The following is a 72,089-nucleotide window of genomic DNA, read 5'->3' on the forward strand; positions in this document are numbered from 1 at the left end:
CCCTCATGGTCAGTGCAGGCCTGGCAGCACACAAGAGTGCCAGAGAAGCTGCCCATAAAATGGCCTCACTGGGTTAATAGGACCATTGTTGTTTAAGAAAAATCCTAAAACACTACACATCTGCCTCTGTCTTCATAGTGATAAAACAGGGGAGAAAATCTATGTTTTACCTGGGTAAAGCATGTGATGGTTTCAGGTACCAGGTGAGCTGGTACATTTTTGTTTTGGACCTGGTTCGAAGGGCAAGGTTGTATATGAAACCTTTCCAGAAGCACAGGAGCTCTCTGGAAGGCATGTGATATGTATCATGTTCCTTTTAAAGGAGTGGTGTGGCCACTTTAGGAAAATCTGGCCTATTAACTAAAGCATGTACTGAGGAAAAGAAAGAGATCCTTGATGGAAAGGTTAGCCTGAAAGAGGAAGTAAATATCAATGGGAGAACTGGAGTGAAAGGAAAATTAAGAGCAGTGTGTCACTTTCTCTGTGCCTTCTCATGCAGGAAAACCCCTCTGCTTTCTTCTTGCATAGTGTGACCAACCTGCAACCCATGCTATCTAGACCAGACTGCAAGCTCATGTATTGCCTCCACATTCATTTAAAGAGTTGATCTCAAAAATCATTATCCTTGCCTTTCACACTGATTGAAAACTTCTGCTGACATCCCCTGGTGACTGACTCCTTCCCAAATGATTATCTGACCTTGTAATGTCTTTTCAGTCAGCTTCTCTGGCTACACATACCCTGTCACTAACTAGCCACAGATAGATTGATTCTTACTTTCAATGTCATCAAACTAATTCTGGGATTTTAAAACTGGACAGCAAGGTATAAAATCAATGAAAACAGCCATTCACATAAAAGTTGCTCCCTTCAAAAACCCATATCTATGGTGAAGCATTATGACTAGAATTGACTACAATTGGATCTGATTAATAGTACCATTGGATCTGACAGTATCTCATGGCACCATCACTAAAGCAGGAAATTCACTGAATATTGGCTCAGGTCACTGTGTAGAATTGTTGCCACAGCTTCTATCCCATCTTCTCATCTTTACTGGAAACACTGCATGTATTCAGGGTGCTAGAGATGAACCTGCCCTTCACTGTCATCACAGTCCATTTCTTTTTACACTCCTATATCCTGCTGTAGAAGGGTTTTGCTTGTGATGCTGAAAAATTTTATGGACAACACCAAAATATATTTTATTGCATTTGCCATCTAAAATCAGTTCAGGAATCAATTCAGGAATATAAACATCACACAAAAAAATCTCCTTAAACACATCTCAAATGTGATCTTTTCTCTAAAAATGATTGTAACAGTGGAAATGCTTTTCTGCCAAACCAGATGCTCCTCCCATCATTACTAGTTTTGCTTTTGCCTAGAAGTGATATTTGTTCTTGCAGTAGCTACATTTTTGTACTCAGCTTCCTCCTCTACAATACTGTGTGGGACCCCATTCCCAAGGTGCTGCTCTTCTCAGGACACAGTCTGTGTCTTTGTCAGCTTAGTCTTACTATGAAGTGAAATATCACTATAATGTTTATACCAGCTCTCAGGCTTTCAAACTCTTCCATTTTCTGCTCATCTTGACCAAGGAACTGAATAACTTGTTTCCAAGTTTTCAGACTTTCAGCTGAGAGAAACACCCTTCAGCTCAGGATACTAGAATATATCAGCCACCTTTACTTTTGGAGCTCTTGGAAGAGAGGGAAACAACACACATTAAAACCCTCTGAAATCTTTTCCCAGTCCCTGCCATTGGTATGGGCACATCAAAGCCAGAGGTGACAGCACAGATGGAATCCATTACTACTGAGATGGTCTGAATGTTAAAGGTTCATCTGATGGTTTGGGTCATCACCTGTTACATCTCCATGAACGTAGGCATCTTGATCCTGGCAGACTAAACTAGAAAAATGGATATAAAATTGGGTCAGGAATAGGTAGAAAATGTGGCAGTGCAGTGAAAAGTCTGGTCCAACATGTGTGTGATACAGCTAAGCTAGAACACCAAGAGACAGTGAAAGGCAAAATTCAGGCCCAAGATAAGTGCACCATGACACACCAGTTTAAATTTAACACTTACCAGGAAGCATAAACCTCTTCTCCCTGGAAGCAATAATTTTTATCATCATTTAATTTTCACGTGCATATGAAGAAATGTGTTAATCCTTATGTTGTCCCTTATGACTACCAGAAACACTCTGAATCACTCATAAAAACTGACTACATAAGGTCCTAAATAAATCCTTTTAATGTGTCATTTCAGAACTTGCATTATTTTCCTAATTATTATTCATATACTTCTTCAATTCAAATCCAAATCTGTCTGTTATAAACTTATCACTAAGTTTAATTCATTCATGTTTGACCATTCAGTTCTACATAATCTAATGTGACATTCTATTGCTAATGCTTTGTTTTTAGTCTGTATGGAATAACTGAAATAAAATTATTTTTATACGTTTAATGGACCTAAATCACTAATTCTGTCAGCTGAGGATCTGCCCTCCCATTTTTCAGGTTTTCTTTACTTACACATTGCAGGCAATGTGTGGCCAGACACCTTGCCTGCAACTTGCCTTCTGTCAACTGTTATATTATAAAAGTATGATTTTATTAATACATCCTTGAAAAACTGGCTATCAGAAAACTACTCAAAATTTATTCTATATGAAATGGTGGAAAATATTTCTAGGTAGTTTTAGAGCTTATTTTACTGGGAAATGTTACTCAAGTTTTAATGGGATTGAAATTTTCATTTGCAATGTAGTCATTATGAGACACTGTCATTCGCCTTCTGAAAAAAAATGCTAGCTTAGGAATGCTGTCTTTTATTTAAAAATAAAATAAAATGAAGTGCAGCCAACAAAGTTCAGATAATTGGACAGAGCAGCAGAGCTTAAACCAACAATGTATTCAGCACACTGATATGTGATATCTTTTGAAATCTCCATAGGGTCTTTTAGCATACAGTGAGCCATTGTAGAATCCTGGACTGTTATAGAAAAAAGCTTTGCTCTTTCAGGCATGCACCAATTTCCAATAACATAATTATTTTTTCACCTTCCCCTTTCCACCAGATCAGTTAATATTCTACTTGGTAAACACAGAAGTTTTTACCACCTCAGTCCAGAATTCAGCCAGTAATGCCAGAATTCTATGCAAAAATTCAAATCCAGGAAAATGTGATTTCTGGAGCATCAGTAGGGTCTGTCATTACTGCACACTGTTCTCATTAAGATATAATAAAACAAACACTGGTAGAAAGCAAATAAAACAAGAATGGGGATAATGGGTGCTAAATGAGAGCCACTGGAATAGATAGATAGATAGATAGATAGATAGATAGATAGATAGATAGATAGATAGATAGATAGATAGATCGATAGATAGATGATAGATGATAGATAGCTCGATCGATAGATCGCTCGATCGCTAGATCGCTCGCTAGATCGCTAGATCGCTAGATAGCTCGATCGATCGATCGCCTAGATCAGCTAGATAGCTAGATAGCATCGCTAGCTAGCTAGATAGCATAGATAGATAGAACAAAAGACCAGCAGCTGTGCTCCTGCCACCCTGGGTAGCTCTAGTAGCCCTGCTTCTCAGGGGTGTGTGTAGGCTGTGATTAAAACATCTGCTATTCAGGTTTAAGACTTAAATTACTAACTGTAAAGTTTTAGAGACATTTTTGTGGCTAGGAAACTTATAGGCTTGCTGCTGTGAGATTTGCCTCATTCCCAAAGTGAAAAGACCAGCTAGGGGCAGACCTTGTTTCTGAACAGTATGGAACTGGATAAAGCTTTAAAAAAAAAAAAATTCTATTACTTTTTTATTTCCTAATGTGAACAGCTCTGTTTCTTGAATTGTTCTTGAATTGAGCTCAGTACACTATATTTGACTCTCAAGAGAGACTGAATGTCAAACTTTACCAAGTGTTGATCTAAAATTACTGGCCAGCTGAGCCAGCAGTAATGTTTAGCAAGTTATGCATTTTGCAGCAACCTGATGACATTACAAAAAACAGACTGATAGGACTTCTATGAAGATTTCACTCTAACTTCATCAGGAATATCCTGTAAAGCCTTTGATTTTTTGCTTAGTAAGTGAAACAAACTTGTAACTCCATCAAATCTGTATCTCACCTGACTGAACAGTCTCAAAAAAATCATCTTGATCAAGCAAAAACATCAAGAAATTCAGTTAGCCTCTTGATGCTATAGGAGGCTCAAAGAGATGGCAGACCTAAATTGTGTAAGGAAGACAAGCTAAAGATAGAGACAATACATTTAAACAGCCATGAGAGTAAAGGCTGTAATTAATATTTATACTGTAGACAAGCAAATATGCTAAAAGAGACACAAGAATCCTGCCGAGTTGAAAAAGCTTGGTAGCCCTGTGGTGGCCAGCTAACACACAATAATGTCTCCAGGAAACAAAAAGATTGTGTCATGTGTTCTGTGTCACAACTCCTGTGGCCATGTTTCAAAACATCCACTCCTTTCCTCTCTTTGCCAACAAACAACAACAAAAAAGCAAAAAAGTCCTTCTGCTTACCCAACTCTATAGCCAGATCTTGACCTCAGTGTGATAAATGCAGCAAGCAAAGCTCTGCCAGTCCTAGAGGATACATTTTTCACAGCAGTGAAGGAAACCACCAGTACATTGCTGCTCCTTTTGCTGGCTTTGTTCTTCCCATGGCTGCAGTGTCATGGTTTCTAAATCTGAGTACTTAACAGCTGATATGCATTCATGTTGCATGAAATATGGTGGGGAGGTTAAATATAAAACAGGATGTAAAAATTTAATATATATAAATAATGAAATGAAAGGCAGAAAGCCAACAAAATCACAGTCAAGATAAATGTTGAGAGCTTAATGCAGAAAGAAAACGTGTATTGTTGAATAAAAAGAGCAAACCACATGGTTAGCATCTCAAAAATCTTGAAAAAGAACTTCAAATACTATGAATTATGTGCAATGAGCCAACAATGAAAGCATTACAGAAGATGTACTAAAGAAATGTATTGTAAGAAAATGCTTTCTTGCAGCAATGGCAAAAAGTCTGAGACATTTCTTTGAGACACTCCCCTATTTGGTTAAATAAGGATAAATTGACAGAAATGTGATGTAGTGATAAGAAGCTCCTGAAGGAAGACCAAGGACTTGTATTAGGACCCATCAAGTCCTAATACAAATTCAGTACACTTACATGAAGCTGGAGTTCGTGGTGACCTGGAAAAGGCAATGGTCAGGTGAGGCAGAGACCAGACAGACCTCCTAGTTCAGAGCTGGGACAAGGGAAGTGCCAGAAGAAATTCAGAAATCACTGTCTGTTCAGATACTGGCATCCACACTGACATGTGCCTGGAAATGCTATCACAGAGGGCACTAACACATCCTGCAATGGTTTGTTGTACTGTTTCTTCAAGGGATGTTCTGTATCTTACCCTGTGCAGGCACAGAAGTGTACAGAACCAACTGCAGGGCAAGTGCTAGGCATTGCTTCTAGGAAGCCATTTCATTATGAATATTTTAACATTACTTCAGGGTTTTTTTCCATTTCCAAAATTCACCATTAAATAGTACCAGGAGAAGAGAAGAGAGAAGTAAGAAGAGAGAGAAAGAGAAGAGAAGAGAAGAGAAGAGAGAAGAAGAGAAGAGAAGAGTAAGAGAAGACGACAGACGAAGAGACCATCACGCCAGACGCGCCGACTCCGCTAATACCCAGCGCCATCTCCTACACCGCATCTACTCTCCCTCCCCCTACCCCGTCCCACTCCCCTGCTCCCCACCTCCCACGCCCCCCACCGCCCACCACCTCCCCGCCCTCCCGCCCGCCCCTCCCACCAGCACCGCCCCGCCACTCCCCTGCCCCACGCCCCGCCCGCCCCTCCCCCCCCGCCCCGCCCGCCCCCCCCGCCCCCACCACCCGCCCCTCCTCCCCGCCCCTCCCCTCCCGACACAGCCCCAACAGCCACCACCGCCATCCCACCCGCCACCGCCCCAAGACAGAACCGACGACAAGCACCGCAGTTGCTGTACCTTTAACGGCCTCTGAGCTTCTCTTTGCCGTGCAAGTGCAAGCAAAGTGTGGCACTGACCTTCCTATTGTTGAAAGGAAAGCTAGAGATTCTTGACAGTTTCCAGGGCAAAACAAGGGAGATCTTGCAAACATGTCTCTGTGGGGGCTCTAAACAATAGCAAAGGTTCTTTCCCAGGGTTGAATTTCTCTATTCCTTTGGCACACTTTCACAAAAGGGTTGGGTCCTTTGAGGTTATCTGCAATGTGCTTATGCTCAGAGCATTAACATGCCTGTTAGCTCTGCACCCTCAGCAGACTTTTGCTGTCATTAAAGAGTGATTATATTGCAGAAAACATACATCTTGGAGATGAGACACTGGATTAAGGAAAAGCAAGCCTCCAGGCTCTCACCTCTTCTCATGGCTCTTCAGGCAAGCAATATGCATCACATTTCTATTTACCATATATGTTTAGTTCATAAGCTTTTTGAACAGAGATTATTTCTTTCCTTTTGTGTGTAGGTATAGAATAACAGCATTTTGGAGCAGTGGTGTGGGTGAGAATGCCTTTTAAGCATCGGTTGTACACTAAGAAATTTAGCAACTATGAAAAAAACAATTTTGCAGGCCTCTCTATTAATAAAAATATTTAAAACATCATATGGCAATTTTCCTTTTTTATTTTTTGAGAGTATTGAACAGTTTGAAGTGCACTGATCTTTGGCTGTGCTGACTCTCAGTCTCCCAAACACAAGTGCATATTTTTTTGACCATATGCTATTGATTTCCAGCCGTGTGAGGCACAACATTTCTTTGCAGTATTGACCCTGTTGGGACAAAACTGCCATCAGCAAGCAGGTTGTGAGAAGAAGAGCATGTGTGGTGACACTTTGCTGTCCACAGCTGTAGATGCTGCTGGGTTTGGATACAGCTGTGGAGCACAGGAGTATTTTTAATTGCCTCAAAGAATTAAAGTAGAGCTGCATTCAGCATCACATTAGGGATGCAAAAGCTTCATGGTGCTGCAAGAATTCATGGAGGTGAATGACCTGATCTGAACCAAACTGAACCATTCCTGCCTGTTCCAGTAAGCTTCTCCCAGGTGCACAGCTGCATAACAATATTGCCAGCATGGTATGGGAAGTTTGTATTTCTGAAAAAAAAAAATTAGGATTAGCACTATGCAAGTCTGTAGAGTGAATCATCCTCACTGCATGGAGAGAAAGTATTTGAAATAATTCATACCATTCTAAAACACCATTTTCCTTATTTACAAAATACAAGCCTGCTCATCCCTTTGGTATGTGTACCAGCTGTGTTTCTGTTTACCACTGCCCACTTCTTTCAGAACTTCTGCTCTACCTAAAACTTTACTAATTGGCAGGCCAGATATGCTGCTTTACCTGGTTTTGTGAATCCCAGGCTCTGCGCCGAGATCGTTGTCCGTATCCACCAATGACACCACTCAGCAGAAAGTGCAATTACTCAGCTGTTCTGTTGAATAATAATGAAGCAAGTAGGCAAAAGTAGTGAAAAATGATTATGCTGGGCCAAACTCTGCTCAGCTACACAAGCTCATCCATATTTGAAATACACAGGACTGGCCTTTTGTGGCAGCAGTGGTTTATCTCCTAAGCAATAGTAATGGGGAAAAGAACAAAGCGTATCAGCACTAGAAATACTTTAATAGGACTAGGATTAAATTTAATTGCCTCATTTTAAAAGATCAGTTTATCAAATCCACTGTCTTAGTCCAAATTAAAACTCAGTCAGCATGCCTGTGGCTCTCCAAAATAGCAAGAGAGCATTTCTCACATGTTAAGGCAGGCAAAAGCCATTTCTGCTTTGACTGGGATAAAACATATATGAGATGTGCTGTTCATTGGCCACTTCTTCCACCTCACCTGAGAACACTTGTGGCTGTTGAAAAGTGACTATTTATAGGAAAGTAAACAGCCCCAGACACAAAACTTCTTCTCTAAGGGTAAGAACCTCCTTTGCCTAGTTCTCAAGGGGTGAAAGTGAAGATTTAATCAGTCTTTACACTTATATATTTTTTAAATTATTTAACTTTTATTACTGTTGCACCATTTATACAATTACATATAATTTCAATGCATCCATTGTACATTTTGTTTTTTCATTTGTTTTCCAATGAGTGTGTGTTGGTGTCTGTGACACAGAATGGAAGAGAAACTGGAACTGCAATGAACGCAGACTTTTTTCATTTCCACTGACCAATAAACAGAACTACAGGTGCACCCAACCACGGACATGCATTAACTCGTCATGAGAAATCTAGGTAGGCTAAGTAGGATGAGAATGCTTTTTACTCCCAAAAAATATTTGGAGAGGAAGAATTGGAGGATTGGCATTGAGAAATATGTGGACAGCTAAGTGGGTTTTGTCTGAAAGTTGGCATTCATCCACTGCATAAAAAAAATATCAAAATAAGAAAGGCTGTAAATAAAATAAAAAAAAAAACACAGAAAATACTGCTTTCATAAAGATCTGATTGCCTTGGCACAAACCTAGTGGGCAGAATCAAACGCATCACTCCCAAACCCCATTACAGAACAAAAAGAAGATTTTGATACACTGGTGGAGTGCATTTACAGCAGTTCAGATACAAAAGATGTGCTGTACTTTCAGACATCCATTTATTTATTTATTTATTTCAATCCAGGACTTGTGTCAAGTTGGCAGAAAGTATATTAGATATTTCCCCACAAAAATACTATTTGGATTCTCCCCCCTCCCTCCCTCCCAACTTGATGGGACATCCTTTTCACTTTTTTCTCTTTTTTTTTTTTTTCTCCTTCTTTTCTGGGCAATACATATTCGCTATTTCAGATCTGAAACGAGTTAGTATAGCTGAAAAAATAAAAAAAAGACACAGGTTGTTTTAAGTGGTTGTTTCAACAGGCTGTCCAATTTAATCTTGCACTGCTATGGTTTGATCCGAATTAGTGGCTGGAACTTCAGAAGGTTTCGCTTCCTCTGGAGGGGCTGCAGGGTCCGAGGCCTTAGCAGTGGAACTAGGTGCTGCTGTTGCCGCGGGCTCCTTGGAAGAGGGCGCAGCCTCGTTGCTGCTAGGTTTTGAGTCTGAAGCTGGGGCCGCTTCACTTTTAGTTTCTTGGGCTGCAGGCGTTGCGGGAGCCTCAGTCTTTTTGGCTTCCCCTTCCTCTTTGCTCTTGTCATCTGCTTTACTGGGAGCTGTGGCTTCTGAAGGCTGGGAAGCTTTTGCATCGGTGCTAGGCTCAGAGGGTTTGGGTGCTTCGCTACTGGCAGCAGGAGCAGAGGCAGCAGTCGGCTCCTCTTGCTTGGGTGCCTGTTCGGCGTTCTTCTGTGGCTCTACTTTTGCATCGACAACAGCCTCTGACTTCTCAGGTTCTGTTTTCTGGGTTTCTTCCTGGGTCACTGTTTTCTCCTTCTCCCCTTCTTTTTCTTCCGTCTTATTGGCAGTGACCTGAGTATCCTTTTCTCCCTTCTCCTCCTTGTTGTTCTCCTTCACTTCTGTGGTCTCTGTGGTTTTCTGGGCATCCTCAGCCTCCTTTGGAGTCTCCTCTTCCTCAGCTGCTGCTCCTTCAGCCTTCTTGTCTTTGTCTTTAGCTTTTTCGTCATTGACACTGTATCCCTTCTTCTTCTTGCTCAGTTTGCCTCCCATGTTGGAGCTCTGCAACAGAAAAGAGAAAGGGGTTGGTTACACAAAGTATTCACCACTGAGAGAATCAACAGAGTGCAAAGGAAAAATTGGTTCTGGTTCCTGAAAAGGAAACCACATGAGGTTTGGTAAGATGCTGCCAGCTGAACGTACCGATGCTGCAGAGCACCACTGCCACTGAGCTTACGTCCTGCTCAGCCCTGCAGAATTTCAGTCAGCAAACACCCCTCTGCCACACCCCCTCACAAACAGTCCTGCAAACACCTCTAACCCTGGTTACAGTTCAGTGGGGAGTACCAAGAAGTAGCAGCATGATGGAGGACTAACATACTACCACAATCTTCTGTGGCCTGAGAAAGAGTGGAAGTAGAAAAAAGACTTATCTATATTCAGGCTGGGAATTAACTCAATTTGGTTGCCAATCATGGCATCCACCCCCCTGGTTAGCACAAAGTCCACCATCACTTTAGCAAAGGCACTGAACCACCTTTTCATTAAGGTTTGGAGAAATCAAAGGAAGCCCAGAGTCAGTGAGAAGGCTAATGCAGGAGACGGCATCTCCTCCCTGTGCCTCTCAGCCTGTTACCCTCATGGCCAGTTTCCCTTGGGTATTGGCCTTTGTAGAGAGCTGATGGTACCAGGGGCCAGGAGCATGTGCTCCCCTCACCCACAGGGATGTGGGCACCCACATCTGGCTGCCCCAGAAGCAGGAACAGCTCCCACACACAAAGTCCCACCCAGTTTTGCAGCTTCCCCAGGGATTGCCTGCCCAAAGCCCTGAATTCCCACACTCAGCAGGGTGGGGCACACAGAGCCTGAAGAACATCAAGACCACTCCACAAGACAAAAGAAACAAATACAGGGACTTCTGACCACAAGCTTACACGTGGCACGCGACATAATGCAATAAAAAATGGGAGAAGAGAGGGGCATATTTGTAGCCTCTGCTCCCAGTTTTCAAGCATGACAAGAAATAACTGCTCAGTTATTTAAAAGAAGTTGACCACGTGTATAACCATATCAGTATTTATATAGCCTTTATGTGGGAGTCTTAACTAAGAAAACACAAAATCTTTCACTGCACTTCAAAGCAAACTTTGTCTATGAAAACAGGAGGAGACACAGATATTGTTATAAGGTCATTATTGAAAACAAAACCTCCATGAATAGAGAAAAAATTACACTTTTAGTACTAAAGGAAATATTTAATTCATGATTAATGAAAGGTTAAGAAAATATTTCTGTGTTTTCTATTATTTGAAAATAGGAGACAGTGACTTTTTTCAAAGAACTGTCAAACAAATGTTTAATGTAAGAACTTCTCCAAGGGAGATGAATCATTCTAATTTTCCATTTTGCACAGGTAGGTATAATTATAGGCTGTATTTTTTTCCACACACTTGATAAAACTGTGAATACAAATCAGTAAAAATCCATATGATTGCTCATAGCAGGCTGAATATAAAGTAATATTACATACAACTAAGAATAAGATGCCTCTCAGTAGATTATCTGCTACCACAGATGCAAGCCCCAGGCAGAGCCCAACAGCCAAATATCCACACATCTTGGGCAAAACTGAGATATTATGGTCAGCACAGATCTTTCTGGCTTCAGCTTTCAGAAAGAGTAGCAATTTGCAAATACTGTTGAAAGGTTATCACACAACCCTGCAAAATGGTAATGTGATGTTACTGAAACACTGCTTTATTGTCTGAAATTTTACGGGAACAGCAATAAAAGGATTAACTTCCACAGAGTCACAGCTGAGCAATCTAATCTCTGCCTTCGTGACAGAGTTATCAGGTTTTTAGGTATTTAGGGCAGGCTGTGGACATTAGTGCATTATCTGACAAACATATAGCCTTCTAGATTACTCCATAAATATGGCCCTGATTATTGTTTATGTGCAGTTATAACCAAATACTTTGGAAGGGCTTTTGAAAGTCCATTGGACTGGAGATTTATATTGAAACCACATGTGTATCTCAATTTGTAATCCCTAATTAAGTCTTCATTTGTTTTCCAGCAAAGCCCAGGTACACTAAGGATAATTTAATTTGTTGTATCGTCTGTATTTTTCAAGATTTTGCTATTTCATGGATAGTAGTAACACATCACAATTTATATTTCTTTCCTCAATAATCTTTTGACCTCAAATATAGTTGGACACAGAATGTCTATGCCAAAGGACCTTTAAAAAATAGAGAAGCATGCATATGAGAAATGTGCTCCCAAACTAAGAAAATAAACATGCACTGTCATTGTTTGGAGGTACACTGAAATCTCTGAGTCTCAACTGGCACCAGAGCCAGCTATCCCAATGTATTGGAGCAGGAGATGGGGAAGAGGCTCAGAGACAACCATTATGGTGTATTAGCAAATATTTACACTTACAAATGGACTGTCATCTTCCAGCAGAGTTTCAACTACTTTAACAGAATAAATTCACTCTTTGGGATGCTGACTCTCATATTTCCCTGTTAAAAAGCTGCCTAGATCATTGTGATAACAGCTGTGCCAGGCTATGATGCAAAAGCAGAGCAATCGTTGGGGTCATCAGGTAGCAATGCTACAAAGTCCCTTTTTCCCAGATCTGATTTACAAACATTCCTCCTGTCCCCAGACTTCTGATAACGCATCTGGGCTTCCCTGTAACCTTTTTATAGAAACAGCCCCACGTGCTCCACTTCTTCAAACAGATGCAGGTCTTGTCCCTGTCCCAGCCTGAAGCACAGCTCTGAACCATCCAGTGTAGACTCTAAAGGTGTGGCAGACACAAAGTAGGCCTTAAAAAGTATTTTAAAATTACAGCCATCTGTACCTGCAAGAAGACCAGCATGTGAACCACAACACCTACGTGTCTCCGTGATTGTGTTGGATATTGTTTCGGGGATAATCCTGCCTGGTTCTAAAACAAAGTGGATGTCAGTGAAATGTCTCCCCAGTGAAGCAAAGTGCAAAAAGTCATTGAGATGAAAATTCATACAGTGTTAAAGTCACTCTGTGCTACTACCCACATGTTAACACTTAAAACAAGTACAGACACTTTTCCCACCCCCCCACCAAGGGACTAAATTATGAAAAAAAGAAAAAAGGGGATGCACCCTCTGTCCCAGTGAGACTGGGGTCCTGCCTTCACTGCTCAGTCTCTTCCTTTACCCCTGCCCCTCCCTAACCCCATAATCACTTCATTCACCTCGTGAATAAGGGACCCAGACCAAAGTTTGCCTATAACTATTGACCATTATTTAGGGGCTGAACCTCAGTAGGTCTTCAGATATCTGCACTTCCACTGACAGGTTCTGAGCTAGCTTGAGCAGCTGCCAGCCGAGCTTAATGCTCTCTGTAGCAAGCATGTCCCAAATGAAGATCCCTGAAAATTTTGGTGCTGAGCACCATTGCTATAAAATGGCACAGCATTTGATGGCTGTGCCTTCTTACTGCTGGAAAGAAAAGGGTCTAGAGAGAGAGAGTACAGAAGCTGATTTTATATAAGAAGTTGCAATTTAGCAGTAATTTTTGGGGAACTTTGGTGAACAACTCTGCAGAGCAGTACTTCAGAATAGTGAGGGAAAATATAACACTTGGAAGCTATAATAGACTTTGTCTGCTTCCCAGGCTGGCCAATATACTTTGTATTGCTCTTTTTATGGACAGAGAAACCAATCCAGAGACCACTGTGTATGACCATAGAAGAGCTACTCCTTGCCACAGGAGCAAGGATTTCTTCAGTTTCTAGAAGCTGTTATACATTTTGCACACCCTGAAGTTTCCATTCTCCTGCAAGAAGCAGGAACAGAACCAGAGAACTTTCATAGTCACCTTTGTTATTGTAGAGTAGAAATAATCTCTGGGGTGGCTTTTTTAGATTAAAACATTTCGGGTGTCACAGGTCACCTGGAGAATGTTAAGCACTTTGAAACTTCCATATTTGTGATAATCAGGACTCAAAGAATCAATGTCCATAAGACCATAATGCAAGAGGAAGAAGAACATTTCAAATTCTCCATCTGAAGGCTCATAGACATGAGTGCCTGGAACATGGGCACACACATTTGTACAGTTTGTAGAAAGAATTATTATTATTTGGAAGTTTTATTCTTCAGATTGTTCATCTATATTGAAAAAGCCCTTAGAGTCAGACTCTTGCTATCTCTTTAGTCAGTAAAGGCTTGTCTGCCCAATTAGTTTTATGTGTTTATCAACTTCTAAACATTTCTTTTAGCAGAGTCTTTCACACACCATTAAAGAGTCTGACTGTTACAAGACCAGGTTTGCTATCACCTCCTTCACAGTACTGCCAGCAGGGCAGCAGGAAAGGACAAACTCACAGATTGCACCTGACCTTACCTCAGTCTGATTGCCAAAGCTAAACTTCCAAAGCTCCTGTTCGACCGCGTGCAAAGCATCGGGAGTTCAGTCCACTGCCAGAAAAACCAGTTCAGGAAGACAATGGGTGCCTTCTGAAATTCCACTGCCTCCAGCACAGGGCAGGCACGTGTGGTGGCTCAGGCCAAAGTAGCCCTTGCACAAGCCTGTTTCCAGGCATGAGTTATCTCACACTGCCTGCAGACAAAAATGCACATCCCTCGCAAGGCAGAGTTTCAACACTCCAAATCAAACGAAATACCCATCCCAGAAACTGCCCCATCCCCCAGGTGCTGAAAAGAAATAGAAAGATCTTGAAGAGACCATCATATCTCTGTACTCCAGTGATTCACCCTACACCTTAATTAAAAAAAAAAAGGACAAAAAGTTTTAATTAAGGTATTCATATGGGAACTGAAAGAAACACGGGGTATGCAAATGCTGGTTTTGAAAGATTTTCTGAAATTTTTATGAAAGAAAAACACCCAAAACTTACTGCTTCTCAAAATACACAATAGAATTTCATGCTCCCCATTACACTAACACACACTCAAGAGACATTCCTGTCCTTGCCAGGTCAATCAGTTTTCCAGGTTAATTCTAGAAAAATGTCTGTTAGAGTAACCTTAGAGAGAATTGCTAGCTTTGCCTTTTAGCAACAAAGTCATGTATTTCTGCTCTTTCTCCATTATCTTCACTCATCTTTCATTAATCTGTTTTTACTTGGAATTAACAGAACAGAAATGATAGGTCTCATTCAGGTTCAAGCCTCTTGAAACCTCAGAATAAGGGACTAGAGCGCTCTTCGGGAGCGTAGGGAGAGGCGCGGCGAGGAGTAGGCCGAGGAGTCAGAGGAGGGCGAGAGGCGCGAGATGGAGGGCGTGGCGGGACGTGCTTCGTCTGCTAGCTCTTCTCTTCTGGGCTGTGGCTGCTGATGGAGCTGATGTCGGAGGTCTTTCTCTTGCGTCTTATCTTGCGTCTTCTGTTCTTTCTATTTCTCTTCTCTTCTCTTCTCTTCTCTTCTCTTCTCTTCTCTTCTCTTCTCTTCCTTACCTACCCTCTTGTTCTGTGTTACTTATGCTGCAGAGCAGTGATGGGAGCCAGCTCTTCCACATTCAGGCAGGTTGGTGTGAGGGAGGCAGAAGGAAACACACCCTTGGCCATCTCTCCCTTCTGAGGAGATGCTGGGCTGGCACAAAGCTGTTCCAGGAAAGGCAGAGCACCTCGTGGAAATCTGCACTTATGGGGCTGTGAGCATCACCTGCACACCTGCACAGACCCCAGAGCAGCAAGGTGCTCAAACATGAGGTGCACACAAAAAGTGTTACCTGGTTGTTCCTTTCATACAATTTTGTGTGGTTTGTGCTGAGACACAATAACAAACTGGAAACATCTCAGCCTGTCACTTGTGCTGTTTTCTCCACAGACCACAGATAAATTTTTATCCCTCAACATGTTCACAGACCTGTAACTACTGCATCTCCTTTCCTTCTTCCAAAGCCTCGTCACTCTCAAGACTTAGAAAAGGGGTATAGAGTAAAGAACAGTGGATGCTTAAAACACAGAAATTATGCTCACCTGATAGCCTAACCATAATGTTAAAAAAAGCAAATTCCAATTTTGGGACCTATCTGTTTTTTTTTTTTAAACTCAGACAATAAAGGAATCCTAGGAAGTAATACTGCCAAGTTTAAGTGCTCAATTCTCAGCCAGATTTCAGTTTTAGTTTTCTTTGGTGAGCAGCAGAATAGATTTAATGCAATTTTTTTAAAAAAATAAAAGGAACTTCAATTTTTATATTACTTTAAATTTCTCAGGGACATGTACACCACACCGAAATGGAAAGCATGATTTCTAATATGATCCATTTATTACTAATTTATCTAAATTATTATTGTTGATATTAGACTGAGAGTTATAATAATTTAAGCACACTGCAGGTTGATATACAATTACCGCTGTCTATTTAAGAACTTGTACATGAAAAACTGCTTCATTTGAGAAGCATAACTGCTACTAATACAGCAAGCTATCAGAAAAGTTGACAATCACATGACGATATTTTTGAGAGCAAATTAAAAAATTGTACCTGAGATACTGCTAAGATTTATGTGATTGTGGTCAGAAGTGTGTATTAATGAATCAATTAGGAAGCAAATTTTCCAAGAACAGATGAAGGGTGATGGTCAGCAGTTTCATGAAAGGTAAAGGTACTGCCAGAATTATCAATTCATAGAGCATCAACCTGTAACCACAAGCGCTTCACACATGTGATACACCATTGCACACTTTGTGTAAAAAAGGTAGCTAGCTAGGCAGAATTCCTGAATAAAAGTAAATTTTGTGCATTTTTTTGATGAAAGGCTGATGAAGATTTTATGGATTACTTTGAAAGCCACCATTGGAGACTCTGGGATTGCATCCTCCTGACTTGGAGGGCGCCACAGATGGAGAACCTGGGTGCAGAGCAGTGACTGAAGATCCACTGCTCAGCCTGACTGTGGTCAGACAGCAGCACTCCCTTTGCTCTAGGAGGGTCTGTGGGAACAAGTACGTGGCAGCACTGCCTTATGCATCTGTGTGTGCCCCTCCATGAGAGCCACTTGAGTGAAGTACTGACCTGGGTGCTGCAGTCACTCTGTGGGAGCAGGTTCCCAAATATGATGCACCTCGTTTCCACACTGCCCAAGTAGCCTCTCCAGCTACAGAGCCATCTTGCAGAACACAAAGCTGAAAACACAGGCCATTCTTGCCTTCCTGAATCAATGAGCAGCATGGAAGAAACGCTCTGCTGTGCACAAATTCCCTCCTCACCCCAGGCAAGGCTGCGCTTTGCAGGCAGAGATAACATCTTTTGTTAGACCACCTAACAGGGAGAGAGATCACAGCACCCCTATTCTCCTTAGACAATTGTCTACAACTGACACATTTTTGTGTGAGTTTTCTTTGTTATTTTCTCATTGCTGCTTTCAAAGCAGAATTGCAGTGTTTTGCCATGTGTGGGCTTTTTTCACTGATTCAACACAGTACGACTTTGCCCAGCAGTGCAGATACAACTTCCAGCACGTTCAGTTTCATCCCTGGCAGCAAATCCAAGGCTTCTTTGCATTGTGTATAACAAAAACAAGTCATATTAAAAACTGAGCAAAAAAGAAGCAGCATAAAATATATTATTTTTACAGTGCAGTGGATGTATTACTCAGCTTTGCATTCAGTTCATCTGATGCTCTGACTGCTTAAATTAAAAATGCTGCCATCAACTTCTATTTATTTGCCTCATCTGCTCCATTCTGCCTACCAGTCTTCTTACAGATTCAAGACTCATTCAAAGCATTTCTCTTATATTCAGATTAACTGCATATGTTCTCTTTGTTGAATAATAAAAGCAGCTTGCAGACATGCTCATGCAGGCACACACATGCAGCCAAAAGTCAGCCTGCCCCAGAGTGAGATCTTAATCACACTATTGTTAGGCACAGGGTTGGAAGAGGAAACTCCGCTGTAAACACCTGCTTTGCAAAGATTGAAATTAACCTTACAAGAACACCTCTTGTAGAAACAGCTTGCAGGATTCAAATAACCTGAAAGACTAAGCCAAGACATATAAGCATGTGCCGTCTCCTTCTTTCTAAATTGCCACATCATTTTGGGGTTTGTGCATGTCTCCTCAACAGCCAGTTTAATAAATATTTTGTATTAGCCAGTTTTCTAACCCGTATCCTAGAATCAAGTTTCTAAGTAGGTAATGAGACAAATTTCAGAGGTGGTTATTACCCACATCTTTGAAGCTCTTTAGGTCCCGGGACGTGCAACGCTGAGGGAGAGGTGAGATTCCACACATATTATTCCAATTATGGCCAGCCACTTTTTGCCTCCCTCAAATACCTAAGACACCACCACCATGTATAATTACGAAAACACACAAGATGATAAAAGCCTAGATAATGGGATGATTTCCTTTTAAATTGTGTTTTGCTTGAATTCTGTCCCCCCAGTGCAATCCCTACCACGGATCTCAACACCACAAAAATGCTTGGCTTGTAGACCCAGGAACAGTTCCTCCTTTGGGTGCCTCCAAAGACTACATTTAAAATGGAACAGTCAAATGCTAGCAAGCAATGAAAACATTATCCTCCTCCTCACTACAGTCTTACTGAGGAGCAGTGGTGGGAAGACCTCATTCCAGGAGGGACTTCACACTGGAAAAGGGAAGCAAGCTTATATTTTTCTAGCCTCTTCCTCAACACCTATAGCTTATATTTTTCTAGCCTCTTCCTCAACAAAGAACAAACGGTCCAGGGAACATGAAGAGAGTTGAAACTCATGCTTTTGATGCTAAAAAAAGAAATTATCATATGATCCTCATTTACATGTTTTCTTCAATAGCTAAAGTTCTTGGTTACTGTTTGTATAAATAGTAAATTTACCTGCCATTCCTTAAAATAGTCATGGAGAGCCACACTCTCGCTCTGAATAAGGCATTTGGGTATTTAACTAAGGAACTCTCACTAGAGAAAGTTATTTATGGGGATCTATAATTACATTTTATTTGTCTAACACACCACACTCAAAGACACCTCTATTACTTTAATGCCTATTTAAATGGTCAAACTAGTTTTAATCAAACTTGAAAGAGTCCTTAGAATATTAATTACGGTATGCTATAAGAAATAGCTTTGAAATCTGGGATCTACCAGTTTTGCTTTGAAAATGGATTCTCCAAGTCATTGCTAAATTCTTCCTCATTTTTTTCCATCTCATGGTGCTGCTTGATGAAAAAAGCAATGGCTGTAAAAAAACATTCTTAAACCCTGGCTGCAAGAAAGCATCATATACCTGGGAGCAGAACTTTTGACAGACCTAGGATAGGTCATGGCAATCCTTAGACTATGTAATTTCCTTCTTCTGTTTGCATGACACCCTCACCACAAGGAATGGAACCCCATTAACAAATAAACCAAATCCAGTTCTCGGTTTTGTTTTTCATCTTTAAATCTGAGGCCCATGGAGTGCAAGACACCATTTCTGACTGCAGCACATGATTCCACAACTGAACCACTGAAAGGAGGAAAACAGGGAGCCAAGACCAGACAACACTGAATTTATGCAGCACCTGCTGCTGCGTGCATATCGTGGTGTTCATGAGAGCACTGTAAGCTCTTCCTTCCAAAATACACAGCATTTAGCTCCTCCAGCAAAACAAAACAAAAAAATAGCAATTTAAATGAAATATTTATTGTTGACTCCTTTATTTCGTAACATAACTCTTAAAGTATTTTAGGATTTAGTATCTAGTTAACATATTCTAAGTCTGATTCTCTCTGTTTTAGCTCTATATTGAGCGGCAGGAGTAGCTTTTCTCTCTTTTTCCTCAAAAGGAAATGATTGCACATCCTCTTGATGCTCCTGGATGTACCACTTTTTTGGGTTTAGACATCAGAAGAGGTTGGCTGATTTTAAAAGAACACTGACAGCTCTTTTCTCCCAAAGAATATGCATCTACTTCAGTCACTGATGATGTGCCCACCTTCCTGATAACCTCAGTCCTGAACACAGCAACAGCATTCCTCAAAAATTAAGACATATGCAAGAATGACAGGATAAAACCAATTTCATCCTTCAGTTAAAACAAAACTGCTAATGACAGTTAAATTAGTAATTGAAACATTATTCCAAAAATACCTGTACGTCTAACATGGCATTAGAAAGCTGAGCATGCTTACGTCTTTAGGATAGTGTTACACATCATGCTTCTGCTGGAATTTAACCTCCTGCAAGCAGCCAGCACAAAGCCTACTCACCACCTCAGCAGCACTTACAGGGTATTTTACACCAACTCCCTGAAGAGCTGCTGCATTTCTTCTTGGAATAAAAACTTCTTTGACTTTCAGTCCTGTGTACAAAGTTTCATTTTAAACAAAAAATTTTGTACTGAAGTCAACGCATTCAAGTCGAGTCATGCCTTGTGTAACATCAAAACCACCTATAATTAAACCTGTGAGACTTTGGGCTGAATTACAAGTATTTCTCATGTTGCTAAGAAAAATTCTTCCTCGTGATCACAGTATCAGTGTCAGCAGCTTATCAGCTCTCCACTTCTCACAGCTCTGTTGTAATAACATCTTCTGGTAAAGACGTGCTCAAAAGAAATCAGGAAAATGGAAGATGGAATGCTCAACACCTTGGAAAACTTTCCATATTTCTGTTCCTGAGCAGTCATTTTTGCCATATACATTTTCTACCAGACTGCAGCTTTGTCTATTATATTTTTTCACTTCAGTCTCTTTCACTTCCTGGTTCTCACACTAGCACAATATGCAGGGTTTTTTTAAACCTGCATACATTAAGACAAAAGAAAAATCTCATATTCCAGACTTTCTTTTGGATCTTATTTACAATGCATGTTTCATGCTGCATTTTGATTTTTTCCGTACCCCAGCCCCCCTCTTTTTTTAAACAAAATATTTCATTCAAGCTGATTTACCAGTTTCAGCAGTTTAGTCACTGGGGGAAGTTTATCAAAATGGCATGTAAAGGGGACTCAAAAACCACTGAAAGAAAAGAGCATTAACCAGCTAATTTCTACTTGTGTCTCATCTCCCTCCATCTTTTCCACCACTACTCATTTGCACTCCTTTAATGACTGTTAAAAATACCAAGACATCTTAGGCAATCTTTAATTAAGACTTGCAATATTCTCCAAAACCTGAGAAATGAGAGCTGTATTTCCTGACACACATGGAGGGCCATGGGTCTGCATCCATGAGCACCATCAGTGGAGCCTTTTACACTCCTTCAGTGCCACATGATGCTAATAAGGTAAAGCAGATTCTGTGTGCCAGAGGGCTGAGAGGAAACAACCACTGTTTGCTTTTTGATTTCAGTGGTGCAAGATGACAGTGGGAAGTGCAGAACAAAACCAACATCTGTTAGAGAGTTTCATCTCCTGATCCAACAGGATAAAAGTCAGCTTTAAAAAATTCACTTTAAAAACATAAAGTGTTTCTAATCCCAAAGTAAGAGCCATGGCAGGCAGTAAGCTGTACCATGTCACATTTTAAGCTGTTACATATCAGCTTGAATTCAAGACTCCCAGGATTGGACTGATTGCCTAAATTTCTTTCTGAACTCTTCACTGACTGCACTTTCTCTTTTCTTTTTACTTGTTTCGGTTCAGGTTTATATTGGGATGTCTGATCAGCTCTGCTAGAGGGAAGGTTACGTAAGACCAGAGGCAAGCAAGTCCATTTGGCAAGATATGAAGTGAGCAGCTAGTGCAATCCATGAATTGCACTAAGAGATTTATGTTCAAACCAGGAAAGGCAGAAATCCAATCTAATAATTACTCAGCCAGAACCACTCCAAGCTAGCAACTACCCCAAAAGAAGAACATCATTGCAGCAGTTATGAAAACTAGAAATCAGGAAAAATGATCAGATGCATATCTCCTCTCGATAAAATAGCTTAGTTTATATTTCCATTTAAGTATCAGTAGAAAATCTAGTTCCATAAGAACTATCAAATTTAAACTCACTAAATGAAAGAAAAAATAATTTTTCAGGGAGGGCTGTGGAGTTGGATTGCCTTTTCCACCCCCTCACCTGAGCATTAACTTGCATTTTATGTAAATGAATTTAGTTATACCTCATATGGCCACAATTCCCTTTTAGCAGTTTGGAATCCATGCCAATTGTCTATGATGATATAGCTCTTAGATGCACCACCACGCCAAGGCTGTATGTAGGCCACTTTGCAGTTTGGGTCACCTCATACCATATACCAGAAAAAAAACTTACTTTTCAATGCCCATATGCTATTACAGAGAACTTTTACAGTCATTCCTTCAGCTTAAGATTTCAGCCCATGGCTATGGGAAAAATTATTTATTCTAACCAAAGAAGGTAAGCAGTCATCAATATAAAGTATAACCGAGCTATTTCAGGATTTAAATGAGAGAAGTCTATCAAAGCAACGGAGGCTGCAGAAATATGGAAAATTGGTTTTCATGTTTCAAGACAGAGCCATAAATAAAAAGCAGAATACCACTAGAAAGGTTCTGCTAGCTGTTTCAGCACTAATATATTTTAGTAGTAGCCCATGTTTCAAACCAGCACTGCAGCTCCATTTCTCTGTCCCCCATACTAGCAGATACATGGAACCCATCTGTGCCCCAGGAAGCCCATGGTGTAGGAGTAAGAGGATATAAATTCATGTTCATTCCATGAACAGGACACAGCTGCTACAGCTCCCAACAGTAACTGGCTTTTCCAGAGGCTTTCTATAATCAGTTCTGGCTGGTGAGGTAGCAGTGGTCAGACTGGCCAACACTTCAATTTGGGGATTTTTCCCTTTCTGCTCTAGCAGGTCAGCTGGTGGGACAGGGCCCCTGCATTCCCCTGTGAGATGTCATCGAGAAATGTGAACTAAGTTAATGCCTCTGCCCTGCTGCCTCAGCTCTGGCTCCCAGAGCTTGGCAATTCATTTTCCTGGGCACTGGGGAGAGGGAGCTGCACTTCATAAACTTCAAGATGTTGGCTGTTATGAGCCAGGAGGCATACAGCTCTGCAGAAATCATGCTCACAGTTCTGCTCACTGCAGTTTTCTGGGTAATCCCCCCCATATGCACAAGCTGAGCACTAAATTCACACATCCCAAACAAGGGGGCTGGCTTGAAATATGATTCAAGCACATTAAAGTCTCTTATCCATATTTGGAAATTTTACTTTCAAAGGTCTCATGCTAGCCCAAAAAATGCCAAGTGAGCCAGTTTTACGAAATACTTCACAAGAAACACCTAACTATTTTTGGAATATTTACAACCCCAAATGTATTCATTTCAGTCTCTTCCTTACCTCTATCTCTTACTTTCGGTATTTTTTTTATTTTTAATCACAGGTAACTGGTAAGCAATACCACAAGTAAGGTTATTCTATGATTTACACATAAACCAAAAAAAAAAAAAAATCTTTTTTTTACAGAAATGCCCAATTTTCCAGTCCACTTTCAGCTCAGCAATTCTTCACTATAAGTGGACAAATCTTCTATTTAAGTATTTACTAGCTTTTGCAACGTGGTGATTAAAAACAAGCTTCCTTTTCAAATTCTCAAATTCTACTCTGTGTGAATATGTGAGTCTGAAACGTTTAGATGCTTTTATGTTGCTTGCCAATGACTTCAAACTCTGCTTGTCACAAACTCCTCGCAGAATTTGACATGGGCCACTTCATTCCAAAACAGAAATCAGATACAGAAGGAATTATTCTCCTCACTCAGGACAAGTTTTGCAAATAATACAAAACTACAATTACCCCATCACATTTTCCCTAAAATCACAATATGCTCATTACAGTAGGAGGCATCTGATTCTCAGAAGGTGAATTAGCCATCGTAGAGCATGGGACAATATTCTTTGGTTTGAGCCTCTGGGACCTGTCATAGTACAAAAGTGTACCATGGCAAAAGTGACAGATGAGATCTTCCCTTTAAAGCAGACATATATCACTGCACTAAAACTGTAACACATCACAAAGTTATAGGATTACCTCTTTCCCTCTTTCTATTTTCAGGGATCCACAGCAGCCTGGGGTCAGAGGAGGCAAGAATCTAAAATCTACTCAATCTTTCCAAGCTGCTCTTGCATGGAAGGCCATCTAATCTGCAGCCCAACTTTCCCATTTGCAAAATGGGATAATATCAGTTTTCATCCTCAGAAAAACACTGCCTGATGCCAATAGGTGCTGTAAGGGCTTGGAGATATTCCTCCTTGTTGCAAAGAGCAAGCCCATCCCATATGACTCCCTCACCCCAATCCTCTGTTAGAGCAGGCTGTTTTTCTGCATGTTGGCACTGTACTGAGTTGCTCTCTTTGAAGCTTCCCACTGCACACCACATACAAGAACAGCATAACAAACAAGTCTCTCACAGTGATTTTACACTTCTATGTCAATTCTGCAGTTGTTAAACATCTCTGACCAATTTCAGGTGTTGCTGAAAAAATCCTTCTGGAACCAAGCTCCTTCACATTTATGCCTCCAGGCTGAGAACATCTGTACATGGACATTTTGATTTATGGTTCCAAATATGCACATTTCGCTCAGTTACGGTTGACTTGCTGAGAAGGATTTTTTCTCAAGCTAAGAAAGCTCAGGTGTATCCAGCTGGATGAAGATGGAGCTACTGCTTGGCAGCCATCTTAGTGCTTTATTGAAGACAGATAGAAGAAAACAAAGCCATTTTTTTCCTAAACAGAAAATGTTGAATCTTTGAAAAACAACCATAAGCCCTTTTTAATCTGCTTTCATTATGTTTCTGGGCATTGGACACATTCTGGTCACTGCTATATTTATTTTATGTTTTATCAAGCAGATGCACGTCTCTGTTAAAATGACATGCCTTTTCTGAGCGATTATTCAAATTTGAACAGCTACAAGAGGAAGTTCTAAATTGGTTCACTAACTTTCCGAGACCTTTTTTAAGATTACACAAGTTTGAAAATTCTGAGTTATATTTGTCACATTCTGCAGAAGCTTCCTTCCCTACCCACAGATCTGAGCTGTAGCAATTACATTATTATAGTCATAGAAAGTAGTGAAAATCGGAAGTGACTTCCTTTAAAGTGTGGTTAAGCATCAAGTAGACACAGCAACATGGCACTGCTGGAGATGATATTCAACAGAGCAGGATAGGAAAGGATCATCTGAAAGAAATGGCAGAAATTAGGCATTGGAAGGGTGGCAAATTTAGGTAGGTACCCCTCTATCACAGCACTCAAACTAGTTTCTCTTCTGGAATTTCAGAGGTCTTGGTGAGTAAATCAAGATCAGCAGTACAAATTTGACCAGGTCAGTATCAAGGGAATGAAGAACAGCCCCACAGCTCTCAGTTCTTAGCATCTGCACCAAGGGACAGATGCTACAAAGGACTGCAGGCAGGGCTCAGACTCACAGACTGAATTTGTGAACTGCTAACTTTGTACTTTTTGATTTTTTTTTCATTATGACTAGATTATGTGGCACTGAGGGACATGGTTTAGTGCTAAACTTTGTGGTGCTGGGTTAAGGGTTGGACTCAACTATCTTAGAGGTCTTTTCCAGCCTAAATATTTCTATGTTTCTACAGGTTATTTCAGAACATTTACATTACATAACCACAAGGCTTTTGAAAACACACTTTCCATGGAAAAAGTTCAAAAGTTACAAAAGAAGAAAGAAAAAATTAGGAGGGTTTTTTTTTTTTTCCTTTAAAAGAAAATTACTTTCATTCTCATATTTGTCACAGACCAGTCAGGAAAATATTCACATGTGCCAAAAAACATTAGAGATTCTAGCCTGAGAAAGAAGAGAGCTTAAAGTAAATAAATATTATGAGATCCTAACCAAATGACACTCAGCTTCAAATTTACTCAGTTTCTATGAACTCTTGTATTTGTAAGTTGACAGCTCATCATTTTATCATAAACTCAAAGCATTTGGATTTTTTTTAAAGCATCAGCTCTAATATTGATTACAAAAATAAACTAGATTTCACTTGGAATCTTGGATTAAGCAAGAAAAGTCTTGAAACTGTCCTAAACCATAAGACAATTTTTGTCTCATGATTTCTTACAACATCATTCATTTTAAATGTTCATGCCTGGGAATACTGCACGCTTGCAAGACAGGTATGTGAAACATTCATTTTTAAAATGGATGTTAATTTATTTCAATCATTCATACTTGTTAAACTGGTATTCAGATAAGTTCAAAAAACATAAGAGTCCTTTAAATTTATTTTTAAATTTTTGTGAGTGCTCTTAGCATGCTTTGTTCTGGCAAGTTTACTGTCCATACTCAGAAGCCAAGATATGCAGCACCATTTGAAATCAACCTAATAACCAGTATAACAAGGCTATAGAGAAGACAGAAGAATTGTAAATGGAAAGTAGAGAACTGAGTCCCTGGTAACTGGACTACAGAGATGGGAGTCTGTCAAAGTCAGCACAGGTAGAGAAAGAAAATACCTCTGACATTTTTCCATGCCAAACCTACACATAAAATACAAAATTGCCCTAAAAATATTAAATTATTTTATAAAATTAAGAACAACCTTGTCATCTACAAGCTAGATATAATAAATCACTGTAAGACAATCTATGCCATTACCTCTCCAGCTACTGAACGTCCTGATATAAATTTCTCTGCTTGCTTGCACATTACTGATATTTTTATTTTTTGTGCTCTTGAAAGGTTTTCCAGCTGGAATACCATAACAATAATTGGATTTTATTTATTTTATTTATAGACTTCAATTAATCTACAAATGAAAACATGGGAATTTTACCTGGCTGCCTATCAGGCCATTTCAACTGTTTTTCCTGGATATTTTTGAACACCGTTTTTTGTATCTCATTCTTATTTTTAGAAACTGGCAAATAACTATTTGCTACTAGAAAAGATTAAGAGAGCAGTTCTAAACTTATTCAGAGTAATGTGGCAATTCAGATATAAATCAGTGTGCAATTTCAGTACTGCTGAAGAGATGGGGGCTTCCTCTCATTTTTTTTAAGTTAAGATTTTATTTGCATGAGTTACATTTTCAAAATTCAGCTGAGGGGTCTTGAGAGTTTTTCCTTATGATCTTTTCCTCAAAGATAACTATAGATAGTGCAAAGCAAGAACTCAGTCTTTACAAAATGCAATCATAATTTAGAATAATTTTATTAATAATTAATAATTTTTGTAGTTTGACTCAACTACAAAAATAATGCTTAGAAATGCTAAACAAAAGTAATCTGCAATGAAAGTCTGTAATTCAGTACTCAAATAAGTATTAAAAAACTAAGTTTTATATTTAGGAAGGTGGAATTTAACCGGGATCTTTGATCACATCTACAGCATGTACTGGTACAATTCTTTCAGAAATAAAAATAATAAGAGATAGAAAGACTCCAGCACTGTCTACTTGTTCTATGAATGAAGTTAGAAATTGGAGCAAAGAATACTTAACCAGAGGCTCTGAAGCCAGTTGGCTTTGTTGAACCTAAAATTCAACAATTTTTTTAAAAAATCAAGTGTTCCATATGCAGCCCAAGTGTGTGACATCTACAGTTACTCAAATGTAAGGCTCAGTTGCCAGAAACATGCTCATACTAGCAAGCAGCAGCTGGAAAACATTATTCTCAATGGCAAACCTGGGTGAATATCAGTATCTGCAGGCTAATAGCCAGGGAAAAGAAATATTGCAGCTATACATGACCACCTGCCTATACAGATTGAAAGCAATTAAGTCTCTTCTCAACTGAGCATCACTCTCCTCAGATCACTGTAATGACTTTTTAACAGTGTTTAGGAAGTTAGTGGAAGCAATTTTTTTACATTTGCAAGATACACCACCATTTCTCTACTGCAAATTGCTGAGATTTCCAGCCTCCCCTTGACAGCACCTCAGCACAATGCTGAGAAGCAGAATGCACCACAGAGCCTATGAAAGTTCAGCACATGGAATTAAGCACGTGGAACAAAAGACTCAATGCTCAGCTGCAAAAACATTCAACAATTAATTAAATATTTAACTACAGAAGGATGAAATTAAAAGCCTGAGTTTCCATTAGCCCTCTGTAACTCTACCTTGGACTTATGTCTAAGAAAATATAAAGGTCTGTCATCCCTCATGTGACATGAGCAACCACTTTACAGCTCTGTTAATAAGTAGATGGGAGAAGAGAGCAACAGGAGAAGGACTTTGTGCATGTACCCATTTTTTGTATTAAAAAAGAGAGAGATTAGAGCACGACTGCAATTGAAGTTGCCAGGAAACAAAGTCTGGAGTTTTTTAAGAGGTAATAATATCTGAGAAAAGAGCAGTTTTTTCCCCTTCCCTTGGTACTAGAAAGGAAGTAGAGGGGAAAAAAAACAAACAAAAGAGAAAATGTTAAACATTAACACTCTCTATTCCCATTCAGATGTGGAGACATCACTGAGCTGGTCAGTAGTCTGCTTATTTTGAATGACACTTATTTTGAGTCAATGGTTACCCACAGAATATAGGAATGCATCACTGAAATGTTTATTTTCCCTTTAACACCTCATACGGAAATCTTGCAGCTCTAAGAGGGTACATGCTCCACTGCTGATCTTCCTAAGGTTTGAGAGACCACCAGCACTCCAGAGCTCGGTGCAGATTTCTAAGCACTATGGGATGAATAAACAAGATCAGAGCCTGAAACAATGATGTCTACATAAAGACACTTCCATAGAATTATTGTATGAACACCTCCAAGCCATACTTTTTGTTCTTGGAGCATGATATTGCTGGGAGAAGAAGACACATCTCTTTCAGATATTAGCATAAATTTGGTAGTATAGGTTCATGGAGGTTAATTTTCATGTTCACCTAAATCTCCTAAATTTTCAACTCTACTTTAAATGCAAAAAGAAAATAAAATATACACTATCTTACCATACATTTCCCCCTGAGAAGAGACACAGGACTTTGCATCTCATCTGGATTTGGTATCATGAGATCACACTGCATAGGAGACCTAGAAGGCTGAACAACCTCTACTTAGCTAATGCACTCCATGGAAATGGGATATAACATTTGCCAAGTAGTTCTTTCATTCCAGCCTATGCTTTAACTCTGTTCTGGATCTCAGAATTAGTAAGGCATTAGGGCAGTAATCTGGACATTACAAGCATAGTTACCAAGGAAAGCTCTTATGTAGAATCTGCAAGTTAAAGGTACAGAGGAAAGGTAAACCACTTTAGATTAGATTTAAACTGAGACTACCAGCCAGAACATAAGGTACTGAAGCATGAGTTATGATTGCAAATCAGAAAACTAAGTTAGTCGATGATATTGTCCATACTGAGCATGGTATAATAGGAAATGTTAAACAAACAATGCCAGGAGAAGGTTACTAAACTGGTCCTTATGCTTTTCTGATAATTCAAATGTTGTGTAAGTATGTGACAAATGGCAGACATCTCTGCAGCCCCCAGGATTAAGAGTCATTTTGGGATGCCACTGATTATTTTTGAGGTCAATCTGTAAATGTTAAAGAGTGAAACTGCTTTTACATCCAACAGTTTGCAAAAGAAGGAGAAAGGACAAAAGGGTGACCTTTTCCCTCAGAACATTTCTGAAGGATGTGTTTAAGCTTTTAAGTGGATATTGGAAAATGGCAACCTCCCTCTCACTGTCTTCCCTCTGTTTTTCTACCATGTTCCTCACTGCAGAAATATCCAGCAAATTATTCTAGAATGCAAGGCAGTGTGGACTGCCACACAGAGGAGGCAAGATGTCATCTCTCCTAACCAAAAACCCAAACCAGCTTGTCAGGGTCAGTATGTTTCATATCATACTCTATTGCCATGACAGAGCATCTCAGCTTCAAGCTCTCCTGTGCATGTTCAGCACAGGATGTGCCCCATTTTCCTTTTCTTGATGCCATTTATCATCTTCCTGTTTCCTCTGCATTGGTATGTAGCAAAAGATCCCATGAAAACCTGGAATTGCCAGAAGTAAATGCACACTTTTAATCTGGGAGGGAGGGGAGGAGAGGGACTAAAGAGAGACTAAAATGAGGGACAAAAGGATTTATGAGAAATCAATCCTTCACATGTTCAAAACCAGCAAGAATATGCTAACACAAGATGAGCTTTCCTCCGTTTTTCCATGGGACCTTTGCAAACAAAAAGTTCTCCCCACCCACAGGTGGAAGTTAGATACACTAGCTGTTGTACACAGGTGTAAGGTGATGCCCTGGACTAGATGAGAAAGGTACAGCATTAGCTAAACACTAAAACAAACCAGCAAACCAGCAAAGAACAAAAGCTCTCTCAGGCCAGTTGCAGCAACTCTGGCAATGGAGCTGGGCATGTGTTTGGGCACAAGGCTGGCTCGCCCAAGTGCCTGGTGTCACCAGGGAAGTGGCACAGTTCAAATGCACAAGGCTAAGCCCAGCAAGGTATCAAGTGAAATCGACACAAAGTGTACAGAGAAAAGTGCTCTACATAACCCATTCTTGGTAAATGGCTGTTCAGTGCACGTGGGTTGGGATCTAGGGCTGACCCAGGAACCTGAGCAATCTACATTTGCCATAACATTCAGCAGAAAAGGGGCATGACATTGTTAAATGATAAAATCCTCACTTCCAGTTTAATCTAGAACAGATAGAAAATAGTACAGTTACTTAGCAACGTATTTTTATTTTTTTTAAGAGATAGATGAAATTAGAAGCAATAATCTCTAAAACTACTTTTATAATTGTTCATATTGCTATAGTTGCATAAACTTCATTTATATATTAGAAATTATTTCTGTGCATGTTTTCTGTGCCAAGCAACAGTCTTCTCCTCTTTACTATCACCTCATGCTGTATGTCACATTTGGTCTGTACAGTACCTTCCATAATTTACCCTCCCCTTTTACTTACAGTGCCCCTTCACTTTTATAAAACACAGCTGTCAAGATCTTCAGTAACAAAAAATTCCCAAATTCTCTCACTCTCAAGCATCTTCCTGTCTACTACACTGCTTACAACGTCAGAGTGGTATTCTGTGGAACAAGGCTGCCTTAAGAGTATAGCTGCCACTATCTATTGACACAGGACTCTTTAAAATGAGAATGTAGTAAGAGACAGAGTTCAAGAATTGTGCACCCAGTCCAGCTGGAGAACATACAAACATCTTACAACTGTCTCATTAAATGAGTTCAGGGAAAGGGCATTGCTAAAAATGAAGAACAAATGTCTTGATTTACAGATCTACAGAGCATTTGCTGCAGTACATTAAACAGCAACAGAAGTTGTTTTTAATTCAGCCTCTTTCTCTGAGAAGCACATAATGACACCACGCCACTGCTGCTAAGGAAGAGCCCAGAAACCACGTGTACAGTGTAAGTCATCTGTGCTACCTTTTGATTAAAGCCCATACCAGTAGAAGGTGATGATGGCAGAATGGTTATGTACAAAATATTGCTGCAGTTACTAAAATCAGGACCTTCGATCCTTGCCCTCCCTCCCTGACCACTGCCTGTCCAGCAGCCAGGAGATGCTCTCAATGACCACCAAGTTGCTCAATGCACTGCATGTCACCAAGTTTAAGGGATTCAAATTGATGCATTTAAGCAATAGGATAGAAGATCAGAGACTGCACATTCCTATTTTCACATAGGGATATACAAAGCAGAATACTGATTTACCATTTACCAGCAATAACCCGCTGGTCCCCAGCAATCATACTGGTTGTTGAATAGAGGCACTTTGCTGTCTGCAGTGTGCTCATACCTCTGTGAAGGGGCTCTGTGTCGGGGCAATTGCTTCTGAACTGCTACTCCACTCCTCCCAAAGATGCCTAAGCAACTTCCCACACAGGTTTTATTTCTCTGTTACTGCAAAAGGCCATGCAGCACAGGGCACACAGCCCAGATCCCACTTGGATGGATGTGAAGCATTGTCAAATGCATCTGCCATGGTGAAACCAAGTCAATATGTTCGTGGCTAATTTAAAAGTGAGCTGCTTGGATTTGGGATTTTGGGAGAGGGGCAGCAGCTCATTTCTTTTAGGCACAGCATTAGTTAAATTTCTGCAGCTAAGCAGACACTCAGAAAAAGACTCACAGGATTATAAGGATCATGTATCCATGGTGATTTTAATAAGAAATCTTACTTGCAGTAGAATAGATAGAAGCAAGAAACAGAATCAGGCTTCACGGATGATTTATTTTAGTTCATCTCCTAGGAAGTAGAATGTTACTGGTTTGATTTGAAGCCAAAAATTGTAAGCCTGGATCAAGTTCCTGAGGTTCAAACTCAACTATATTCCGCTCTCAAAAAACAGGACACCATGGCTGTCTTTATCTTGAATATACCAGCTCTCTTTGATAAATTGCTTATAATGTACTAAGCCAAGTTTTGACAGAGTCATGCTGTGAACATTAATTTCATCAACATAAGTATCTTACTTTAACTGCCCTGTTTCTTTTCCTGTATCTTTCTGACAGAGCAATATTTATGGTTCCTTCTGTTCCTTCCCAAAGCCACCAACATTTAAGAGCGCTCAGGTAAAGTAGCCTAATATAGATATACCTAATATTGTTCATTCTTCAGCCAGGAAAGAGCAAGAGTTTTGCTGGATATGTCAGGATGCTGTGTAGGGGAAAAAAAAACGCTAAACAGTTACAACTTTCAATTGTATTTATATTTAAATTACAGTATTGTAACTCCTTGCAGCTGATTGCAACATTTTCTGAAACAAGTTCATTGTTACTGGTTATTTTGATAAGCCTGTCTATCAAGCATTTTTAAAATGCTCACTACCACCATATTTCCCAAGATCCAGCAGTACCAGAACATTTGGACTTTCAATACCCATGGGATTCTGTGACCAAACTGTCCAACTGCAGGTGTGTCCTGAGCAGTGAAGCTATTTGTGATGCTATTCTATGACCATTTGGCTTCCCCTGTGTCTACAGCTATATTTTATTCAGTGTCCTTGCTCAGTCAAAAAAGTAAATTTTGGTAGAAAGACTTGTAAGAATGCAGAGAAAAGAGACCTGTTTGCATTGAGACTGACTCTGTAGGGGGGAGATGCCATGGTTAGAATTTCAGGCTTGAATGAGCTAAGACTGGAATAGAAATTATGTTAAGACTTCTGAGAAAAGGACTCTGACAAATGGCAAACCAGCAGTGAAATGTTTGCATTCCTTTTACAAGGTGCAATAGCTCTGTTCCCATAGCTACTGTATGTTGAGATGGATGATGTAGCTACAGCAACAGAGCCAACATCCATGTTCAGTGTAAAATTCCTAAGTCATTACTTAATCCTTCTTTTACCTCCCTGCAAACTTCTAAAAGAGGAAAAAAAATTGGATTATCTTGTTCTTTGAATGAATTAAAACTTCACTAAAAATATTAGAATTAAAAGATCCACTGCAGACAGCTGGTGCTAGAACATCCTCCCCGACACAAATTGCCTCGCCCCATGATTCCCCTCTCCACACTGACTGAAGTCCATTGCTTTTTTGCTAAAAGAGAGCTGTCTCTGCCTTCCTCAATGGGTGATGTTTGGCAGTCTGCAGCTCCTCCAGGTCCCACAATAGACAAGTGCAGCACACAGTCACTTATAAGCCAATCCTTCCATTGGTTATATTTGGTTGTTTCTTATCTCCCACCACCCACTATGAATTTGAAGGTAAACTTCCACTCAGAAATTCTGCACTTTTTCACTGCAATTATTTGCTTCCACTTAACAGTGCTAGTTCCTGACATAAAAAGGGAAATATTACATCAAGTTCAGAAGGTGTTTAAAGCACAGACTTCTAATTTTCAGCATGGTTTTTGCCATGTGATTGCCAACTGGATAACGTTTGGCAAGCCAAGGGCATATTTTGTTATATGTATGTACAACTAAGCAGAAAATAGTTTAAATTTTAACCCAGTATAATGATTTCTGCTTTAATACTCCAATTCAAACCTCACCAAAATCAAGGAGTCTCTTCTAGGGGGATTTACATTGGGTCCTTAAGAGGAATAGACAGCACAAGCCTTGATTTCCTAAGGATCCCATACAAAAATATGCCTTATCATTGCAAAATGCCAAGGTGAAAATACCAGCAAAAGCCAGCACTCTGAGCTCTACCTAATTTTGCTTCAATGTTCTATTTAAAACCGGGGTTTTTTCTAAGCTACATAATCTTAGTCAAGTGGTCAGTCTTTGCTAGAACTCTAAAAGGATTAAGCAACACTTAAACCCTGATTTAGCATAAATTAATCTGTAACTGTTGATTAGAAGAGCGCCAAAGCAGTTTTATGCTAGTCAACCTTAGAATATTCTCAATTAGAAAAAAAAAACCCTCACTGTTTAGAAATAATCTCACAAGAGTCCATAAGGCAGCAGATTCTCAGTGTAAATATTTAAACATTTAATAACAAGATGTTTACGCAAGCTCATAAATCCATGTGTGGCACAACTACCCAACATCGACACTGCCGTTGCTAATTTTGGTTCGAGTGGACAGAAGGAAGGCTCAAGTAAATACTGCAGAGCATTTTTTTCCATACCCTGTCTTTCTGTCAGGTCAAAATTGCTAAGCCTTTCAGACACATGCTGTTAATGTCAGGAAAAGTTTTTTTTCTGTCTGAAAAGGTACAGACAGGTAGCACCTATGCAAAGTTATTCCTTCAGCAAGTGTTTCTAGTCAACAGCTTTCCATAAAAAAAAAAAAAAGTGAAAAAATTATACAAACACAGCCCAAGTTTCAGTATTTTCAGGGGAGAGGATGACCACACAGGTTCTGAGAAATGACCATTTTGTAGATGAGGCTGGTGTGCTTTTCCCCTCCTCCCCAGCATTACCACACATCTTTCCCACAGCCCGGGGCACAGCTTCTGAAAGAGGAAAGTTTCACAACAGGCGCCGGCATACCGCACACCAGCCTGGGATGGCAGAAATGCTGCAGGAAGTGAAACCACCCTAAGTTCACAAGTTTTCTAATATACAGCTGAATATAGAAACCATCTAGCTGGAAGGAAAGAAAAAAACGTAGAGATGATTGGATGCATGCAATGCAGTGAGAGACAGAAAAACTCAGAGCAAAGAGTTTATGGGGTTTTCAATCACTTCACAGGTAGCCAAACTGGTTGATATTCCTCATGTATTATGTTTTGTGAAAAAATTTACAAATAATATCTTCCTTTTTTTTTTCTTTTGTTGACAAACTGTGTGAGCTTTGGGCAATCTAACAAAATTAAAACCTTGTAGTCACCAGATCATCACTAACCCCAGTGTAGTAATACCTTTGAAGTACTGCAGCAGAACTCATTTAAACATCTAAGGCCAGCTATCAGGTTGCACTGGCAGAGTTCTCAATATCTGCAAATTTAGGATGATTGTAGGCTCTGAACTAATTAACAGCAGAACTGGAGATAGACTGCTCCACACAAGACCTGCATACAAGCAGGGACTCAGGCATGACTGGAATTTCAATCAGAACCAGGAAAGGCTTCCTAAAGCACAGAAGTATTTGCCACCACCCTGAAAGTAACAGTTCTGAGGCCAAAAGGAAGGAGTAGGAGATCATCAACATTTTCTTTCAACACTTAAGATTCTACCTGCATACCACAGTAGTGTGAAACATGTCTTGTACAAGCTTAAACAAGGAGAAAAGAGGATTCAGAGGACATTCTGTTGCCTTCAGACCTAAATACAAAGAGGTTTTCACCTCAATTTTAACATCAGATTCTCGAAGAATCAATGATCTGGATGACCAGGACTTCTTCAAGCTGCGTCTATTCTATGAAACCAACTACTACACATTATAAGGAACAGGGTCTGCCACATCTGGATTTGGTTTGCTTTATTGTCTCAAAAAGAATTTGATGCAAAGAATCCCCATATGAAAGAAAGCAAGCCACAGTTCCAGAGGAAGCTAAGGCTCCTTCCTGCACACCAGCCACTGCAAGAGGATAGACAGGAACTCCAGATGAACATAACCTTTTCAATATAGTGACAAACCTTTAAAAGTGAAGTGCAAAGCAGCAAAATAATGTGCTGTGGGATTGCCCTGGACATGATAAAATAAAGGAGTATCACTTCTTTTTGAAGGAGAGATGAAAATAACTGTAATAAATTGGATTTCAATGGCAGAATATCAGTATGGAGACTAACAATAAGGAATAAATTTTAAACTGTAAGTATCCTCAAAACTGAACACTACCAAGATACTAGTTTTGTGCAATATTAAATAAATTTAGAAAAATAAATCCTCCAAATTCAAGAGAATTAAAGGGGCACTGTCTCAGGGAGGCAGCAGTCCTATTATTAAAAGCAGTTGTGGTATTTATTACACTGTATGCAATAAAATTGCCAGATCCAGGATAAAATTTCTTCTGTTATTCATGAAATTTATTCCTTAAATTTTACACACTGATTCCTGGCATGATTTGAAGGTGTCCTGCCCTATCTGAATCAGACATCCACACCAGTCCAGCATTAAGCAGGACTTTCTCACAGGAGTGCAGTGAACTTTTATTGCAGCAGCAGAGACTCAGCACAATGATCTGAATGAAAAAGAAAGTAACACCTCACCGACACAGTCAACCCTACGACTTCCATCCTGAATTTATTTCAAGAAATGCAGTAACTTACTCTAATCCACGTGCGGTAGGAGAAAGGTGCTTTACACTCACAGAGCCAGAGCATTACTTGATAAATATTTTCACAGCTTCTCAAGCAAGCAACTGTCATCCTCTGATCAGTGTGTCAAAAATGAAGCTTACATAAATGGAAATGAAAATTCAAGTATAAAGAGCAGGCGGTCTTCACCCATCCAGGAAAACTAGCAAGAGAATCAATCAGTATTCTGGTAAAAAAATCTGCAAGTGAGAGAAGTAATATGGAGGATCATCCCAGAGGCCACCCCTGTAGTTGTGACATAGTCCTAAAAAAATTTGCAATTTTAAGTGATTCAGCCTTCTTGTGTCTTCAAAAAAGAAAAGTAAAGTTTTAAAAGTACAACAGTGATGTGGCCAATATTTAATCAGTATTATTTTAAAGGAATCACCATGTTGTCAGTACAAAAAAAGAACTTTATTCAGACATCTCCATTTTATATATTCTTCTTTTTGTGTGCACCAACAGATTAGAACAGAAAGTCCTTAAAGAGTCAAATGAATGCAAATGGAAGCTGTTTACAGTGAGTGGTCTTAGGTGACTGCAGGAAAACTCATTATTACTCAGTATTGACAGTGGTAGCCATGAGGTGTTCCAGGAATGGAAAGGAAAAAAGAACTTGGAGTTGCTGATATGTATGAAGTCATTCATGTATAGGAATATATTCCAAAAGGCAAGATGCAAAAATGATAGCTGAAATTGTTCATTAATCATCCTAATAAATGACATTGGGAAAAGATCATAACCAGTCTAGAAGCCATCAAGAGATGGCTGGTCTGATTTACTTCCTATGTTTAATCAGTATTTGCAAGGTAAAAACTAGAGAGCTTAATGCAGCAGAGCAAGGCTGAGCAAATTCAGGTCTCCCCACAGGTCTGTGAAACTGCCTTATGCAAGTTCTTTCCATTCTACATACCTCAATTATTCACTACTTCCAACATGCCAAGCACACAGGATATTTTCTCTGTATCCAAACGAATGTAGTTGCCAGCTAAAAGTAATTATTTTATCCAGCAAAGGAAGTAGTCCAGATATAGAGACTTCTGCTTTGAGGTACTCATTTGCACCTCCCACTTGTTGGGGGAGGTTGTGGGGGTGTAAAGTACCACAGAGAATTTCTTAACCCATGAGAGGATTTCAGCTCAGAGCAGCTGAACACGTGGCTGACGGTCAAGGAACAGAAGGAGCTCCTTGCTCATGGATGTGCTGCACTTGTGCACTCAGTGTTCACCTCCTGGGCTCCACCCATTCCTATAGCCCACCACGGAAAAGCTGATCCCATCAAATTTAAGACGTGTAAGAGAGGATTTGAAATAAACCAAAAGTGAGGAAGGACCAGTATTTTTTGAGATGCTGCAAATACACAAAAGAATCACTGCCAGCTGGCAGCCTGGTGACCATACAGCCTGCCAGAATAAACTATCCTGTGCCCTGGCCCAAGGTTTTGGCAAGCTTTGCAATGTCTACTGGAAGTATATTTCCCGTGAGCCTTGGCAGCACCAGGCAGTCTCTCACCTAATCTGCATCCAGGCAGGAGTGAACACATGGAGAGGGGATGAAGGAGAACAGATGAGCACAAAGGGAAGCCCCATGGTCAGTCAGGGGTCTGGGACTACCTTGCAGCATGTGGGAGGAAAGAAACTTAGATGGGAACTGACTGCAAGAAAAGCCCTAAGATCCAAAGACATGCAGGATTTGGGAGAAGGCTGAGGAAATGGCACAAGAGGGATTCTTAACGGCAGAGATGCCTGTGCCAGTGTTCACTACAAAGGGTTCAGCACAATAAAGCAATGTATTTGAAAGAAGCTGTTGCTGTGATAAGGAATAGGACAATTGTGACAATTTGTAAGGGCAATGCCCACAGAGCAGAAACACAGAAGCCCCAGACAGGGGAAAATCACCCTGGTAAGGGACAATGAGAGATGAAGTTCTAGCCTGAGAGCTCCTGGGTGAGTACAGTCTTACCTACCTTCTTTTGGTTTGGAAATAGTGAGGTGGAGGGTCTCAAGGGGAAAGAAGATAAAAGAGGAAGCAAACTGTTCAAGGTAGCGAGGCAATCCTTGATTTATACAAACAAATTTTGGTCTATGTTCCAGACTCCATGGAGAACAAGAATAAGTGCTTTGCCTGCTTGCTGCCTTGCAAAGATTCACGAGGTCCTGGAAACAGCTAGATTGGGTTTGGTACTGAACAGGAATTAAAACCATGGAGTTTTGTACCATCAAACTTCTCTCTACCAAGCCTTTCTCATCTGTGTTTTTTCTTTTCCATTATCTGAGCTACTGAAGAATTGTCCACTATGCTGCTCCAGTCCCAAAGCAGTTGCCCGAGAGAAACAGAGGTGAAACAATCTCCAGTACTGCAAAAAACCAATTAATATTGGCAGAGAGCAATGGATTAAATACAAGTACTGGGTTCATCTGTTTTTCCATTCATTCTAGTATTTAATGCTATTAAGGTTATTTTAAATAAAGAGCTCTCACGCAGTACTGTAGGGGGATATTTTTTGAAGTAATTCCAGGATTTTTTCACTGTGCTGCTTTTTAAAATTTTTTTCACTCTGATGAGAAATCCTCACACACACACACAGACACAGACACAGACACAGACACACACACACATGTGTGCCTCAATTTTAAGAAAACATGTCAATTCTTTAATGTCCTCAAGGACCTGGCAAACAGGAAGATTTTTCAAGTAAAGGAATGGCCAGGCAGCAGCTTTTAGGTTTATGGACACAAAGGCCAGTGACATAAGGCACATACACAACTGCCTGTTACTGAATTTTCACAGTAGTTCAGTGACTTGATTACATAAATAGTGGAAAAAAAGAGCAAACAATTCTCAACACAGCCAATCTATTAATAAAATGAAGTCTTGTTGTGTATGAAAAATCAGGAATTGGCAAAAGATAATCTAGGAACGTTCTGGGCTTAAAAGACAGCACAAACCCAAAATTAAAGTTACTGGCTGAAGTAAAGATGGCTTAAATCAATTTTCATTATCTACAACTTTTTGAAATACGCTCAGCTTCACTGAACACCTGGTATTTAGGATTCTGGCTGTACAAAGAGGAAAAGCGGTAACTTAGAGGACTTGTTTCTAACTCACACTTCTCATCTTTACTTCAAAGAAACCCTCAGATCATTTTCATTGCTTTCATATCTGAGTTATGATAAACATGTCCAAAAATGGTCAGCTAATTATCTCCAGTGGGTAATTAGGAATACTGATGAACGTGACTTTTTCCACCAAGGGCAGATGTCAAAGCTTCTCATTTAGGGGTTTAGGTTTCCTTCTTAGGATACTTGGCAAGAACTGCAACACTACATATGCAATTTTTGTAAAACCTACAGAACAGAGCAAAATCTTTGATGTAGCAATGATGTGTTTCAGGGCACTAGGCCTTTGCTGCAAGGACCTTCCCAGATGATGAATCAAGGCTTCAAAATACCATGTAACCCAGGCACATCACTGTAACTGAATTCAAATACCTGCTAACCATAGCCAAGTTACAATCCCCAACTCACAATGAAGGGATAAAAAGAAACAACAAAAAGGTAGGAGTTAAAGCATCTTCTTTACAGTTACTTAAATATCTTAACCAGATAGTCTGTGATGATTTGTTGCTTAGCCAAGGCAACTCAACAAAAATGTCAGGGTTTCATTTGTGATCTAGGAAATGAAATTTCAGGTGTCAATATGTAGCAATCTTCAGATATAATAACATGATACACTTTTCCTAGAAGCATGGTAAGGTAATTGTAAATTGCCACCACATTTTGTCAGAGTGAATCCTTAAATAGCATCTGCAAGATACCCTGTGCAGTCCTGAAGTGCTCCACAATTGTTGAGGTAGCAGCTGGTTGAAAAGCAAAACATACTCTCATCTTTGCTTAATTCTTGATGTGCATGATATCCTTCTTTAGGCTACTTTTTGTTGTTCTGTGCAAAAAACTGGGCTATTTATCTGAAATAGAAATTCTTTAAAGGTTTTAATTTTTAACTTTCTTTTCAGATGATGTAAGAAATTTACAGTACAAGTTACATGTACAGTTGAAATGGAAAACAGAAACATTGTTCCAAGAGAAAGAGGAAACGGCCTCAGAATACCTAATGAATTTTCCATGCATTGCTTCATCTGACCAGTTGCATTACTCACACCATCCAACACGCACTGCACCTTCTCAGCTCCCAAAACTGCACCTATTTTAGACACAAGGTAAACTCATGTAGAGTTAAGAAATTGCAAGCCCCTGAAAACAGGTGATTAACGAGTCTTATCAATCACACTCACAGCAGTGTGAAATTTGGAGAAGATCTTGCTCTTAGCTTAAACAGATATTAGTGAGGAATTTGTCTTTGACCTCCAGCATTATTTTTTTTTTATTTCTCTGCTAGACTACTTCATAGGAGAAAATATTGTACAAAAAATGTACTTGTTAGCTAGGACAAGGCACACAAGCCAGTTGTTGAGGCCAACAATAGCCCTGCAGCAATGCTTCGGCGCTAGACTGCGGAAATAGCAGAGCAACCCAAATGAACCCAGAATTTCAAGGGAGAGCTCTTTATATCCCTCTAATTGGGTGGACACATCAATCCTAGTTAGAGCACCTCAGTGATTCATTTGTTGTTTACTGAAGCATGTGCTGGAAGAGTCCACTGGCATGCCTTTAAGGGTCACAGAGAAGCCTCTTCCATTGAAATTAAAAATCTAGTTGTCTTTAGCAACTTTTTAATAAACAGGACTTCCATTTGACCCACATTAAAAGCTTGCTTTGTTGAGATTTAGAAAGAAAGGTTTGTCCTCGCCAAAGAGCAGAGGGAGCTGGTAATATTCAGATTTGATTTTTGCAGTGATTATGTATTACTAGCACTTGAGTTTCAGATCAAAATTCATATAGCTTCTTCCTTGTCTCAAGAAGCTCTACTCAAAAAGTCACCTTTCCTCCTCTCAGAGGCAGCGGCTTTTATACCTGCTGGAGTCTCTTTAACAAACAGCTTTTCAATCAGACATGCTAATGCAGGTGAGGAGCTGGAGTGCTCCAAGGTCTCATCAGGCACAGGCTCGCACAAGACCGCCTGCAGCGCTGAGGCTTCAACACCAGCTCCAACACCTGCCTGGCTTCAACACCAGCTACACCAGGTGCTGCTGGTCATGTGGCTACCCAAAGCACAGCCTGGGCTAGCTTTTTATGCTTCTGCAGGGCTGCTTGCATGCTTTCTGTAGATTGCTGAGCCCTGTGCTGCCATGCAGCTCTAGCATGTACCTTGAGAGAACTCAAAACCATTGGTGCATCACAAAGCCATCCCAGCAGCACCAGGAGTGTAGATGAGCAAAAAAAAGGCAGAAGGAGAAGGAAGCAGGTTTTGACACAGGAGCACAGAGGTGCAGTTCCCCCAGCAGGACCATTGGGCAATCTCTCAGGTACTGCTCCTCACACCCCAGTGCTGGGAAGCTTCCCCACCAAGAAGCCACGTGGCATCGCTCAGGGGTGGTCAGGTCAGGAAGTTTTGTGAAAACACAAAGTCAAAAAACTGCTTTTTTTCAGTCTGTTCCCCTTGACTGCTGCATATCAGGGATGATATGCTAGCCATACACTTGTTATCTGAGTGTACATCTCAGTTTATAGAAGCTTCATTCTTTCACTCAGTGTGAGTTTCCTTTACAGAAGCGAATCCACTAGATAACGGGGGTCTGTGTCCTGCTCCCTTTAACAGAGGGAGCACTGGTGTGCTTTAACCTGCATTATGCTGACTATCTGTGCTGAAGGAATGATACTGGACCCATTAACAGCTGCAGGATGGATCCAGTCTCTGTAGTGCCATACACATGTTGAAGTGTGCAAATGTAAGGCAGCAGAATCTCCATCATTACTGTCACCCCTCATGTCGCCATTTGGTGATTACTCAATTTTTTAAGACTGAAGAAGGTCTGTTAGATTTTACAAGCATTTCTGAAAAGCTGCGTGTGCAATAAATAAAGTTTTATAATGAAAGATAAAGCTGGTATGACTACCACTGATTTTTTTATATGTTGCTTTTATTCAAGTCAATTTTATTCAATTCAATTTAGTTCAATTGCAAAGAATGGAACAAGAACACTTACTCCAGGCAGAGCAATACTGAAACTGGTACTGAAGCATGCAGTTGGAAGGCAGAACTGCAGGGCACAGAGAAGTATAACATACTGGTGGAAGCAGTAGGGCAAAATGCATGTGAAATTCTATAGGAGGTGGTTAAAATTCTCAGAAGGATTAAATTAGCTCCCTAAGAGCTTCCTCATGAACGTGGCTTATGGTGCTGTAGTGAACAGAGCCAACTCCTGCCCTTCTAAAGCTACCAAATGCATGATGGACAGACTCCCACTTGTATGGCTGCAATATAAACAAGCAGAAAGCTGTAGAACTGATGGATGAGGCTGGTCCAACTATTCTCCACTTCCAGATAAAATCACAAAATGCATTTACTTGCAGTTTGTTTCTCAAAAATCCCATCAATAGGCCTTTCTTTTTACTGCATTGCCTCAGGACATGGTAGAAAAGACTTCTCCCGGAGTTTTGGCAGGCAGGAAGTGTCCAATGAGTTACTGCATGAAAAGACAATATGATTGCTGGGCTCACCTCATAAAACACAGCTTTACACCAGAATAGCACACTTACCTTGCTGTCTTGACAAACTGTCTCATTTTTTGCTAACAGGGCTAACTTACACTCCTTTGAGCAAGTGGTACTGTTTTCCTGCAGCCAAATGGCTGACACAGTAGATATAAATACAAAACCCCTGTACTAAATGAAGTGCAGATTTACAGCTGTTTCATAAATACGCCAAGTGAGAAATCATTAATTATGCTGAGCAGCTTTCCACAGAATAAGACATTTCAGAAAAAGTGCTAAGTTCCTGTTTACGATAAAAAGGATTTCTTAAACCAGCACTGATGTAGCAATTTGTTATGTGCAACATGTTTTGATTGCTGCATTACTGAACTAGTTCTATCAAGGAGTACAGCCTGTAGTCTGAACGACCTGTTTTGTAGTGGGAATCAAGAATTACAGATGAAACCGTCAAGTTAAAACACCCTTTATCTTTTGAAGCAAACTATAAGTGACTCTAATATTAAACAAAAAACTGACGCAAAAACCCCACAATTCCTTTGAAGAGACCATAAATATGTATTAGTAATTAAAATATAGGCCCCTTGATTAAAACTGATGGAAATCCCCCCAAACTCCCTCCAACCAGCATTAAACAAACACTAAAAACTGGAAAGTGTGAACTCAAGTTTCCAGTTCAACATAACAGTTTTATAATAACAACCCACTCGCTATTTTAAATATGCAAATCAAAAGACAACATAAGAATTTAGTGAGCCTTCTGCAACTCTATTGCAATGCCAAGATCACAATATCCCTTGAATGATCTGGCTCCTGGCCAAGGCACCAAAGTGTCGGATGGTCAGAGGCATCCTTACTCACCATACCAGTTTACTCACACCTGAGATTTACACATCAGTCTTCACTCAGGTGTCAAGAAAAGGATTGCATGGTAAACCATAAGGGTTATTGCTTGCTTGAACAGGAAACTTCTTTAAAAGACCAAAAATTTAAATAAAAACAAAAAGAAAAAAAAAGCAAGCTTAATATTTGAGTCAGTCTTCATTTACACAAAATAATAGATGTAAGAGATGGAGATGGACATTAAAGGTCACAGTCTGAGTTAACTCAGTTCCGATTTCCCATACTGGAACTCCCTTGCAAGACATTCAGTGGTCTTTGGGCACATTTATCCCTTTGTGACTGAAGTAATTCACCTACCATATTTTAAAACAAATGCATTTTATTGGAAGACTTCTCAATTGGGTTTAAAGTACAATTTTTAAATTTCATAATGTGATGTTCCCATATTCTAGTCATAAGATGAATCATCTCACAAATGTGTGTTTAGATGAAAAGCATGCTTAGATGAATAACATTAAAAATCTTTACGATATTGGAATGAAGGGGTATTTAGGTGACACAGCTAAGCCAAATGAAATAGTCTGCTGTCAAGTGGGACAGCCACTGCCAGCTTCTCTTCCCTTGTAGCTGGTCTGGCTCTTAGCTGAGTCTTGTGTGAGGTGATTCAGTTCACTGAGCTGTGAGGAAAGGAGCCCAGCCAGAAGAAAAAGAAAACAAACACAGGAGAGCACGAAGCCAGCCCACCCCATGGAGCTGCTGGTTCAGGTCAGCTGTCATACCTGCACCCTTGGGGTGGAAGTATCTACCACACATCAGTATCTATCTAATATCTAGATGAGATTAGTTCTCAAACAAGAAAAAAATCACAGACATTGTAATGCAAATTTCAAATGTTCACATTATGTTTTTGTCTTTAGTGTAAAGTAATGGGACCAGCTCTGTGGGTAAGATTCATACCAGGCACTTAATTAGCAGTTGGGGACTTGAACAGCTTCCCAGTAACTCCTACAAATAAAATACTGCAAAACAGCATAAGGAGTACATATTTAATTGTGAATTCAAACAAAGACATTTTCTTTATACTAGAACTACATGGCAAAAACTTGTTACAGTCTCCCCACGACTGGAATTTGTGACATTTTTACATAAGCCTTCACCGTCAAAGAGGCAAAAATTTAGCTTCCCCTTGCTTAAAAAGGGTCACTTTTTCTATAAAAGAACATGTTTCAATTATCCCCTGCTGATTTTAGGCTCGAATCTGAGCTTTCAACACCTTGGTGAGGGCTCAGAGCAGAGACATTCTCTTGCCAGTTGGTACTTTGCATAGCACTGAGCAGACAGCTCTATCAGTAGAGGCTGAGCCTGACCCAAGCAAAACAAGATAATATTCTGCTGAATATGTTTTATAGCAGACAAAACAATACCCCAGCAAAAGTCAGCAAGAGCAAGGGTTTGCATCCTGACTGTCTATGTTATATATGTCTTTCATTAATTAACACTAATTAGTCCATAGGCTTGGTGTCATATTGCATGGTTGAGGTCTTAAACCTAGAAACCCTTATGAATGGTACTCTCTATTCAGTGGCCAGTGACCTACAGTAGAAAACAGAAATGTTATTACAATCACAGAATGGTTTGAGTTGGAAGAGACCTTAAAGATGATCTGGTTCCAAATGCCCTGCCGTGGGCAAGGATACCTTCTACTAGACCAAGGGCTGGGACTTGCACAGCTTCTCTGGGCAACCTGTTCCAGTGCCTCACCTCCCTCACAACAAAGAATTTCTTCCTAATATCTAATCTAAATCTACCCTTTTAGTTTAAAGCCATTCCCCCCTGTCCTATCCCTACATTTCCTTGTAAAAAGCCCCTCTCCTGCTCTCTTATAGGCCACTTCAGGTACAGAAATGCTGCTCTAAGGTATCCCTGCAGCTTCCTCTTCTCCAGCCTAAAAAACCCCAACTTTCTCAGCTTATCCTCATTGCAGAGGATGCTGCAAATAGTAGTCTCAAAAACATACTCAAGTCCTGAAATACAAATCTGAGTGATGATTTTAAAATACATGGTTTTTTTCCCCTGTCTGTTCAGTAGAAAAGGTTTCTGTAAAAGTGACTAGTTTTGTCAACCATATCTGACTGATATCTGTGAAATATTTCTCTATGACAAATCAGACCAGCTCTGAATTTAAGCATTAGCATGCACATAATACTTAAATACAAAAACTGCTTTCTAGGATTTATCACCCTGTAAATGAAGTTCCAGCATGTCATTTTAGCCCTTCATCTTGCTTACCTGTTGCTTGCCTGGCAGAGCTCCATAAGGCAGCTGATGAAACAGGCTAGGTTGGATTACTTGGGAACAGTTTTAACAAAACCAGATTAACCATCAAAACACAGCCGAGGGCAGCTCTGATTCAGAGTGCTGACTAAACCCAGGACAAGCAGTGAAATCCCCACAACCACTCTAACCCACAACCCTCATTCAATAGCTCCCACACAGAGATCTCCCGTGAGAAGAGGGCACTGCCTGTGTCTACACTACTACACACTCCCTTACCTACTGAAGTACAGGCTACTGCATAGCAGCACACACCTGCAGAACCCATTTTATCTAGGGCACACTCCTTTTCCTCACTGCCATAATTACTAGGTGTGCTCTTTCTCATGTACAGGCCCATGAACTGGAAAAAAAAACCATTCCATTTTGCAGTACTTTGTGTCAGTTTATATGAGCTTATTAATACGAATAAGACCTAATGCCAGGGATTTAGTTTCCAACCAAAAGAATTCTAACCTAAGGCATATTGTTTTCTGACCTATCTTCTCGACATGAAAACTTCACTGCTGCACACACTTACCTTGCACAGATTGAAAAGATAATGCTTCTTCCTCTTCAGGCAGTAGAAAACTTGCCTTCAACATCGATACTATTCAAATTAACCTACCACTGGTTTCTCAAAGGAAGTAAGGAGAAAGACAGGCAGAAAAGCAGACAGATGACAGAACACTGGGATTTAATGTTCTGGGAAATGCTTTTGTATTATGATTGCAAACACAAGTGTTTTATATTCTACATATATATGTATAAACATCAATCCCAATCAGTGCTGCCCACTCAACCATCCAAATTACAGTGAAATTCCAGTGGCTCACAGCTCTGACTTTATTAGTGCAACTCAATTAGATTCAAATCAGATACTCACTGATCAACATGAATAAAACCAGAATCAAGCCCACCACTCTAGTTCTGCTCCTAAACATGCCTCCCTCTTGGAAAGGCTCACTTCAGAAAGCGCCAACACACTGCTGTGCACAACTTGACACCCATACATCGCTGAACAATCTAACAATTAGCAGCTAAAGGAAGGTGAGCATTCCCTTATCTCTAATAATACCAAGACACGGGCAGCTAGCCAAGAATCTAGTACATTGTAAGACACAGGCAAAATCTGCAAGTGCTTCTGGAGAGCACACTATTACCAGAAAGCACATGTGGAAACTAAATACCTCTTAGGTTGCCCTCAGGTAGGAAAAGATTGACTGATTGATTGATTGATTGATTGATTGATTGATTGATTGATTGATTTCAAACACATAGTCCAAAGGAGCATGGATATAGCCCCTGGTATTGAGCCAGGAACTTCAATGACAGCTGCCCAGCTGCATGCAAAAGATGAATTGCACAAAAATATTTGTTCAGCTAATAATATGTTTATTCAAAAAAGTATTTATGAATACACCAAGGATTTCTTTAGAAAATATATCGCTTTCCAAGCTATAGTTATTATACCATGCAGTTTCAGTCACCATGTGTTGAAAGCATGTAAATAGCCTTCTCCACTCATTTGTGGAACAACCCAGCAAAGGTTTCTGCAGCCTATAGATTAAGTAACAAAAGACATCCTAGTGTCATATCAATCAGGAGTAAGCAACTGTCCTCAGATGCAATCACAAAATTTCATTTTGGGCTTGAAGAGTAAAATTTTCAAACATAGACATATGATTACTTATCACTGTCTTTAAATAAAACTTATGACCTGAAAAGCCTCAATCATTTTTGTGAGCTTTACTCCCCTTCTTGCACACCAGCCCCATTTTGAAGAACAGCCTCAAACTTACAGTCCATTTAAAAAATTCTGTCAAAAAGAAATATGAGAAATCTCCATTTAACAACCAATGCTGTTCATCATCAATAAACTAAACAGCCTCTTGTCAGCTCTAGAAAAGCCTTATTTGTGTATTTATTTACAGCATATAACATGTCCAAAAAGCATCTTAGCAGAGGGTTCATCTTTGGATCCCAGTATTAACAGAGCTCAGACAGACTGCCCATAAATCAGTACACTTGGGAAGGATTTTGTTTCAACTGAACTAATTTCTCTGCACTCAAGAACTAGCTCATTCCAAAGGTTCCCCATGTCCCTGATCACACAAACCACAAGACTGAAAGACACCTCAAGAGAAGTCAAGATATTTCCTCTCCTTGCCCCAAGGGAGAATGAGTCATATTTAAGTAATCTCTCAATGGTTATTTCTTACCTAGTCTTAAAATAATCATTTGCTTCTTTACACTGCACAAAACCAAAGTGTTCATTTCTCCCTTTCATAGGTCCTGTTTGATCACACTGTTCACATGTGCATCCACTTGAACAGTAGCTCTCTTTTATGTGGCATATGACCCATGCAAGTAATATCTTTAAATGTTCAAAGCACAATATTAAAAAGACAATTCTTCAATGTCCATTTTAGGATAGTTAAAAGGCAATTTATTCTATTCAGGTTCTAAACACTTAACACAACTAAGGAATGGACCTCTTTTATCCTTGTTTTCCATTTCTCGTCATCAAAATCTTCTTCATGGCAATTCTGACCATGTATGCTCAACAACTACCACATTCAGTCTTTATTAGAAATTATTCCACAGACAAGGAATTTTTACTATGATTTATTCATTAAAACTTATTTAAATAATTTTAACTCAGCTTACTGATCATCTGACATTTGTTAAAGAGCAAAGAGCAACTATTTTCCTCACGCAGTCCAAAGTTATCTACATGAACAGTGGAAATCCCATTTCTTGTGTACCACTCAGTTATTTGCTAGTCCTTAGTGGCAGAACACAGAAAGATGACTCCTTGTTTCCATGAAAGGCTTTAATGTGATTGTAAGCTGTGAGGGGTATTGTTAAGATAAAAAAATATTCCACTCTGTTAGTTAAGACAAACTCTCTGTATTTTTTATTTCACATGAAGGTATTCCTGGCTGCGAGTGTAACTTTGAAATACAGTCTCTTAGGAACCGTGAGCAGATTTAACCACAAATAGCTAAACGCGCCTAGATACATGAAGTTATATTTAACTATCTCCCTAACTAATTAGATCAGGGGACCAGAATCATATGGCTAGATAAAAGATAAGGATGAAACAGGCATTTGTAATAATTAAGTCACCTCTTTGGTCTTCTTTCCAGAGCAAGGAGTCAATGAACAGCACTAGTGAGCCATCGATGGCCGTGGCTTCCAGCCATGGATGTGGTCTCGCCAAAATCACCCTTTGCAAGACAGCCCAGAAGGCTCCCTTGGACAGTCTGATTTTCTTTGCTTTAAGAAGACCAGAGGAGCTCCTTCCCAGGAGGAATCCCTAAGGCCACTCAGAGATGAGGTTTCCAGACAGCAGGGTGAGACAGGCAAGAGATTCAAGCCAGGAACTTGAAGCTTAGGAAAAAGACCCTTAAAATGCTGAGGACCAGGTAGTGGACCCACAGTTAGTTCCAAGGGTGTTAAAAAGGAAGTTTGGGACTAGGGAGGACTCCAGATTTTTGTTCTAATGCACAAAACTTCCGCATAATTGAAACTAGTATTAGTATTCAAAACTTGAAAGGGCTCGTGGGTGGAGATCAGGCTGTGGATAAACCTTATATTTATCTATATTTTGGCCCTATCAACACTGTAAGTTTTTTCTCTGTGTACGGAGTCAATTAACTGAGATGACTAGCTGTAATTCTAATGCAAAGAATGTCCTTTGGGAGAGTTTTTTGGGAGCACAATGTACAGCAGATGATCTAAATCAATACCCTTCAATTCCCTGGCCCCCTACTTGAGGACCCTCCAGAGAGACCAAAGACTGCTTTGTATCTTCACCCTGTAGCTACAAACTTGTCCTTCAGGATAAAAGACATATATATCTGTCATCATGAATTCACTTGGCCTGAACATGGTCTTCACCTTGATGGCATCATACTCAATGTCTACAGCAATCACCTTGTCATCTCCATCATTTTATAGATGTTATGTTTTATTTAGACACAATTAAAATCTAGAGCAATTAGAAGTGGATCCAAATAATGGTTCTCTATAAAAGAAGCCCAGGCCAGTATGACTGTGACAGCTACTGGCCTTTATGCAATATGCAACCCAGCACAGCCACAGCTTGACAGACATGCTTTGTCTTTTATAATAGCAAATCTTTCCCCTAAAACTGTGTTCTGGACAGTTTTTCAACTCACTAATGCAGTCTAATTATGAGCTTGCAGCAATTTAATTGTCTACAGGATCAAACAGATCTAATTCTTCTTGAAAATAAGACACAATTCAAGCTATCACAGAAGGGTTGGGTTTGCCGGTGGAATTTTGTTTCATTTAGTTAAGAGCCACTTTTGTTTAAAACTAAAACAATGTAAAAAAATGAAAAATTCTCTCCCCTTTCACTCAGCAGAGGAAATCACATTAATATTTCTTCAGCTGGTAAGAAGTTTAAAACTGTTGAATGCTTTCAGCTGGCAGAGCTCCAAGTTTTCCATATTGTTACAGGATTTGCATGAAACTTTGTTTAAGACCAAGTTCTCATGTTGATATGATCTCACTTTAGTGAACATCTAGATTGGGAGCCATATGCATGCAAACCGTTGGGGTCTAGTAGCATGAGTTATAGAGTTTAAAATAAAAGTTTTACAAGAAGTGGTTCTGGACTCTCATTACATATGAATGCCAGCACACGATTAAGCTGATGGCATACATCTTCCTGTGTTCTGCATGTCTGCTTATGCACACACTGCCTCTCACTGTGTGATTATCAAGGTGTTCCCTGAAATAGGCTGAGTTAGTTCATGGCTGAAAATATGGGCTTCTAGAAAGGGTTAGCAAGGGAAAGGCTACATAGCCACCATGATAATTTAATTTAAATACACATAAGTGAACTACAGTAACATGGCAAGGAAGGGCACAGAGCCAAAGCTACATGAGAAATTAGTGTGAAGAGAACAAAACTTTTTTAAAAGGGATACATTTACAAATATAGAAAGAGAAAATATGGTATATCCCAACAGGTTAGAATGCAATTTCTAACAATAAGCATTTAAAATAGCTTCTTCAGTCAGGAAAAAATGTGCCAAAGAACTTGTTTTTTAAGTAGAAAGGAAATAAAAGCTGCTGAGATAAATATTCCTATCCTCAGTCTGTAAATTTACTGTCATTGTTCCACAGAAAACTCCTGGACAGACATTTTTTTTTCTGAACCACAAATCTGTCAGTGCAGGATTTCCTTCATTCTCTATCACCTCTGTGTTTCAGATGGTGAGGCACTCGGATGCTCCTCACAGGGTCAATGGCTGTGGGAGAGCATGCAATGCCAGCTCATTTCCCTCAGCACCATACTCCATATATCAACTCCGACTCAGAACACACATGGCAAGTATTTAAAGACACAATATTTATCCTGCTTCAGGCATTTGTCATCTGTTAGCTGATTTGTTTGCTCTTCTCCATAACGTCTTGGTAACAGTGACGTTCCAAGAGGTGTTTGCAAAGACACCCATAGGTGATTTGCAGTCCAGTTTGAACCCTTGGTAACAGAAGGCAGCTCAGCACTGAAGGCCACTTTCATGCACTGTGGCCCAGTGGATTGTCAGTACAGTGTGCTGTTCAGTCGGGAACGAGACACCATAAGGAGCGCCACAATCCTATTGCTAGCAGCACCAATAATTTCTTCACGAATCTGTCAGTCACTGACTCATCCACAGAAGAGGATGACAGCTGAACTTCCAGTGACCTAATAATCATTCTAGGGCTTACAAAAATATATCGTAATATTAGTTTTCTTGAGCTCTGTTGAGGCTTCTACTCATTATTACACGAACAGGAAAAGAGTGCACCCCAGTGAACTATCATATTTCAGTGCACATGGCAGCTCTTACTTAGCTTGGCTCTAAAAGTATTATTCATTAAGGTAATGTCATCCATTCAAGGCAACTGGATGGAAAGGATGGGCCACTATGCAGAAAGCAGAATGGTCCTCTAGATATCACTAGGGAAATTAGCACTGCATAAATCATTAAAATGCACAATACTGGTGGAACATCAGATGGCTACAAGCAGCTAAAAAGATTTCTGCTGGTACCTCTTCACCGGAGGATGTTTTTTTTCCAGATAAAGATCTCCAAGGATAGGAAATGAGAAAAGGGAACAGCACACAGAAGCAGAGAATGGATAAATTCCTATTACTCTCCTGTGAGTAATACCAGATCCTTCAGTAAAAAGATATCTTCGAGGACAACTCGTCACTCTCCTTGAACTCTCACATCCTACACACAGCATTCTAGGGCTATCAGAAAGCTCTTAGCTATGATTGCTGGAGTTACATAGAGCATGTGTGGACTGCTAACAAGGAAAAGGATTTCCACATTTCCACATTTGCTCTGTTCTGCTAATTTAAGCATTTGAATTGCAAGCTCAGGGGCTCTACTGAGCACTCAGGTACCCCACAGAAGCCTCACAAGGTCCTAGTGAAAGCTCCAAGTGAAATAAAGTTGCAAACCAACTGTACTCTCCTACATCTCAAGCAAAGAGAAGAGCCTGAAAAATCTGGCCTGATTTTGAATTTTATCCTCTGGAGAACTTCTGTCTCCCTTGCTTTGCAAGGCCTGTAGATCTGAAAAGAAAAGCAAGGGCCAACACAGATCTTTCACCCTCTCTTCAGTGACACCAGCTATTTCCAGTGCAGAATATGCATTCACTGGTGCAGGGTTTACATGCAGGGTTAAGTGATGCTGCTGGAGGAAAATGAGCCCCACTCTCTCAGCACATCTAGTTAGGACACGTTGGTTAGAGCAGCTAGCACATCTTCCCCATTTGCTGAAGTTCTTCTGGTGACAGCAAGAAACCCATAAGGAGTGTTTCCACCACCTCAGATCTCACTGAATTTGCCTCCTCCCACCAGATCTGCACAGTTAGCAGCAAAAGTCAATCACGCACTTACCAGCACAGGCCAAAATACAGCAACTTTGCGTTACTGGAAACTTGGTATATGAAAGGAAAATGTAGAAATAATCTGAATGCCTCATCCAGCGGAGACAGGTTTCACCCTGTCCTTTTCCAGACTCTTAATTTTATACCACCTCTACCCTGTTTTTGTTTTTGTTTTTGTTCTCCTCTAATGACGCGCTTCACTGCCTTGAGGAAGGATGATTACAGGAAGCTGATGTAGCAATTCTCTGGCTCCAGACTATCTCAGACAAGCACATACCAAAGCATTTCTCATGGTGTACTCTTCCATGTTGACTATGTTTGTAACTGGGTTTTCACTGTTTTGTACATCTTGATTTGTGCATGTTTGGCATGTGTTTTTCTAAGGTAGGAATTCTACCACTGTTGATTCATTCTTTGTTTTGTCTTTGCTTCATTTCTTCTCCAAAGTTCAGCAATCATCTTAAATTTGTCTAGCAGACGCACATCTATAGGATCCCACTATGTGACCATCTACTTCATCCTAAAATAGGTCATCACATCAAGATGTAATTTTGAATATGAGCCCCTCCATCACCAACCAATCACAAAAGGGAAAACAGTAAAGCAGAAAATAAGTTCAAAAACTATAACCAGGCTCTGTCCCTCTGTAGGGGTTAAGTTCTGTATTCCATTGAGTATTTAAAGACTATTGAAACAGGAGAGAGCCAGCAGCCCCCTGATTTCACTACTCATACAGAACTAGCTTCCATTTGTCACACAACGTCATGATGGCACAGATTTCTATAATTAAAATTAATTCTTGGGAAACTGTCATTATAGCTACTAGGCTTTTGCCAGAAGGAAAAGAATATGCTTCAACAGTACATTCATATCCTCTTTATGCCAAGGCATCAGTAGTATTACAATCACCATCATGACATCATCCATCAAGGTTGGTAGCTAGGCCCAGTCTTATTATACATTCAGTGTTGTATCCTTTGTAAGGACAGTAAATGAAATCTCTATTCAAAATGAAGATCCTGCCATCAGTCCTACAGTTTACATGAAGTACCAAGTCATGCTGCTCTGAACAACTGCTAAGGCAGTGTACACAAAATAAAATCTTTTGAAAAGATGCTCAAATTCCTAAAGGGTAAAAAAAAAAAATCCCTGGATCAGCAGATCATAATCATATGTGAAACCACTTACCAGGCTAAAATCTCAACTATGCAACATGTGACTAAAAAGCATGTGGCTTTCCCAACGCTATCACACTGGTGGGGTACTTGGCAGCATACACCCAACAAGTCAGGTAACTATACAGACTACTTCATTCCTATTCTGCAGAAGACAATACCAAACACATCAAAAGAGATCAGACTATTATTTATATCCTAAGACACAAGGTTTTTATTAATAAAACTGTTTCCTCAGAGTTAAATTCCATTAACTGTACTTAAGACAGTATTACTACACATCTTGCTCCCAGGCAAAACCTGACCATTACACATGTGTTACAAATCAGTATCTCTTTACATTTATTGGTGTGCAGACGAAAGCCAAAGATTTCTTTTCAGATTCTGGCAAGTCAGGAACCTTTCATGTTTGAGGAATCACATTGCTATCAATTTATTTCTATTTTAAACTTATGAATTTTCATACCAAATAACCAGTAGATACATTTTTATATTAATCACATTTCTCCATCTTGAAGTACAAAGCTTAGGTGGCATCACTTTTAGGGAAGAGAACTGTGAGATACAAGATATTGCAAGGAAGACTTGCAATAAAGTCCTTTCCATTCTGCATAAGGTTTTCCCCCTTCTTCCCCCTGCATATTTTTTTAATCTCGAAAGCATTTCCTACTAATGCATGAAACCCCCATTATGCTGCATATGGTTTCTATTATCAAGTCTATAATGCTTTCAGGAATTTCTTTGATTTCTCTGGTTGTTACCTCATTCTTTTCATTCCTGATTGACACAGAAGCAGCAACCCAAGTCATTCCTAAGTATCTTTCTTTAGTTATAAATCAGTCTCCATACTTCTGTAGTGTACCTCGAAATGGCTTGCCCTTGTATGAATAAAGGAAAGGCCTTGAATATTGGTTGATTATTATACTCTTCATTATGCATTTGAAGATCATCCAGTTTTCTTATTTGAAGAACTAGATTTTACCTCAAAAATTTACATTGCATCCAAGGACACTACGCTTACACCTACGCACCTAAATCCAGGCCTGGGATTTGTGCACAAACGTGTACAAAAAACTGCAGAATCCTTTAGAGATGGTACAAAAAACTGCAGAATCCTTTAGAGATGGGACCAAAAAAAAGAAAAAAAAAGCAAACAAACGAAAGCCCTCCAAAATTCTTGTTTTCAAATTTTCAAAATAAGTAAATTAGTGCAAGATCAGCTTTCCATGGCAGATTTCCAAATAATTACTAATTCAATGGTAGCTGATTGTGTAAAAATGTAACCACATAGAACTCACCCAAGATTTCATGGGAAGGCTGGTTTTACCCTGCAATCAGCCTTTTTTTTCCTCCCCTGCTCAGTGCATGCCATTGGGCCATGGGTGGGTGCCGGCACAAGGGAAGAATTTACCATTGTTCAGACGGAAGCCGTCGGTACGCAGGAGGTTCTGCTGAAAGACTTCATGGTTCACTGCATGGGCCAAAGCTACCAGTGGAACACAGCACAAACAGAAGCAGCATCACTTGGAAAATACAATTTATTCCACAGACTTGATTTTGAAAGACCAAAACACAAATACTTGAGGACTGGAGACAGCTCTAGACATGGCTCCGAAATTACGGAGGTTGCACACTCTGTAGTCTTAGGGTAAGGGTACGCACCAAAGGTATTCCACTTTCCAAAATAAATCAACCTTGTGTCACCATGTTGCTTTAGAGGGTGTTGCATCTCAAATGCAATGATGTATGGAAGAGGGCAGGGAGGAGAGAAAAAAAATTCACCTGGTCATTGCTTCAGGCAATAACCTGAACGGTGATTTTACCATTTTCACCCTTTTAATGCTGATTTTAACAGGATATGATACACTCAGAGGTTAAAATTAACAGAAAAAACTGCTGCATGACTGCATTTTGACAGCTACGTACAATTTCCCAGTATTACACAACCAGCTATTCCATACATGAAGCATACAAGAATAGACAGAGACACCATGAATTTCCCAATGTTTTGTGTTTATTCTGTTCACAGATCAGAGCTGGTGCTCCCTGGCTAAACTGAAACAGCTGGACAAAAAGAAAATATCCACTGCATACAATCCACTAGCAAGGGAGGTCACAAAACAAAGCTTCTCCCTCGAATGAAATTGTGGGAGACACAATGAGTAGACAGCAAGTGTAAAAACCTTTGGCCATGTCCTTGCTTCTTCTTATTCCCTCACCCCTAAAGGTTGCCCAGAATTCTCAGAAACACCCTGAATACAAAAGGATTGTGTGGGACAAGGTATCTCCCCTGGAGAGAGCAGTAGAAGCAGATGCTGGATCTTCCTTCAGTATGGCAGGCACTCCCACTCCAGACTCTGCCCGGCTTAATGGGGAACATCTACACAGGAAAAAAACCCTCAGTGTCTGAAGCCTGGCCACCAGTTTAGGTGGTGCCTGGCAAGCATCTGGCAAGCAGAGAGGGGACATTTAGACACATTTTAGGGCTCTGATGGCTTCTTCAGAAGAGATCTTAATTGGAAACACTGGAAATATCAAGTAATTGCTATGCAAGGGTCCTTGGGGTGTATGTTTTCTAGTGACTGTTCATCACCCTCGAGGGGAAGCAATAAAATCCACTGCCATCGCCTGTTTAGCAGCCCACTGGCAATACTCTTTTGTCAGCTTTAACTCCAGCCTGACTAACACACCAGTAGTCTTCTGTTCAGAAACTGTCATTAGCTTACAAAATCATACATTTCAAGCAGGCTTAAGCATGCTCCCGCTAAAAAGAGATATATATCCGAATTTTAGAGAAGTGTTGGGAAAGAAGAGTGGTGAAGAAGGAATGGGCACCAATGCCAGCATCGAGAGGCAACAATTCGAACAAAAGAGATCTCAAGATGTCGCACTAACACGCACGCACACAATCTTCCTCTTGAGAGACTGCTTTCCCTCGGCAGAGGGAGATGCTCCAGGAGAGCGCCCGCCCGGGCACGCAGAGCACGCGTGTGTCTCCCAGACGGAGCCCGGCAGGGAGCACGTCCCTGCGGCGTGGCTGCTCCGCGGGGCTGCCTACTGCGGCACGTACGCGCCACCCGCCTCGCCCTCTCTGCTCAAAGCGACCCCCGAACGACCCCAGGCTGCTGCAGAGAGACCCCGCTGCCCCTGTCTCCTGCCCCCCAAGGCCGCTGGGAGGAGCGGGGGCGGTGTTGGAGCCCGGGGCGGGGCAGCTCTGGGGGCACCCGCGAGCGCTCGCCTGCCGCCCACCGATCCCGCTGCGGGCGCGGAGGGGGCGGGCAGCACGGCCGGCCTTTTCCCCTTCCTAAATGCCAAATTTTGTGTGGGTGAGGTGAGGGGAAGCACGGGTCCTCTCCGCCATCGCGCACAGCAATAGACTCCAAGCTCAGCCTGGCGCGGCGCGGGGAAGGAAGGGTGCGGGGTACCGCTGGGTCACCCCGATGACCACGCCGGGGCTGGCGGAGGGCGGCCGGGGGGGAGCGCCCGGGGGTCGCGGCGCAGCGCGGAGCCTTTGTTCCGCCGCCGGCCCCGGCCGCGCCGCCGCTTCCGCGCATGCGCCGGGCACAGACAAAGGCGCGGGCAGGGCGGCGGGGGCTTCCCGCATCCCTCCTCCACTCCGCATCCCTCCTCTACTCCGCATTCCCCCGCCGCCCTGCATCCCCCCTCCACTCCGCTCCGCATCCCCGCTCCACTCTGCATCTCCCCGTTGCCCCGCTTCCCCCCTCCGCCCCGCATCCCCCCGCGCGGCGCCCACCCGGCGTGGCAGGAGGGCGGGGGTGTCCCGGGGGTGTGCGTGTGTCCGCCTCCCTTTCCCCCGCGTGTGCGCCACGCCCAGCTGAGGTGCGGGGAAAGCGCCCTGCGGGAGCCGGGCTTGAAAGACACGCGTGTGCGTGGGGAAGAGGCGACATAGCGGGTCGGGAGGGGAAGGGAAAAAAAAAAAAAGATCGAGGGGAGTTGTAGCTTTCCTTAGTGGGGGAAAGCCAGACGGCCGATGGGGACCTGTGGGGAGCTGGGGGCGGCAGTCGGTGAATATTCATAGAACAGGCGCATCGGGGCGTAGCGCGGCGCGCGGCAGCGGCGGTCCCTGTCGTGTTAGACGGCGGGTCCGTAGCCCCTGCTCGGGCAACCGAGCCCCCGAGCCCCGGCGTGTGCTGTCCAGCCGGGAGCAGCGCTTCAAACCCGCCGGCGCGTCCACGCGCACGCGTGACCGCGGAGGCAGCGCCGCTTCCGCGCCACAATGGGCAAGCGACAATCGCGTTGTCCCCGGCCACAATGGGCAAGCGCCGCTTCCCGCTCCTCGCCCGCCTCGACCCCCCCCGCACCCCGCGGAGCGCCCCACCAGCCGCTCGGACCCCGCAATCCTCCTGCAGCACCGCCGCCCCCCGCCCAGCCGCCCTGCCATCTTCCTGGAGCCGTGCGTGCTCTTCTCCCAGCGCTTCCTTTCATCGGGAGCTTGGGGCATCTTCCTTTTTTTCCTTTCTTTTTTCTTTTTTTTATTTTATTCTTTTTATTTTAAATTATTGTTATTAATTAAGGAGACTCCCTTTGGAAACAGGCTAAAAGCACCGAAAAGAAATTGGGCATAAACCACTATTATTCCCACCACACCCACCGCTACCCCCACCCTTCCCCAGGAGAGCCTTCCCGGGCATTTAAATCTCACGGAATCGCCTTCTGTCCGTTGTGTGCCTCGATCCCGCTCCCAGGTGGTCCCCTCTCGAGGAATCGAGCTCCTCTCAGCGATATTCCTAAAATGTGCCCGGGCAGGCGCCTCCCGGGCTGCTCCGCTCTCTCTGCTCGTACCAATTCACACGCACCTCTCCTCTCCCCACAATCGAGACACAACGGAAGGGGGGGAAATGAAAAAAACGGCAAAGCTCTCGCGGGCTGCTGTGTAAATGGCATAAGTGAGACACACCGCGTCTTACCTTTATGTGTTTTTCCTCTGTCCCTGTCGGAGTGTTTGTGTGCTGGGGTGTCACAAAGAGAGTCCCAGGTAGCCCAGAGCCCCCCTCGCCTCGCTCGGAGCGCTGTGGCTCTCGCCCGCTCGCTCGCTGGGACTGGAGTGCCTAGTGCCTGCTGGAGCACTGCCGCCGCTACCGCGGCTGCTGCCTCTGCATTTCTCACTCTCTCCCCCTCCCTCTTTCCCTCCCTCCCCCCTTCCCTGTGACAGTCTGTGGGCAGTTCAAAAGCCACACACTTTATTTATTTATTTCCCGGGCTGGCGGGCGGGGGATGCGCTGCGCGGCACTCGCGCTTAGGGGGCGCACGGACCCCAGGTTTAAATATCAGCCGTGCAGGCTGCGGGGGGGCTGGATCGCGGCTCCGCGAACGCACCTTGCAGCATTACACCCCCACACCCCTCAAAAAAAAAGGGAAGGGAGCTGCCAACCTCCCTGCCCCGAGGAGAGCGGGCGCGGCGCGGCGAGGTGCGGGGCGCTCCGCGACCCTCCGCACCCGAACCGCACCGGGGGCGACTGTGCACCATGGGGCGGACGGCCCGTCCCCGGCGGAGCTGGGATGCTGCGCGGCGGAGGGAGCGGGCAAGCCGGGCCGCCTGCCTACACCTGCAGCCCTCTCGGGGAGCGGGAAAGCCGCTTGCACGGCGGAGAGGGGCGGCACGGCGAAGGAGACTAAAAATTCCCGGGCCTGGATGCTCTTGGCACGCTTAAGGAGAGGGTCTGCCGGTTAAACACAAAAGGCAGCAAAATAGAGGAATGCAACACATTTCTCAGGAGAATGGATCTCTCCCGGGCGCTCCTGCAGCTGAAGAGCTGGCCTGAACGTCGCTGGGGCTTCAGGACTGGTATCCCTCCAGATCTCCCCCTGTTCCAAAGCATCCCTGAGGCCGCCACAGCACAACCGAGGGTGCTGCCCGCACTTTCCCACCGCCCTGTTTTCACAGCCTGGCTGTGGCGGGGGCCGGGTGCGCCCTGCTCGTTGCTCCGCGCCCGCTCCGCGCTGCGGGAGCCCGAGGGCGGCGGGCGATGCGCGGGGCTTGGGCGCCCTCTGCTCCCCGAGCGGCGGCCGGGCCGGGCTGGACTGGGCTGGGCTGGGCTGGGCTGGGCCGGGCCGGGCCGGGCTCTGGCTCCGCCGGGTGACCTGCCCCGGGACCCGCAGCCCGGGAAGGAGCGGAGCCGCTGGGAACGGACCGCGGTGGCTGCACGTCTTGGGAAACCTCTGGCTCAAGGGGCGCGGTCCGGCTGCGCCGGGGCTTCAAAGCCGGCAGCACCATCTTTCAGCAAGAACAATGGAAGCTGTTTCCCATTTATCTGGGGACAAGGACCGAGTGAGAGACGCGTAGTAGGCTGGTGATAAGGCTGAGCCCGGTTTGCATTTTTGATGGATATGGATCGAAAGGGGAGCAAGGCGTGAGGAGAGGGAGGGCGCGGCCGCCGGGTATTCTTCTGAGGGCCGTGGTGTGCAGTGTGATGTGCGGTGTCAGGCTTCCCGGACATTCCCACGAAGGAAAACTATCGGGCAATAAAATGCATTTGAGTTTGTGTTTCACACACCGCACCCTGCAACCTGTAGCTGTGCCGAGCATCCACCCAGCCGCTGCCGGGGCGGGGAGCCGGTCCGAAGGCTCAGGGACGACCTGGCAGCGTGGCCGGAGCTCCTGTTGTCCCCCTGCGGCCACACAAAAGCCCTGGGCGTGAAGGGAGGAAGGGAGGAAAGGAGAAGCACGGACACGGTGGGTTCACCGGGCAGGGACAACTCCTTATATTTTCGTGAAAGCGTTCGCAAACCAGTCTTTTCCTCATATTTTTATTTTATGAGGATTTTTTTTTTCCTAGTTCTGCTTCGTATCTCCGCGTTTTCCTCGTGGTTTTACCCTCGCTCTGCAGCCGCCGGGGCGTAGAGCTCTCCATGCCACACCTGCTCGATGCAGCATCCCACCTTCCCAAGAAGCGGTGCGGACTGGCTGCGCCCTGCCGCAGCTGGGGGAGGGAGGGAGGGAGGGAGGGAGAGATGGAGGGCAAGTGCGACCCTTCCCCCCCGCGCTCCCGGCCGCGATATCTCTGCGCTCAAGATAACAGGCTCGGGGGGGGGGGGGGGGCGGCTGCGCCGCACGGGTGAGGCATGCAGCAGCCAGCGTTAAATTGGGTAATCGAGGAAAGAGAAGAAAGGGAGGGAGACACGCCCTGACACGTCGGAGGAGGAGGTAGCGGCTCCCCACGGAGGCGAGGCTCGTCCCGCCCCCCTCGCTGCCTGTGCGTAGCCCGCGGGAGCCGCGGTCCGCCCGACCTCTTGCCCGGGAGCATCCCTGTAGAGGCAGCGGTAACGCCGGCGCCTGTCCGGCGGTGGCGTGCTGCAAGGTCAAGGGAGAAAATCCCTCTCCTCAGTTTTATTTCTGAGCCAGGAGTATTTGTGAGGCAGGGTTGGCGAGAAATGAGAGGCAAGATGGGTGCAAAATCTAGCCATGGAGTAAGCAGACCGCAGCTCAGTTAGGGGCTGAGGGGCTGGGCTGGGCTGAAATCAGTCCTGGACGGTGGGTAGGGCTCAGAGGGAGCCCCAGGTTATGCTGGGCCAGGACGATCAAGGATAGCCGTGCCCATGGGGCCATGGCATTCTGACTGTCGAGATTGTCTTGTAAAATTGCCCAAGCACCGCACAGTTAGTGTGAAGCAGTATTAAAGGGAAAGGAAGAGGCTGTTATTTAAGCTTGTGTTTAAACATGGGCTGAGGCAATGAATGCTCACCTGCATGAAATCGAGCACTATCAGACTTTGTATCTGAATTGCAAGTTACACAGGGTTCACAATATATCTCAGAAATAAAAGTGTGTTCTGAGTCATTTGCTTGGAAAAGCCTGTACAACTAAAAATTGCACAGAAATAATCCTTGCTCCTATCAGTTTGTGATAGGAGCAATGACTACTGATAATTTTGCTGTTTTCAGCAGCTAGAGGGTAACCATAGTTTACCAGCTAGTATTCTTTTAAATACACCTGCATGCTAAGTTGTCTATCTCAGGACAGCCAAACTCAAAATTTGTCAAATGCTCATTTCAGTTACTCAGCTGCATCAAGGTAAGATACATATCTGAATGTCTTGTTGAATAAAAGTGATACTTTTAGGCAAATGGGTATTCTAAACAGCCTTTGTCTTATCTAAGGGTGTGTAAGATATCCTCTCCTTTTTCTTCTGAAATGAAAACCAGTATCTGGAGGAAGAAAAAGTGCAGAACAGAGACACCTGCACAAAAGATGAATAACCAAGTCTGTTGTGGAAAGGCAAGTCTAGGCCCTTTTGTGTAATTAACAGCTGCTTTTCTGAAATCCACACGGTTACTCTGTTTGACAAATACCCAAGCTACCTCTGTTCTCTTAGCCAGCTCTTCCTGTCACCTCTTGCCACTTACTGTCCCTCAGTGTTCTTCCCTCCAGCTTCAACTTTTCAGACCTAGCCTTGTTCAGCCCTGTCTCTCCTATGGGTGTCACCTGCTGTCATATTTCCATCTTTTCCAGAAGGAAACAAATTCAATCCTAAATACTCTTTCATCATCTTTTATTTTTATTGTTTGTTCTTCTGATTAATAATCAAGATTTGTTCTGTGATTATATTAGGTATGACAAGAGCCACAAGCCATGTCTCTTAGCCCAGCATGTCTACAACACAAGTCCAAAATACTCACAAGCCCACCTCCCATCTCCTTCCACCTCTCTGCCTGTATCCTTGTCACCCACAATTCCATTTTTGTGTCTGAGCACTCTGGACTTTTCCTCAGAAGCAGCTAGGATCAGTAAGGAGTAACTATGCTGGGGTAGCAGGGGAGCTTTCCATTTTATTCCATAGGAAGAGAGGGATGACCAGCAAACAAGGGAAAAAAAAAAACAAAAAACAAAAAACAAATCAAGTAAAAACCCTGACCTGTGCCCCTCTTTCAGCCTTGAAAATGAAATACTGCCTTCCTCGCACTTACAATCACACCAAAACAGAAGCAAATCCAGGCTTTTCGCAGCTCAGAGGGCTTCCCAAACCTGCCAGCTCTGGCCGCAGCTGCAGGAACTGCCGCCCCCCGGCCTCCAGCTGCTGCCCTGCGCTCTCCTATTCCCGACTTTACACCACAAGAGGGAGCATTTTGTTCAGCTTATTGACAGATCCTGATTTTCCCGGTATCCAGGCGAAGAGAACAAACACAGTTTCCCGTATGTAGTGATTTTCCCAAGCCCGTTTACCCCATAAGCATTTTCGTAATAATGGGGATTTTTTCTTTCACCATGCAAATTTTAAGTGTTTCTCAAGATTATTATTAATTTAAAGTAAATTTTATAATTTATATCTAAACTGTAATTATCGTTTAATTCCCTGTTGATTCTCTTGGTTATAGAGTCATTTATTCTGGGGCAAATGCAAGGTGCTGGAAGAGATATCCAAAATTTTCTATTTGCAGTGGATATCATCTCCTCTCCCATATAACTACTAGCTACACAAATTTCAAAAATTGACTGCAATAGCATAGGCAAACAGAAGGTATTATTTCAGAAATTTTCAGGCAAAGCACATAAAATAAAGAGCTTTGATCAAATCTTAAAATAACAACTTTGATAAATCACTGGAACACCTCAATACAAATTTAAGTCCTGACATAAAGACAGATGCAAACTTCTGATAACAATTTTTATCAGGTGTATCTGAGTCTAGTTTTACTAGAGTGGTTCTGTTTATACCATAAGTGGCATTTTGTGCCTATAGCCAGGTAGGGATGTGTGGGTTGTGAACCCTGCTTTACCCCAGCATTTCTGGCTTCAGCTCAATCTATAACACAAACCACATGTGCCTCCCAGGAGGTCCTGCACTAGCCATCGATTTTAAAAGGCTTCTCTGCTCCACTGAAGTCTGCGTGCGAGTTTTTCCAAAGATGGATATATTTGCTGTTCTGACAGTACAATTATCTGAGTTATTTCTGTCTCTTACCCCACTTACCCTAAAGAGTTAGAGTTTCTTATGTGCAAAATAAGCAAATGTGTTTAACTACCATAAGCTTCCCCTATGATTTATTCATGCCAGGCTTCTCCATGACCATCTATAGGTTAGATCTCAGACTCTTTGCTCCATTTTCACTGGCAAGTTTCACCGAAGAAAGAGCTGAATAAGGTATTCACTGTTTGGCTTCTATGGCCACAAAAATGTCTTTCAGTCAACAGCTGGAGTGACCATATCAATATCTTGATAGTGATCAGAATTGGCTTCTTTTGTAGTATTTTATTCTGTTTTCTTTCAGCTACAAGAATGTCAGTAATGCAGGAGCAAATGCACACCTGACTGGATGATCAAACTGATGTGACAGCTACCTACAATGTACCTCCTAAAAGGTAGGAGAAGTGAGTGCAAAGAGTGTCAAATACCCTCAGAGAAGAAAAACATAATTCTTTGCTCCAGTACTTAGTGTTCTGAGCTGTACAATGAAGGATGCTTACATACCTTACATACTGAACTAAAACATTATTCTGTCTAAAACAAGTTTTTAGCTTCCTACCTTCCTGCCTCGAGAACTTCTGGTTGTGAACCCCAGCACCATGGCCCCAAAGTCACTGTTAGCCCTGCCTGCCCCTGCCAAACCTGTGATTTCCTCCACCCCTGCCCATGACTCAGTACCCCATTCCAGCTCAGCCCAAGCCACCAGTCCTATCCCAGCTACACCACTCTTGTCCTTGATCCCATCCCTGTCTCTGACCCAATCTTCTACTTCTTCTGACTGAAACTTCTGGATGGACCCTGCGTCTGGTTTGTCTCCTTAACTTGCTCCTCTCTCAGCTCCTGGCTCCTCCTCCCTTGTGGATTAGCCCTGTGCTTGCTGCTCTGCAATATCCTGTTTGTCACAGAAAACCAAAAGATCCTATAAATTTATGTCCTACAATGAGTCCTCAGGGTTTACCACAGTCAGCTTCCAGGATGGGAGTGGTGTCAACAGAGGCCACAACAGCTGGCTCTCAGGAATATTTGCCCCATCAGAAAAATTTGGCTGGCACCTCACTTATCTGTGTAAAGACAGCACATTGTGCTGTTCCTTGAGGTAACTCCAGCCTAAGCCATTTGGTTTACCTGGCATACTGCCCCTTGGTGAAGGCATTGGTACCACAGCTCAGCTTTTGGATTCAAGCTGGGTCACATGAGGATCACCTACATCTGTACTTCTGCAAACACAGCCTTATAATTAAAACTCTCCTAACAGTGCCAGTGTTACCCCAGAATCAAAGAAGAGGAAGGAAAAGTTGGAAAAATTTTTCAGACACGGACAAATTTTTCTGATGGGGCAAATATTCCTGAGAGCCAGCTGTTGTGGCCCCTGTTGACACCACTCCCATCCTGGAAGCTGACTGTGGGAAACCCTGAGGACTCATTGTAGGACATATATTTATAGGATCTTTTGGTTTTCTTTCTACTGTCTTCCTACTGCTTATAAACTTATTTTGTTTACCTTGTGTACCTTGCCTGTCCTTTCCCACCCTCTCACAATGAAGGGTATCTCTAGATCAGGAACTGACTGAAATGAGGTATTCTGAGGCTCTATGGTGCCTGAAGTGGACATAGAAAGGAGTTTAAACTTTCACGAATGACAGCAGCTCTAGTCATATACCAATACAGCCACCTTTCTCAGTCCCCTTTATTCCTTCAACTTGGAGGCACTAGATTTAAAGCTGTTTCTTTATTGTGCTATTTGTGCCAAGAGCAAGCTGCAAATGGCTTGTGAAGAGTCAAACAACTACAGCTGAGGAGACTAAAGCTAAAAATATTTGTAAATGCTGAGATTGAAGTGGCTCCTCCAGAAAAAGAGTCAGATTGTACTTATGCCTCTAACCCATTATTCCTCGACTAACAACATGTCCATAGAATTGTTGAGAACACTGCTGTGTGCAAAAACACTCCTCTGCTTCCAGTCAAGAGCCAGCTGTGGAGATTTATCTGAAGTCAAAATTTAGATGGTCACACAAAGGACTCAGTGCTTCAGACTACCAAAAGCAAGTGTGAGCAGCTACGTGGTAAGTTGTGCACCCCACACCTAGAGGACCTATTTTTTCATACCAGAGACAAGTACATTCTCAGAGCATGGGCTGTACATTCAGCCACAGGATTCTCCACATTGGAGCAAGACAGGCTGTCTGCTTCCTGAATGCTTCTTTGAAATGCTACACTACACTGATATTTTTATTTTCACATTTTTACGTGCCAAGTTTAGCTATAAGAGAGGATGGGTGAAAGTACTTGAGCTTTAAATAAGCCTTGTAATGTGCACTACCAGCTGTTTGTAGCTGAATGACAGAGGGTCTGTAGCCAGGCTGTACCTTTTGCCTTTATTGAGTGAATCTTGTGGATGCTACAAATGAAAGAACATATGGGGATTCCTGACATATGGCAGGATCAAGGTTGTCACAGTACATAAATCCAACACTTACACACACAAAATAGTTCAAGCTTTACTGAAAAACTTCTGAAGGAAAAAGATGAAGACCAGTGGGATCTGTGGAGATGCAGAAGCTGATAACTGACTGTGCCCCAGCACAGAAGTATCAGACACTGCCTGCTTTATCAGCCACAGTTCATACACCAGTGTAACTGGAAAACTTCATGTAGCAGAAGCAGATGCTGCTTTTGCTTACCCAGCAGCTCCTATTTGTTTAGGGGTTGGTAGCAGCCTTGGTGACATGCACGGCTCCTTTTGCCCCCACACTGCCACTCTGTCCTTCACTGAAGATCAGTTCATTTCAGTAACAACCACTCAGACCATGCAAACAGCACCTCCAGATTCTATTTAGTGAGTTAAAAAGCTGATAGCTTTCCTATGGGACAAGGAAGGCATCATCTTTTCTCATCAAAATCACTAGAAGAGGCCTCACTGCTGGTAGGTCTGACACAAAACTCAGAAGACAAGCCACCTGCTGGAATGGGAAGTTTTAACTTTCTGCAAGTATTTTCCAAGTGTTCTTCCTGGAACACCATCATTTCCGAGATGGAAAAAATCCCAAGCACCTTCCAGAAGAGCTGTGACCAGCAGAGCAGTCCATGGGGTGACCTTACAGTCTATACTCCTCAACATGGGATTTTTGTGAAGAGGAGCATGGTTTTACTTTTGCTTAGTCAAGTTCACAGATTCCTGCTTGTGTTGACCCCAGCTGCTCTTTGGTCTTAAGCAAGCTTGTGTATTTTAATTCGTCAGTCAGGATAGCAAGGCTAATACCACACCTGGAGGTAAGTGCCAGTTTAGTAAATGTTCTTTGGGTTCCATGAGTTCCATAATCTTGGGGCTGAGCTGTTAACAAGCAGTGGTTACTACTCAAATCATTTTGCTCTATATATGGTAGCCACTGCATTAGCAGGAGGGCTTCCAGGCCGCTATTTGTTTGAACTGAGAAAGTGAACTGGGAAATGAGAGCACAAAACAGTGGCCAGTCAACAATGAATTATTGGAGTTTTAGAGAAGTTTTAGCTCTTCTTTGTACTCTTCCTCTCCACTCTCTCCCCTCCCTACCCTCACAAACCAGCACTTTGGCTCCTTGGCAGAGGTAGGGGTTTATACCATTTTTGACCAATGCAAAGGGAATGTAAGGGATCTACAGGAATTCATAATTTAAATAAAATTAAGTCAAAATTGACTGAAAATCAAGTCACAGCCATCTTGCTGCTCAGTCTTCCGCCCATGCAGTCTGTCCTGCTGCAGTGTGGGGCCACTTTTCCCAGCCATACACCCCCGTGTGCTGTAGGTTCTAACCAAGGTGAGCAGAGCAGCAAGGCCGTGCTGCTTGCCAGGCTGCTCTTGGTGTGGGGATCACAGACAGCAGAAGCATGGGTGATACCCCTGTGGTGGCAGTGAAAGAGCCTCAGAGGCAGCAAGGCTGGATTTAGTGGGGGCTGCATCCCTCTGTTGTATTGCTAGCTAATGGCTCTGATGTTGGCTGGGTCACCTCTGAAATTATGCACCATGGAGGAAGTACTGCTGCCAGAACTGCACCTAGGGCAGATGGGTTTGCCTTGCACAAGAGAAGAAGGGTATTGGAGGGGTTACCAGATCAGTTCAGGAAGGTGCTAACCTACACACAATTTTTGGCATGGAGGCTACCCATACTAAGAATAAAAATCCCTACAGTTGCACACAGAAAGAAAATCTGACCATGGCATTTTGGGCCAGCTGTTTTCTGAGAGAATACTGGTTTTCCAGAACAGATGTAACAGGCTTACTTTTGAGGATTTCATGGTGAATTTGCAGTGATGGGCAATGAATGCGTAGGCACATGCCTATTCTGAAGCTCATCTCTTTTTCAGTCTACAATCTACATCTGGTTTTCTTGTTCTGCCACTTCTACTCAATATCTGTTCACTTTTTGTGCTGAAGTTGGTCACATAACAAAGCAAATCCTCTTGCCTTCTTTCTTTGCATAATTTTTTTTTAAAGCCTGTTTTTATGAAAAAGTGTATAAAGGCCTAACTAATTATGCCTCTGAGCACAGATGAAATTCAATAGTAGGGGCCAAAAATATAAGCTTTCCCATGTTGCTTTCTCAACTGCTTTCTTCTGCATATAGAAGCAAATACTTGCTAGCCATTACTAAAGCATTTTGGAAATTTGGAAATTTTGAAATTATTTGCAAAAATTACCAGTCACAGAGTAGGCCTTTCTCATGGAGGATCAAGCCTGTAGCCAGCAATTTCTTTTACAGCCACAAGCAATTTCGTCACAAAAGGCACAAGACGCCCCAACCAGACAAAGAAATAGGAAGCTTGAAGGAAGGCTGACTTCTCCTCCTCTTCCCTGTAACCACTGACATTTCTAAAGCTGCTTTCAGCACAAAATGCAAAGGCACTTGGAGCTGGTACAGCTCATTCCCAATACCATGTGATGAGTGACAGATGCTGAAGGTTTGCCTCTACTTCCAGCCTTCTGCTGAAGATAGAACAAGATTTACCTCAGTAAATAGCAGGAATGTTGAGTTCACCACAAGGTCATTGGCCTGTAAGGAATCACGGGAAGAATATACTGCAAGCTCCTGCACTGTTAAGGTACAAAGGCTGAACCAGACCATTTTTCCACCGTGTACTAAAGTTGATACTGTAAACAAAAATTGCATGTCAGCAGTCTGACTACAGGTTGCTTTCCTTTTGATTGCTTAATTATCACTTTCTGGATTTACGTGCAATCCAATTTTATTGATTACTGAGACCTTTCAAAATAAAATGCTTGAATATACTATTTCCTCTTCTCTCACCAAACAAACAACTCTAAAAAATATCTGCTTTGAGATAAAGGCAGGGGAAAGGGGTCATAAACTGAAATTACTTCCTTACCAAGAAGTTTTCCTTACAATCTGAATTTTATATCCTTCCCTGATCCACAGCCCAGTGACAAAATAAACTCCTTGAAATGCCAGATTTCAATACTAGAGGCACATCACAGCATATTACAAGAGCTGTTTTGAAGAGTTATATAGTTCTGTTTTCTGCTTAAGTCAGGGCAATCATTAATGTTATGTTAGGCCTGTCATGGTTTTGTCTGGAGAAGTCTTGAAAATCTGTAAAGTTTGAGACTCTACAGCATGTCTTGTAGCATCTTCCAGTGCTGCATTACCATCTTGGTGAATAATGTTTTCCTAGTGTCTTATTTGAACCTCCCAAGTCACAGAATGTGTCCCTTACTCTTGTCTGCTTTGTGCTTGCTACTGTAAAAAGAAATCTTAGTCATATTCATATCTTCACTTTGTGTAGTTACAGGCTGTTCAATCTCCCTGTTGTCTCTTTCTTACAAAACTAAACAAGACCAGCTCCCTAAATTTTACTTCACAGCTTATGTGTTCTGTGTCCCTTGCCACCTTGGTAACCTTCTGCAAGACCATCTCCCTCATGAAGTGTGTTCCAGAGCCAGATGTTAGTCCAGCTGTGGTCTCCCAAGCAGCAGATTAAAGCAAGGAGTAACCTCCCTTGATCTGCTAGCCATGCCCCCCTAAGAAAACCCTTATCCACTTGCTTTATTTGTGATGGGAGCACACAGTTGTCACGTGTTCAGCCTGGCACGCACTGTCACATGCCTGTGACCCCAGATCTTTATTACTGAGGCTGCTGTTCTTCCAGGCAGTTCCCTGCTAGTACTGGTACATTGGGTTATTCTGCCCCAATGTGTACTTGCCCTTACTGAGTCCCATTTTCTCAGGTCACTGTGGACACGTGAAGAACTGTGAAGTTCTGCCATTTGAGGTGTCAGTAGCCACCCCCTAATTTTGCATCATCCACAAATTTGTGGAAGGTGTGCGCATCAACAAGACTGTGAATAAAACACTGGATAATATGGATTGTGGTTTTACCCTCTGAAGAACTGCATTAGTTAGCAGTCAGACCTCAAGCCATTCATTTCTAGCCTTTGAGCCCAAATTTCTGTTCTAGTCAATTCCAAACTTTCTGAGCTGCTAGGTGAGATTTGGGTTATAGTAGGAGGTGATGTCAAATTGTTTCCTAAAGTCATTTATATTATCCAGATCAATCTGCCCTTGCCTTCATAGTCAGTCATTTTGTCAGAGAAGGTAATTGGCTAACAAAGGAGGAGTAACCCTTTGGAACTGTAGACTAGTCTTCATTACCTTCTTGTCCATGGGTTTGGAAATGTCTAGAGGACACAGTCCTCAGCTACCTCTCCTTATTATTATTATTTTCTATGGACAGTGGCACTGTCAGAACTCAGGACAGCCCACTGGATGTCCAGAGTTGCCAGGACCCCTGCTAGGTGCTCAGAGACTCTGGCACACAGCCCAGAACACCTGTGGGTTCAATTATGACCTGTGGAGCAAATTACCAGCCTTGTATAAAGGCCTGCAAGCCACAGCAGTTTAAGTAGTGTAATAATAAAATTATCATTGGGTGAAAAAGTAGATTTTGGGATATTTAGAATAGGGGTGTCAGGGGCAAGATGGAGGGATTTGGGCGTGTCCAGCCTTTCTTCTTCTTCTTTTCTACCTCCATCTTCTGCTGTGATGTTGACACTTTTAGATTGGTTTAGAGTAGAAGCTCACTGTCTAACATAGGTGATAGGTATTGGAAAGTAATTGTAAACATGTTAGATGTAGTTTTTAGTATAAAGAGATAACACCGCCCTGGGGGCAGGCAGAGTGCCTGGAACTGTCTTGCTGGACAGACTTTGGCAGGGCAGGAGAAAAATGTTTATAGATAAGATACAATAAACAATTCTGAGACCGAAAACTGAAGAACTTCGACTCATCCTTGGAACGCGCGGTCCGAAACAGAGACCTTTCACGCATCTCAGGGTCGCAGTGATCTGCACCCTTTTGAGATGGCACCACAAACACATCAGCCATCTCCATCAGCATCCACCTCTTCCCATGAGCTGAATATTCCCTCTAATGTGCTGCACCCCCTACTCACCACCTCTTTCAAATATATGCTAGTACACACAGGGCTCTGGGAACAGGTGTTGTCCATGAAGCAAAAAGGATTTATTACTTCAGTATTTCAGCCATTTCCATGTTTGTCACTAGACCCTCTCCTCATTCATCTGATGGCCTACCTTTTCTCTGATCTTCTTTTTCCAGCTGGTGTTCCTGCAACATCTCATACTGCCCTTTCTGACTGTGGCCAGTTTTAGCTCCAGACCCACCTTCTGTTTTGACCATCCTGATTTTGTCTCTATAACATTTGTCCTAATGCATTGCTCAGCAATATTGTTGCACGCTTATTTCATTATCTTTCTTTGTTCCCACTTCTTGTGCACTCCTTTTTTTGTGTGTGTGTTTTACTTCATTGAAGAACTCCTGACTTAGCCAACCAGGCCTTCTGCCAGAATTCCCAGTCTTCCTGTCCAACAGGATGATTTGTTCCTGGGCTCTCTAGAAGTTTTCTTTAAAAATTAGCCAGCTTTCCTGGGCATTTTTCCCCTTCATGGCTGCTTCCCAGGGCATCCTGCCTAGCAATTCCCTAAAAATAAGCCGAAGTCTGCTCTCCTGAAATGCAAAATCCTAACCCTGCTGCTTTCCTTCCCAGGCCTCCTTCAGATTCTGAGC

General features: G+C 42.0%; 1 protein-coding gene across 3 annotated transcripts; it reads right to left on the bottom strand.

Annotated features, from left to right (window-relative positions):
* Window positions 1-8,079: 8,079 nt before the first annotated feature.
* On the bottom strand, window positions 8,080-59,183 carry BASP1 (brain abundant membrane attached signal protein 1). Of its 3 annotated transcripts, none has more exons than XM_009095355.4 (2): window positions 59,017-59,183; window positions 8,080-9,709 (listed from the first exon to the last, which is right to left on the bottom strand). In XM_009095355.4, exon 2 carries the CDS (start codon window positions 9,698-9,700, stop codon window positions 8,969-8,971), a length of 732 nt encoding a protein of 243 aa, XP_009093603.2. In that variant the 5' UTR covers window positions 9,701-9,709; window positions 59,017-59,183; the 3' UTR covers window positions 8,080-8,968. The 3 variants fall into 3 exon arrangements, with proteins under 3 accessions (XP_009093603.2, XP_018782485.2, XP_018782492.2); XM_018926940.3 differs by lacking the exon at window positions 59,017-59,183 and adding an exon at window positions 58,752-58,899; XM_018926947.3 differs by lacking the exon at window positions 59,017-59,183 and adding an exon at window positions 52,924-53,033.
* Window positions 59,184-72,089: the final 12,906 nt, after the last annotated feature.

Source organism: Serinus canaria, chromosome 2 (assembly GCF_022539315.1).
Source record: "Serinus canaria isolate serCan28SL12 chromosome 2, serCan2020, whole genome shotgun sequence".
Taxonomy (NCBI): Eukaryota; Metazoa; Chordata; class Aves; order Passeriformes; family Fringillidae; genus Serinus; species Serinus canaria.

Coding starts and splice junctions, on each gene's coding strand:
- BASP1 (XM_009095355.4), bottom strand. CDS start 9,700: ATGGGAGGCAAACTGAGCAAGAAGAAGAAGGGATACAGTGTCAATGAC.